The 72,089-nt window shown below is 38.0% G+C and overlaps 1 protein-coding gene and 1 pseudogene across 1 annotated transcript; one reads left to right on the top strand and one right to left on the bottom strand.

The window, feature by feature from the left end:
- Positions 1 to 42,556: 42,556 nt before the first annotated feature.
- On the top strand, positions 42,557 to 43,459 carry LOC140245600 (D(1A) dopamine receptor-like). The gene has a single exon (XM_072325164.1). The coding sequence runs from the start codon at positions 42,557 to 42,559 to the stop codon at positions 43,457 to 43,459; it is 903 nt and encodes a 300-aa protein (XP_072181265.1).
- A 9,855-nt stretch (positions 43,460 to 53,314) lies between these two features.
- Positions 53,315 to 62,852, bottom strand: LOC140245599 (uncharacterized; annotated as a pseudogene).
- Positions 62,853 to 72,089: the final 9,237 nt, after the last annotated feature.

Raw genomic sequence — 72,089 nt, 5'->3', positions numbered from 1 at the left:
TAAGCCCTCATTATTATTGCCACAATACCCACGCAGTCTTGGAGGAGGTAATCTGCACAGGTATCGAGTATATTTTCACAAACATTATAGTATTCTCGAAGGCGGAAGGAGAAGGCGAAAATGCAAACATTTTATCCTTTTCATCACGTCTCGACTCCGAAGGAGATCTCAAGATACATCTGGCGGTAGAGATGGAATATTTAGAAATAGAAAGAGATCGAGTGAGAAAGAGCATGAAGAAAGTTGGACAGGGAAAAAACAGAAGAGACAAAATGCCCCAGAATGAGAGGGCGAGCGAGGGAAAATAATATTTCAAGGTAGCACGGCTCATTACGCGAAATATTTTAGGGGTCAAAGACAAAAAACAATAACAAACAAACAAAAGAACAGGAAGGAAAGAACAAATAGTCGAAACAAAATGACTTCTTGAATGCTCCCTTTTCCTTCTCGCTTCTTCTTTTCCCTTTTGTGCCTCTATCTCTCTTTCTGCGGAGATATATACTTCTCAGTGTATCATACATTTTATTGTATTATATTATAATTATGTTATATTATATTGTATTATATTATATTATATTATTTTATATTATATCATATTATATCATATTATATCATATTATATTATATTATATTATATTATATTATATTATATTATATTATATTATATTATATTGTATTATATTATATTATATTGTATTACATTATATCATATTATATTATATTATATTATATCATATCATATCATATCATATTCTGCTACAGTTCGCACGTATACGAGTGGATAGTACATCGTCAGTACAATATTAGTATTGTTTACTGCGAGTTAGCTAAGGGAAAACAAATGACCTTCACTGAATAGGTCATAACAACTGTTTCTCAATTTATATTGATTCTCTTGCCCCATCATAAAATTTAGTGCTGTCTTTTAAAACTCAGTACAGCCATGGTCTCCTCCTGCACTTCGCAGTCAATGGCTACAGAATTGTTCATTCTGTACTGTTTGACCCGATGTCAGTTTGACCTACATTTTTAGACATGCAATCTAACGCTAAATCCCCTTCGACTGAAATCTCAAAATTAAATCGAAGTTTTCTAGGACTTGCAAAGGCGGGGTACAACACGGCGTATCTGTCCTTACAGAAATTGAAACGCTATCTGCATTATGACAACGTTTTAATCAACTGTTCACGAATTGCGGTCCGCACTTGAAATGTGGTGTATTCTTTTTTTTAATGCTAATAATTTATTACGGTTGCTATGTGTTCTTTATTCCATAACTTATGCAAGCTGTAATATATAGTCCTGTGAATACTGTCCCCTAGTTGAAAGTTATGAGACCATTTTCGTTTCTTCATTATTTTGTCTCGTTTGTCATGTTTGTGTCGTGCCTGTCGATTACAAAAAGAAGTATTATCATTACTTTTTTTAAACCAAATAGGGACACATGTCCATATGTATACCCACAATAAGACGTACGCATTTATTTTGTGGGTCATCTCAAACTATGAAAAGGACACTCGCATGCATCCTAACACCAGATCGAAATAAAGCTGCAAGCTTCATCAAACACACACCCAAACAGATGCATCCATAACGTAAATGAGAAATTTGAAATATCTTTCTGTTTTGTGTTTATGTCTCTTGATTTTGCATGCAATACTAACTAATAAAGGAATGCAGAGATAAAACTGAACTAAACTGAACAAAAACATGTTACTTTTTACTTCACATTCTTTTGATTACCTTATGCTCTGTTTTGAAAGAAAGCGATATGCTTTTCTCTTTTTTGTATAAAAATGGAAAAAAAATGAATTGATTGATTATTGTATGATAACTCGAAACTCCTCGCTTTGCATTTTGTGAAGCATTGTTGTTATGCGACTTGCTGTTGCCAAATGATCGTCCCTCTCGAATCCATTTCATTTGTTTTCATTTCTTTCATTTCATTTATTGTTTCTGCATGGTACAAGTATTCAACTATGATCACTTTCGGAAAGATAGCTCATCAATATTCATGGCTGATTTTGCACATGAAAGGTAAGCAAATTAACAAGAAAATACTCTGCGAACAACTTATAATTATTTATGTATGTACATGAATGTGTTATGTACAATAAATCAAATCAAATCAAATCAAATCAAATCAAATCAAATCAAATCAAATCAAATCAAATCATTGTGACAGAGAACGGAGATGAAATAGAAGAAGAAAATATCAAGGTACCATGCAGGAGGATCCCAGTAATCCGAGCTTAATTGGTGCCTCATTGAATGCACAAACAAATAAATAAACAGTCTTAACCAACTATCGTCTTACTTAACTGCAACAAAAACAAACTATTTCACACAACAAAACGTTTAAACGTCAGCTCAACGTCCGAGTTATTTTTCTCTCAGAACTGTGTTTATCAAACATACAGGGACAAATTACGCATCTTTGCAACTCTCGGGAAGATATAAAAAAACAACAACAACACCTCATCAAAAAGTTGATATTCGGTGATTTGATTCCAGTCTTCTACTGGTAATGGGGAACATTTCTTTAAATGTTATCTCACGTCGGTGCGGGTGGGGGAGGGGGGACAGCAAATCAAAGTGGAAATGTCCGATATCATCCATTTCTTTACTCCTGTTATCACACACGAACACGAACAAATCCGCTCCCACTTAAGTCAGTCCTCTGTTTACGTAGACACAAGCAATCAATGTAGTGCGTGTGTTTGCCGACGTCCGATAACGAAATCAGGTAACTTTAGACAAGGTGGCCGTTCGGGGGGCGAGGTGTAAAGCCGGGATAGCCGAATCATGATTGATTCCATTTGCCTTATAAATTAGATGGCACTGGCTTCCTCCTTGTGTGAGGTCACCACCCATTCAAAGTCATCCCATCGACTGGAAAAGAAGAAAACAAGGCAGCAACACCAACAACAACATCAAGAAGAAGACAGCATCACGGAGGAGCGGTAGGGCGGAAGACTCTGAGCGGGTTCAAGATCGTGAGCGTCACCCCCCATACCACTCGATTTCAGCCCCCGTTCGTCCTCCGTCCTTCATCTAGAGTCCTCTCGGTTAAGCACCGGTTGATTTCTAAGCTGACGTTTTAGACATGGGTTGGCATAATAATTCCTCTTCTTTATATTGTTCATGATGGATTATGGTATCTTAGCAATCTGCTAACCCCCTTTTTTCCCCGATTCAGTCTGCATGCAGGTCGTTAAAGTATGACAGTGCGATCGATAAACGCAAACTGTGCTCAGGTGGTGTTGGAATGACACGAACAGCATCGCTATGTCGTCTTTTAAGTCACTCTTTACCATTTGCAGATAAAAAAGGAAGGTAAAACAGCTTTAGTGCTTCAAAACAGTACTATAATATGAGGTAGGGACAGGCACAATCATTGTGAAAGTTTCATTTGGTATATTCAGTGTAAATAAATTATACAAATTGTGAACATTAGTTTTATTAAAATCGTTTCAAGAATAAACCGTCTACAGTTGGTTTATTGAAAAAATAAATGATATATCTTTATGTTTGTAGCTTTAACGCGAAATTTATACACTATGGTAACATGTCTTGTTATACAACTGAACTATGCATATACATCAAATGTTATAACCCGACCATTTTTTTTTTAAATCACTCTTTCCAGTGGTAAACAGTGGCTTGAAGCTGACATATTATGCCTGCAGCATGATATCAAAATACATAAATAGGTGACGTTAACTTCCAGTTCATGCCAATGAAAATGGTAACGTATAATCACGAACACTATGAAATCTGTACATTTATTCTATTTTCTGTAAAGAAAGAAACAAACAAAACACCTAGATTTAATTGAAATAAACACTCCGTTCCCGTCTTTTACAATTCATTGCAGAGTCAATGTTATACGTCATGTTTGGATTTTGTGTCATTGAATTTTTGCTGAGATACAGTATAGGCCCTACATCTCCCTTTAGTTTATGATGGAAGGAAAATCAAAACAAGTCTCTTGATTTAAAGGTTGGCATCTGTCTGCGCAATACTGCAAAAGGCTGTGCTAGAAGTAACCTTTGCAGGAGACATTAACACATATGTATACATACATCCACAGATACAGACATACATACAAACACACAGAAACACACAGACACACACACACACATAAATATACAAACACATACATGCATAAAGGCAGGCAGACATGCATGCGTACTTTTCGGGTGTAAAAACAACATCAACTTAACTTGGATGCCCATGATAAACGATGACGGAAACAGACGGACAAGTTTAGAAAATACTGACAATAACGCATGTGACGATGCCTTGGCAACCACCCTTATTACCTTTTTTTCTGCTGTATATCTGTAATCACATGCTATCATATCGCTCAGGTTACCCAATGGATAGGCTAAGAAGTCGAGAGCAGGAATGCAGCCACTATTAAAAGTGTACTCCTATATGGATAGTAAGTATCCCACCTTGTTCCAATGCTCCAATGACAACCGTATACGTCGATTAATCGTAGTTAACGTAGTAACCGTAGTTGATTTAGTATTTATATCTCAAGTGTATCCCCTGTATTTCAATGACGACCGTAGTATGTCGATTAACCGTAGTTACCGTAGTAACCGTAGTTGACCTAGTATTCATGTATCATGTGTATCCTCACCCAATAATGCTTGAGAAAATTTTAATTCCTTAGATAACCAAACGAAAAGCAGAAAACAAAAAAAAAAATCTTTCACTGCATGGCTGCAATGGGCTTATTCGGAAGCAGAGAGCAGATAGAAAAATTATATCAATTTAATGATTAAACAACAAAGAAATGATGAAAGAGGATGCTTATATTCACTTTTTACCCCGGTAGTATGGCATACATGGCCTGCAGCCACCAGAAACACAGATTGCGAACTCAATTTTGGCGAAATATGTTACAGGTACTTCCAGAAGCCAGGAGTCCCACCACCATCGCCACCAACAACAACAAACAAACCAAAAAAAAAAGAAAACAAAAACCTCACAAGAACAACAAGAAGACATGCTGCTCGAGATCGTATATCATTCGCCTCTTTCTCCGCCATTAATATGCATGTCGCTGCGCGAGGAAGGAGTCCGAGCGCAGCCAATCGCCTCCCTCGGATTCTTATAAATTCTCGGCAAAGCGCGTCGATTCGCTCACTTACGTCCGCCAACGGAAGACGCTCGTAGCACTTTTTTTTATCTTCCAGAGCGCCGCTTCAACAGAGCCTCCCATTGCCATCGCCGAGTACGCACGATCCTTTACCCCTGTACGCCGCGCACCTCTCGATCAGAGCTGCCGATTGTTGATATCTTTGTCACCCGCCAAAAGCAAACTTCTCCCACACAGGTAGGTGGTCGACAATATTTGTATCTTTGGGAATTCCTCTCCCGGTGCATGTTTGTCATGAAGTCCCATTATTGTTCCCATCCCCAAGTAATTGATCGAGAATGTGTAAATCAAGTATTCTAAGCTTAGAAGATATTTCTTATTGATGTTTTGTCATTGTTTCTGTAATTTTTCTTGATATCTTTGGTTTTATTTGTTCCTTCGGATTTGGTTGAGAAAATGCACTGTCAAATTGAACATCCTATTATTGTCTGCGAGTGTGTGGCTGCTATGTATCAAAAACACCCTTCCTATGGAGGAACGTTAGCTATTTCGTAGAGAAAAAAAAAATGTTCTTGAGGAGTGAACACATACAGAGATTTCTTGGTTGTCACTTGCCAAAGGCAATATATGAAATACAAGCCCTGGATTTGACGTATCTATAAATCATATTTTCCTATACTTGAAACGGTCGCTTTTAAGATACACGTGTTTATCGTAGGTTCGAAGAAAAAACAAACAAACAAAACAAATATCTACTTCACTGTATTTTTAGTGTCACCAGTCTATGCTATCGTGAAAATAAATGGTCGCACTTGCACACCACTCAAGCTATTATTCTAACGGAAAGAAATACATCATTTGATGAACACTTGAAGGGTTTGTTTGCAAAAACCGATAAGTCCATTTTTGAAGATTTTGAAGTACGATCTCTGTCATAAAGTACAAAATAATACCTTTTAAATGATATATTGGTCACTACATAAAAAGGTATATTTTTTAAGTTATGGTCAAAAGAAGCAAAATTTTTCTTATTATTCTCTTTATTTTTCTTGACCTTTAATCGCAAATATCTCCATTTGGTAAATATGGACTTATCGGTTTTTGCAAACAAACTCTTCACTTGTTGACAATTCAATCTTTTGTATGTTCTATGTAGCTTTTAACTTAATGTTCCGGGGATAAAATATTCAACATGGGCATTAAAGGCTTCAGTGGCTCGAGATAATTCCGTTTTGTAAAATCGAATTGAGTGGTGACCTCTGTTGACAATAATGTGTCTTCAAATCACAAATTTTTCAGTTTAAAAAGAAAAAAAAAAAAAAACCATGATCGATAATATAAGCAGGTACACCAGGATATAATACAAAAACAGGCTTAACATAATACAATACCCTACCCTTTCCTGTCGTACTAAGACAGTTATAATCGATTTTGTGAATTCCTTAACCCGCTCCATACTGAAACCTGGTGGCCGTTGTGTTAAGTCTATGGGGATTTCAGAATTCAGTATGAAACGGGTTAAATAGGTATTATTGTGTGTGTGTGACATTCTTCGGAGTCTATGCATTAGTCATTGTGTTGTGATGCTTGTTTCAGCTGTGTGAGCATGTGGTGACAACATGAAAGCGAGACACTTTTTGAGGATCTGGTCTTTAATTTTAGGGGCATGTTGGAGTAGGTTCACTAGAATGACATAAAAAAAAGAATGATAGTCAGAAATCCGTGATACATGTTTATATCAAAAAGTTCCTGAATTTGTGATTTTTACTCCCACAAGCAGCAGAAGACAACATAGAACTGGGTGAGAGGGGATTAAGACATTTTCACGAATGCACTGACAATTATCATTATTTCTTTTTATTTCTTCAATTGTTGGAAGAAACGGTAACTAACTTTGAAAGAGATACCACAAAAAATGTTCATGAAGTAGGCCTTAGAGTTGCACCTTGTCCGCTAGTCTTGGCTTTAACCTTTTGCTTCCTTTGGGAATAGCACCATATTCTGTAATTCATGTCGCAGTGGCTCGCGTTCACATCATCAGACTTTTTTTTTTAAGTGATATCAGTTCAAAAGGCCTTGGACATTTCCTACAGTAATTCTTTATATGGCTTCTTTGCTGTTGTTAATTCTTTTCAGTGGTTATGTTTTCATCATATTCTCTTGGCATTGCAGATGAAATGATAATCAACTTAGGTGATTTGATCTTTTATATAAAAGTGTAACAAAAGACCTTGAGACGCGTGCTTTGTTTCTTACAGCTTTAATTGTCCAATTAATTTGCAGAATGAAGGCTATCTATGCGTCCCACTCTGTGACGCAGCGTCCCTCACCGTGGGCTTTTATATGGCCTGCAATGAATAACTATCGACGTGCCACATTAACGTCCTTGTCCATAGGTATGCGTGTGAAATTTTTGCACGTTTGACTCAGTGGCACCGAAAGGTTTAATAAAAATCAAGGACATTGATGTTGACCGGTGACGATATTTTACCCACTACATTTGTATGGCTTCGGCTGACGCGTTAGACTACATGTTGCTTTAGTAATCTATATTACCTTTGGCACGTGATTAGCCTCGGGCAACTGAGGGGAAAAACAGAGGGGAAAGGATGTAGTCTTCGATGGCTACTTATTTTAGCTTCTTGTTTTTTCTCTATCTCTTTCCCTTTCCTCTTCTTTTCTCTCTCTCTCGCTTCTTTGTCTCTTTTAGATTTCAACAAATTGAATTGTCACAAACTTCACTACACTATTATGATACATACTCGCGTCTATGTATATCTTGCAACTTTTATTTTTTTTACAGCTGTGTTTTAAAGTGTATTTATTTTTTTTTTTTTTACTGTTTACATGATATGGCCTTATGAAACCGTGAAATGGAAAGATGTGCATAATAAAAGTTAGATCAACAAATAAGCAAACGAGGGCATGTTAACACAGACAAATAAACGCAAGTTGATAATCTTATTTCTCCGGAGCAAGACATTATTGAAAGGATAAATCATTGTATCTATCTATTACACGTGATCCGACCGAGTTCTGTTCCCTAAGATGTCTTTTAAACATGAACGCAAACTTCATTCTAGAATTCAATGTCACGAGTTGGATAGCTTTGTCAAGCAAAACTTGCAAATTGATGATTTCTGTCCATTGAGCTGTCACGGAGCCAACATTCCACCTTAAGAGATTAAATTACGTCGCACGGGGTAAACCTCTTGAAATCGAAAGAACGTTAACAAAAAAACCCAAAGAAAATGAATGTGTTTGCACTCTGTATTTTGAAAAAAAAAAACACGAAATTGAGTTCGCAGATAAGTGCCAGCGAGATCTACAAGAAACATTCATCTTTCACTGTATCGCTCACATTTTTTCTCGTTTTTGTGACATCCATCGAGTTCACTGTCTTCCTTTGTTTGCTATTACATATGGCTCTCTCCTATTTAACATGTCAGACAAATTTTCAATCTAAAGCAAAATTTAACGACTGTTAAACTGTTAGTATAAACTACATCAAAGAAAACGCAGGAGTGAATTAATCACTAATGTCAAGTACTGTTTTTTTTTTCTTTTTTTTTTTTTGGGGGGGGACATTCAGCATGTTATTTTTATGTTTACATTTTTGATTTATATATAATACATATATTACATAATTTCTTTTTGCGGGGAACATTCAGTATGTTATAATTGTCACAGGTACATACAATAGTGACATTCACTTATTTCAGTAATGCAATTCCCCTTGAAATCTTAGTTTTGTTGTATTATGTCTCCTATTCCATTTACTGATCTCGTGCAGAACGACAAGAATTTCATGCCTTCTTTACATAATCCAAATTATACATTCCTAAACAAGGTCATTGTCATATGTCGTGTATGAAGAAGCTCTCAGACTTCTAACATGCTGCATAGACTTGAATAATGCTCATGAATGGAATACATTTTTTTTTTGTATTTCTTTTTAATTGGCAAATGTCAATGTGAGAGACGCAAATTTATATGTTTGCACACTAGTGAAGGCTCATTACGAACAAAGAAGGCAGATTTACTTCAATTCAATTCATTTCAATTAAAGTTATTTACTATCATTTCATCAGTACAATAAAAACACAAATTATACATTATGCAAGGTTATCTACAAAGTAATTGGAAAAAGGGAAAAAGAGTGTAATTTGATGGTGGAAACCCCACGAAAGTAGCGCCCCAATAACATTTAGATATTCATGTATCATGAAAATAATAAAAGTAACAGAGAAAAAAAATAATCAGTATATACGTAAAGGTCGGTCATCAAGTATGTTCGTTCACAGGCTTCATCTATGAGCTCGTTACTTCTTCACAACAACAACCAGCGTAAAAATGTTTTTTTTTTTCTATCTTCAAGTCGTCATTAGAAACGTGTAAGCCTTGCATTGCGGCCCCTACTTTTAATAGGCGTGCTGATGATCGATTGAGAACGTGTCGGCATAATACCACACGACATATTTAGCCGACACCCACAGATAAATTCCTTGAGAAGACGTATATTAAAGTTTTCAGATGCAGTTTTAATTCCCGTGGCTACGCAACAATTTGTCGTCTGTGGTTTGCTAGAACAGAAACCTGTAAACTACTTCACTTCTCATCCAACCTGCCCCTTGCACTTTAGATATACTAAGAACAGCTGATATCAAGAACACGTTTCACCATATGCGGTCCATTGATCCAGGGTAGAGGCAACAACATTTTCTCAGCGCAAACGAACACACACACACACACACACACACGCACACACACACACACACGCACACACACTCACACTCACACACAATCACAAAAAGCGCAAAAACTGTTGCTAATATCAGTGAACTTTTCGTCTCATCACGTCGATGTGCGTTGGTGTACTTGCCAGTAGAAAGCCAAAAGCAGAAGGAGAGAGAAAAAAAAAAATCCTAATCAAATTAACACAAACAAGCAAGAATGCAAGGAACAATCTTCTTCTTTCCATCAACGTGTAGGTCTACCATGTAATTGAGCGACATTCCACTAATAGTATCGAATGTACGATGTCTAATTGTTTATCTTTAGACAGTATCCTCTAAAAGGTAAAAGTCATCTGTCTTTTCTACCGGCAAATGTGGCCTGTATTTGCTCGCGAATTCACTCTGCCCCTTCGACTGTCATAGGATTACTGCAAAGTCTTTGTTTGTTTGTTTCTTTGTTTATTTATTTTCTTTTTCAGACGGCAAAAACTTGACGTGTTGATCTTTAAAAAGGATCCAGTACTCAAAGAAACACCTGACTTGATTGGCGTTTTTGCGCAGCTAATGCATATATTGATTGCCGCTAATTCTTCACGAGAGCTACGAGCATAATGATCACAATTTTGCTTGCAAGTTTAAACAAAGGTTAGGTTGCTTCCAGGTCACTCAGATGAGTGAACTTACGCTACGAAATATTTCTCTTAAAAGAACATATAGACGCCATGGTAATAAAGCGTTTGACGAAATAAAGATAATACAATCAAACCAAAGTTAAAACTAGAATAGACGAGGACTGGATTCAAATCTAAGGTCTGTCTATCAGCCATGCCGTAAAGGTTCTTGTGATTTTTGTTTTTATTTTCACGGAGAGGAGAGAATATAATTTATTATTCTTATGACAAACTTTATTTAAAACATTAATATGTATATATATATATATATATATATATATATATATATATATTCCTCCTATTCTCTCTACCTCTCTGTAAAAATAAGCCACATATTGTTTTCAACACTTACCAATTCAGTTCGGGATATCAATATATACCTCAGCGGCAGACTCTCTCAACAGAAGCAGAGCTGAACACGATGAATCATGGTGGTTGCCGAGACTGTTGATTACTGAATATCTGATACACAAAACATGCCGTATGTGTAGGGTAAATTAGGGGCTACATGGGAGTATTAATCATGATTTCGATGACAGAAGTCATATTCACCATGTTGATATAAAAAAGTAACAAGAAAATAACGAGTCTTGAACCTCAAATATTTGTAAGCAAAACGTTTCGCCCTCCTGAAGATATAAGCAAATACTGTAATGCGCGTTATAAATGACACAATAACAAAGACAGGTAAGTGCAAAGCCTACATTATCTAACATGTCTAAGGTACATAATCTGCATCTTAACTATTTTTTCTTGCAGTACATATTTTCTTAGTTTTATCATTTCATGTTCACCATTTTGTAAAACGTGTATAAACCTTGTAGAGAGGTTTGTCAAAATCTGGATCAATTTATTTGCCGCAATTCAGTCTGTCTGATGCTAGGTGAGACGACTTGGCCGGATCTGAGTTTAGGCATATCAAGTCATCCCGACTATTTCAGGGTTGTTGTTGTTGTTGTTGTTTTTTTGTTTTTTTTTTGGTTTTGTGTTTTGTTTTGTTTTGTTGTGTTTTGTGTTTTAAGTTCCTGCCAGAAAAAAAAAACAAAAAAAAAAACTACTGAGTACCTTGTGTTCTTGTCTCATACCTCCATGGCTTGATTCTCCGACGGGTCTAAACAAACTTCTCGTGAGTCAATGTCGTGTCATGTTAGGATAACTTCTGATTGTAGATTACATTTCTGGGGCAAAGAAACGCGAAGGAACACACACACACACAAAAAAAAAAAAAAAAAAATCAGCAGGGTGGAATGGAACCCATCTCTCTCAAAGTGAAATGTAAATGACAGTGTCACAATGATTATGCAACATATTTGCCCATTAGTCTTCGGGCAGTGTGGCGTTGTATGTCACAAGACACCCCTGATGGTATCGGCGTTTACATAATTGATCGACCCACACCCGGCTTAGAAAGAATCTCACATGTTATTCTCATGAGAGGGGAGGGGGGGGGGGAGAAAGAGAAAATGAAATGGGAAAAAAGAACAAAAAAAAAGGAGGTTGAGGTATTGCCCCCAGCGCTCTGTTCTTTGGTTGGCTTCGGCATTGATTTCGTGCGGCTGGAGTTGCGCTAAAAGAATTGCGCTGAATAATATTGACTGCTATTAGGCCGAAAATAGGCTGACTGACTTCATCACGGGAGAATGGGGAGGGAGATGGGGGGGGGGGGGGGAATTGCACTTGTTGCGGCTAGATTTAGGGTTGAAACAACGGTGCCTGATTTTTTTTTTCTCGCAATCTCTAAGTTGTCAGCCCAGGTCAAGAGGAAAATATCTTGGGGGGGGGGGAGAAAAGATGGCGAAGAGCGTGTGTGTGTGTGTGCGTGTGATTTTGTTTATACATGTTATATGTGTGTATAGTTATGGCATGTATATAATGTTTGTGTAAGAGACAGATGGACATAAACATGGACACACGGACAGGAAGAGGGAGCGAGTTAGATACAGACAGATAGAAATGTAGAGGGTGAGACGAAGGTTGACTGAGAAATAGAAGAGAAGATGGGGGGGGGGGGGCTGCACCTCGTGGCTCGGTTTGGTAAACCAAAGGCAAGCACAGATCCCGCTTTCTCGGTTTCTGCCAATATACTAATAATCATCAAGAGTCTGGCAAAGAAGACATGTAAGTTGCGACACGGATTGTCGCCCCTACACGGATTGTCGCCTCCTGCTCGGGGCGACAATCCGTGACGGGCGTTGGCGGCACGGATTGTCGCCCCCTACACGGATTGTCGCCCGCCCTCGAAGCACATGTTGCTGGGTAATATCGTTCTGGACAAAATCATTGAAATACTAACACATAACTTACATGGCTACATCCATGCAAACATGCCATGTAAAAAGTCATGGTGAGGTTTCAAGGAAGTGTGTATGTGCGCGTGCACATGATAATGTAGTGTCCGTTTGTGTGTGTGTGTGTGATGGAAGAATGTGTTTATTATGTCAGTTTTTTGCGTATGTGTTTTTTAGCTGCGCGTGGGGAGGGATACCTAGTAAGCTGTTGCTGGCATAAACGTTGATATTGATTTTATCAGCAGCTTTGAATTTGATGAGTTTGTTTGGCAGATTTGTATAACTATGAATTCGGAGTGGAGCTTGCGTGCGGGCAGATGCTGCTTTTCTGCATACGGTCCATTATGTCTTATTTATCAACATTGGGAAATCGTTTCATCAGGAAGGAATGTGGTATCGGTTCGGGTGTGCGTCGGTATGTGGGAAGGGGGTTACATTTCGTTATTGCAAAAGTTTGTTACTCTGAAGGCTCATTCGTCCGAAGGCTCATTCGTCCGAAGGCTCATTATTCCGGAGGTTCTTTATTCCGAATTTCATTTTTGGATCAACGAACCTCTACGTATAGGGAATTGTGTGTTTCGGATAAATGAAGCCTCGGAAAAAACGAAACTTCGGAATAACGGAACCTTCGTGTGTGTGTGAGTGTGTGTGTGTGTATGTATTTGGGTTGGTGAATGTGGGTGTGTGTGTGTGTGTGGGATGATTTAGGTTTTGTTTAATCAGGGGTTGGTGGGTTAGGGATTGGATTTGAAGAAGGATAGTTATAAAAGGTATGACAGATGTTGGTAGGATTTAATATTTAGGATAGATGTAGGCCCTAGATTTGTTTCGGATGGGGAGGGGAGGGGGTGGTCGGGTTTTTTATGACTGATTTCATTCTAGATTCGTGTAATGTATTTGTGTGTATTTTATGTATATGCCCTTGTAAGTAAGAAGGTGTTAAATGATCCAAACCAATGTATTCAAAGAATATAGGTTTGGTAGGGCCCTACATGTCAAAACTTTCTCGTGAAGAAATTGTTAGTAGGGTTGGTCTATAATCGAGTTATCTATGTTGAAGTGAGATTATTTGTGGTATAAATTGACAAATGGATTTGTTTCTATTTCGAATTGCCATTTGTAACTTTTTTTTTCATGTTACACCCAGAATGAGTCGATTTATGAATGATTTGAATGAAATCAATGAATATCAAAGAAAAAAGTGTTGAGTTGGTTTATTTGCATTATGAGGATTTGTTTGAGTGTTTGTTGGTGTTTGTTTGCATTACGTAGTTAGCGGTGTGCAATGGCAGTTCGTTTGTGCTAAAATCAACTAACGATTGACAAATTTTTTACGGCGTGTGGAAATTATTCGCTCATGCATAAAGCATGCCAAACCTATTCTGGGACAAAGAATAGTGGCATGGACGTTCTAGTTTATAAGACTGGTGGAAGAAAATGACTGCAGTGAAAAATGAACAAAGACAAATAACATTTGGGGAGGGTACCTCCCTCGTATGTATTTTCTCTCGGTCTCTCTCTCGCCTAGCCCGCCTCACCGCTGATATTGGTTCACACACCCATACTATTTTTAGATCAACGCTGGTGTGAATTTTTTAAACACGTGCTCATACACTCTGAAGGCGTTTGTATTGCCACAGTAGCGCCACTATATTCCACATACACAAGTAAGCATACAGGCACACGTATACACACAGACAAACAAACCACTACCACTATGACCACCACACATGCACAGTTTCTACATATTGTATTATTATGCTCCAAACACACACACATACACACATTTACACACACACACACACATACACACAACAAATAACAAATCATACACATCACATACCATGCAGCTCACACACACACACACACACGCGCGCGCACACACACCCACCCACACACACACACACATACATACGCATAACTTACCAGTCATACTCATCCCACCAAAGCTTAACACCGGAGGAACCACCCCGAGCCCGGGGCGACAATCTGTGACGGGGCGACAATCCGTGTCGCAACAATTTTTTTGCCAACACGGATTGTCGCCTTCGAGGTCAAAAACTGGGAACTGCACAAGCGTCACGGATTGTCGCCAGGCGACAATCCGTGACGGGGGCGACAATCCGTGCCGCCAGCGCCCGTCACGGATTGTCGCCCCGAGCAGGAGGCGACAATCCGTGTAGGGGCGACAATCCGTGTCGCAACACATGTATTTGTCCGTAATCTAGAAATAGTGACTTACGTGTCGAATATATTGCACTATAAATATGGGGGTGATGTAGTGGATATTGTTCTATAATTATTGTTAAACATCAGGTCCTAGGTTCATGTCCCGCATTCGTGCTTAGATTTAATAGATGAATACTTCTCAGCCTTCTCTTAACAGAGGCCCACTTTGGCTCCTGCATTTTTTTTTTCTCGAGGCCCAGTTAGATCGAATACGAATCTTTAAATTCAGTATTTTTTTGTCTGACATCGCGGTCCAGCTGAGAATGCTTAGCGGCCCACCGGTTAAGAAGCACTGGACTAGCACGCAATATTCACCCTGGCATAGCTGTATATTGACGGATGTATTTGACAAAAACAGGGTTATGGTGGAGATACAGGACCCTGAAGTAAGTCAAAGTAACGACCGGAAAGAATAAACTGACCAAATAAGACCATCATATCATCATCATCATCATCATCATCATCATCAACATCATCATCATCATCATCATCATTATCATTGTCATCACCATCATCATCATCATCATCATCCAAGAAGACGAAGGCGACATAATCTTCATCATTATTATCATCATCATCATCATCATGTAATGCCACTCAACATGTTAATCTTACAGTACATTTCCAGATGCGCTCCCTTGGCGCTGTTGACCAAACAAATGGAGTAAAAGGATATTCGAAAAAGCATTTTTCGAACCAATAGCGGTCTCTTTAGAGGGAGTGTAGATCATTCCTTATCTGGTGCTCTCGCCTGCGTTGTCTGGATATGTCACGAGAATCAAAATACTTTACCTCCCCCCCCCCCCCTTCCCACAACCACAAACATCTGTAAAACGTCAAGTGCGGTCATACAAAGTGCTATGGCATTTCAAAAAGTCCCTGCGTTGTATCTTCCTCTTCCAGAAGTTCGGAACAGTTGCACCCTTAAAGAAAGAGTGGCGTTCATTCTTCATGAAAACAGCAAAAAGAATGTTGGATTTTGCAAATGACTTATCAGGTTCAAAATGCACTAGTGAGTTGAGAACAGATATTAAGCCTTGTTAACGGACATGAAAATGGCCCCACCAAATGCGAGGTGATATTGGGAGAAAAACTGACTTTACGACCACGAGAAAATGAGTCGTCGATCTCATGCACGTCACATCACATCGCGTCTCTATCTAACCTACTTCTCTGCCTACGTTAAGTCACACTTCCATCTGCCTGTGAGAAAGAAAAGAAATTCCCAAGACTAAATCGTGCTTCTCTTTTCTGCCTGTGGACACCTCATGTCTACCTCTGATGAGGTACCTGTCTTCTGCTTCGTCATGTTGCGTTTAAGATATGGTGTTTTTTAATACTTCCAGGAAATTAAATGATTCTGCTTTTCAAACTCCTTTCATATGGGCACATTATCATTTTCATTTCCTCTATATTGGCATATTAGAATTGGTTTTTATATAGACTTACTCATATATTCTTGCAGTATGTCTGTCTGTGTGTGTGTGTGTGTGTGTGTGTGTGTTTTTTTTCCTTTGGGGTTTTCTCTCCCATCGTCTATGTCTGTTTCTAATAATTCACAAGGCCAGCGGACCAGATTTTCTCACTTCCTCTGCCCTTTTTTTTTATGTCTCTTTGTCACTCTCCACTCCCTTTCCCCTTTCTACTTTCCCATGAGACACACACACACATACGCACACATACAAATACACCCACACACACACACACACACACACACACACACACATACACCAACGCCGACACGCATTCTCACACATACATTCACCGTGTTTTATTCACCTTTTCAAACAGTGCTGAACTATTTGTCAAGCGGCTCCAATCTGTCGGTAAATAATTGCGTTTGCCCCATGTTGCAATCAATCCGAACAGTGCTGAAACGAATTTCCTGCAATTTTGACAAAGCCGCAAAATCGTTCTAATACACCTTTACTTTTTCTCTAATTCTTAGTTTATTTATACATTTTCTCCTTTTTTTTAATTCTCCCTTTGGGCAACCTGAGATGCACAGCGTAATCTCATAGGACACGACAACCTAATTTTTGTCTGAGATTTTATTTTTTTTTTTGTCAAACAAAATTGGCCTCCTATGCTAACGCAATTGTTACACTAATATTTACTGGTGTGAAAATCTGGTTCAATCCAGCAATGCAATTTTCCTCTCATGTTTGCTTTCTACAAAGAAGTCTTGGATTTCTTTCACTTCATGATCTCTTTACTGTGCTATTCTTTTTCAAGCCCCGACTTCTAGCGTGGTGAATTAGGTATTAACGTAGGTAACCCGCCGACCGCGACATCGGTTGTACTTTGGCGTTTGCCGCGGTGTCATGTTCCTTTTTGGTTTCCAAAATGGTGAATTAGGCATAACGTTTGGGGAACAGCATCAAACGAGCAAAAGTAATTCGCTTTACGCGCTTTAAACAAAGAAGACCTCAAAAAAATGATTACCACTGGCCTACCTTGCATTATATTGCATGGATAAATGGACGCATAACTTCAAACTCGCTAAATGCACGTACCACTTTTGCCGCGTTCTTCGCAATCTCCCGGTTAAGTCTGTCACGACCATTCCAAATTGTTCTGTACACAATGGCTGGGGCACCTTGACGCGATCGTTCTCTGAGGCTTAATGAAAGGGAAACAGACAAAGTGCAATATCTCCTGTCCCGCACCCATCCCCCCCCCCCTTCTCATCCCGACAGAACTACAGAATGGTGTTTCGGTGAGCGGCATAGGCGGCTAGTGATTATGAACAAAAAAAGTGCAAATCTCGCTGAGGGAACACGAGGAGGAAAAATATACGATCTGCCTCTATTACCAAGAGACGTAATAATAACTCCTTTTGTGACTCTCTGAAGAAGGCATTAGAAATGGAGGCGAATTTCACTGCTGAGCTTGCCATGCTGTTCTGACGCCTATGATTGGCTCGTCATAATTCGACAGGAGAACAATCAGTTAGCAGCCAGTTACTTAAATAACAGACCTTGTTATCTAGTCACTTGGAGGTTTTTGTTAAAGAAAATCGAGAAAGATATCTGTATAAGAATAGTAACTTGTAATGGGTATAGGATAACATCGAAATGTAATGTAGTACTGCCAAGCAGTAGTACCAGAAGTAAAGCAATCGTGGCAATGCGTATGCGACATATCGATGTTTGCATCGTAGTCGAGATACAATTTAATTGATAATAATACTATTATAGCACTAATATTAGTAAAGATAATAACGATGGCAATATTATCATTCCCTACCACTACTACTACTACTACATAATAATAATGATAATAATAACAATAATAATAGTAATCATAATCATAATAATAATAATAATAATAATAATAATAATAATAATAATAATAGGTGTAGTAATAACATGGTTAAATATTCAACATGATCAGCGTTTTATACTTAGTTAAAAAGCCACATTATTACACTGGTAAGGGCAGTTTGACATAATCTTGTTTATTTGATTGATTAATTTTTTATCGACGACAACACAGATAAGTTTTATTATATCTCCGTACATAATCTACTATGTAGAATCTTTTAAAGATGAATGGTGTCGCTTGGAAGAAAAAGGTTGTCATAGATTTCTAAAAGAAGAAGAAGAAAAAAGAAATTGCTCCAGTTGTGTTACTTTTAAATTAAAACAAAAACAAACTTTCCTCGTAATGCGTCTTTAGAAAACTCCACTCCCTGTTTGCCTAATGTCTGCGGAAAATTCGGTAAAAGAACCAATGGAGACATTGATCTGTGCCCAGTCAACGTTGGCGTCCCATCCATTCAAAACGTGAATTTATCGCAGTTCTGATACGCATCTTTAGGGAATTTACGGTACAACGATACAGTCTACCATCCAGACGATCGAAAGAGCATATGCACTATAGTGTTTAATCTCTCGCTCGCTCTTTCCTTCTCTTTCTCTATATCTTTGTCTCCCTCTCGATCTTCGTTTGTTGTCAATGTATCTTTCATTACGGGTGATGACATGTAACGCGAAATCAATGTTGCATGTCGCTGAGAAAACGAGCGTGTCCCCCCGGCGTTTCAGGGTAATTAACAGTGGGTACTTGCTTTGGTTAGGCGAAGAAAGCTTGGCGGAAGGGGTAGGTTTCTTTGCTTTTAGGGGACTTAATAAAAATTTCTCTTTGCAGGTGGGTACACAAATGTATCGATTATGTTGTTTGTTAATCTCGTGTGGACGGCAACTACAGAGCGATTGTGTCATTGCCTTTAGTACCCACATGCTAATCCCGTATGTTGACACGACGGTACTGTCCACTGTCTTTTTTTTTTCTTTAAAACATGACGTAATAGCATCGTGGCGCCATGTGACGTCACTTTAGAATTCGTTATTCCTCTTATAATTTGATCAAAGCCAACTCAGAATAACAATCATACGCCAGAAACAAAATAAAAAGAGAGACCTATAGGGATATCTTTATATAAGATCATATTAAGAAAATAGAAGTTTAAGAGGAAATGGAACAGATTTTTTTCCTTCAAAGATGACGTAAGAGCAGCATGGTGCCCTTTGACGTCACACATGTTCTTATAGTCGAATCAAAACTCTTTTAACAAAGAATAACAATCGTATGTAAAAAGAAAGATAGTGACATGTCATTAGATCATGATAGAAATATAGAGATTGAGATGAAAAATGAACAGATATTTCTAGTTCTTTTTTTCTTTCAAAGATGACGTAATGGCATCACGGGACCTTCTGACATCACCGGAGAATGTGTTATCTTACTTATATTATGTTAGTCAAAACTAATTCAGAATAACGATCGCAACGCCAACCCTACTAAGTTGACTAGCAGTATGTTTCAATCTACTTTAGATCGCTAATATGTAAAAATGCTTTCTTCCCTTCAAAAAATGGTCATAGTCGGAACAAGGGCAACAAAAGTGCTCATCTCTTTCACGCTAATAGATCTCGACGACCTTTAAGACAAAACTTTTATGTCTCTACACTTTAAGGATGGGCGTTCAGTCAACCGGCAGCCTCTCCTTAACATTTTCTGTTTCAATAAAGTTAAATGTGCACAAAGTTCACATACATACCTATGGATAGGAAATAAACCAGGCACACAGAGTGTTAAAAGATTCATTAGACAAGCCCAGATAGACATAGCATTGTATGAACTGGAAAAAGACTGGGCAGCTTAAACCACGTTTGCATTCTCTTTTCTTTTCGAATCATTTCTATGAATCCATGTTTGTCCTGATAGTCTGACGGTGTCTCTTTTTCATTTTCCTTCTTTTTCGTGGAGTTTCTTTTTTGGGTTTCTATTTTCTTCCTCTTTTTGTGCTGATACTTCATCATCCTTTTTTTATCTCAGCTCCCACGTATAGGTTTTGCGGCACGGTTTGTGCCGATCAGTCGATTTTCGCTTGCGCGAATGCGTTCATCCAGAAACAACGGGTACGATGAATCAAAGATGAAGTGCATTTGAGCTCCTGATAAGGACTGAGGCACCTTTTCAATATGCCGCGCCTTTTCTGAGGTTTCGTTTGTGTGTTTGTTTGTTTGTTGTTGGTGTTTTTCTTTTGACTCGTTCTTTTTTGTGGAGGAAGGGGGCGGATATGAATGACACGGGGGAAGTGGGAATCACATTTGCATACTGTGCAGACTAGAGTTTAAATCTCTGGCCAGCATCTTCACGTCAATAAAAAGGGCGCGGAACTGAACGGCCCATCGGTCCGTTGAGAGTTCGGTCAAAACGGAAAGCAAAACATTAACTCAACTAAGATAAATCAAAGTTTAGGACTCTTTAAAGCTGTTGAAGTGGTCTGGACTGTTTTATCCCCCCCCCCCCCCAAAAAAAAAAAAAAAAAACACACAAAACAAAACCGCTGACTAATGGCAAAAGTCAGTTACATCTTTGACTCGTGTTCTCGCAAGCATTAGCGGCCACACATCGATTCTTCACAACAAATTCCCGTCCCAGTCCACACTCTATGTTTATGCGCGGACCGGATGGTGTAAGCCAAACATCAATGCGATATCGACTGATAATACCGAGATCAATGCCAGTGCACATCACGTCCCCATCAAAATAGGAGATCTCGGAAAAGTACGCCAGCGCAAAAAAAAAAAAAAAAAAAAAAAAAGACGTGGCGCCCGGGAATGGGACAGAATCATGAGAATTCAACAGATGTCCTCCAGATGAGGCCATTCCAGCAAAAGACTCTTTGCTCTCGAGATGTGCAACTCCCAAGTACCATGGCAGAAGGAAGTGATGGGTAGGATGCGCTATCCCTTTGAATTAATGCTTGAATATTGAGTTTTCACAAGACTATTCGCTTGCTCACAGCAGAGAGAGACCAAGCAAAACATGGATTGATTTCTTGAAAGATCGGCTTGAAATATGCCGAAAACGACAAAGGAGTCTCTCGAGAGGAGACAAAGCGGGAATCTGTGACGTGTAGGTGTCTTCTTTTCATTTTGCTCTTTTTTCTCGTCCACTTTCATTTCTTCTTTTCTTTTCATTCCATCTCCCTTCATTCTTCCTTTCTTTCTGACTGCAGCAACAAAATTTGTTCTGTATACACAATGTATAATCATTGTTTTGGGAGATATTAATTAAAATAAGTGAATAATGTTTATGTAACATATGGATTAGAGGATTATCCGTGAACCGATTCACAACTTGCTCCTGCTTTCATCCAATGATTTGAATTTTCCACTCTTTCGTAGTAATTCATAAAATCACTATCTACCGTAAAACACCCGTCTATTACATAATATTTTTGTATCAAATTATCTATTTTCTTTTTCATACGTGACTTCTATTTGATATGAATAGGCCATCCATTGAATTGTAAAAGATCACTTTTTTTTCTTCTCTGTGTAATCTTACCTTCCATTCTCAAGATTTTCGTATTGAAAGAGATAGAAAGATAATTAGATAGAAAGATATAGATACATATATAGATAGATAGATACATAGATACATACATACATACATACATACATACATACATACGTTCAAACATATATACGTACATAGAGGGAAATCAATCAGTCTGTATCGTATCAGGGCAATTACCCCAGGAGGGCAATTACCTCCCCCCCCCCCCCTCCCTACTAAATACTGGTTAGTGATAAGGTTAGAGTAAAGATTAGGGTTAGGATTACGTTTAGGGTTAGAGTTTAGGTTAGGGTTAGGACTAGGTTCAGGATTAGGATTAGGGTCAAGGGAAGAGTCCGGGGTAATTGCCCAGGGGGTAATTGCCCTAGACTCGCTTGTATGCAATTACCCTTGAATCACGAGATTAACTTCTCTCCCATAAGAACAATTTTATATACACAAACTGTCGGAAGTGAGCAACTTTCTGTCAGTTCCGTCATCGATCAATTACATTGTTTGCTTACCGAATCTATACTTTCTATAAACTATCTATAGAATCTCCTGAGTTAGGATCACTGTAATTACCGATGCAAACAAACAAACAAACAAACAACAAGAACAAAACAAAGTGACAAGAAATAAAAATTTCCCCGACGGGAATTCATGTAACTATAAATTATAATGGCGTCGTTACGCTTCCGTGAAAATGTATCCTCCATTTCATTTGGAGCGGGAGGGGTGGGGTGGGGCAGGGGTCTGTGACGTCTCCAGAAAATCGATTTCTCTAGATTCGCTGCTAGCACGTATATTCGGGATCAACTAATGGATTTCTTATGTTCTGAGTTTCCGAAAGTGGTAGCAGCACGACTCGAATGCAGAAATTGTCTTCTTTTTCTTCTTATGTTTCTTATTCTTTTCTTTCTTTATTTCTTTCTTTCTATGTTCTTCTCCTCGTCCCCCTCTTCTTCCTCCTATTCCGCTCTCTTCATCCCAAGATGAAGAAAAGAATACGCCAAAGAAGAAAAAAAGAAACTCCATTAACATCACAAGCTTGCGGTTGAGCGTTCCTGGAATATATTCCATGATGAATATTTGGAAAGTACAGACTCACACGATGCTTTGACTGCAAACTTCCAGTGATGCCCCCATTGTTTCTTCTGGTTGTTTTAGTTCTCTCTGCATTGCATTGTGGGAAATTTGGCCAGATGCCCACTTTTGACATAATTATGACTACATGCAAGGGAGGAGCAGCCGAGATTCATAGTTTGACCTCGAATAACCTATCGTGAGCGCTTCTTTTTCTGCTTCCGGGTCAAGACTGGTGTGATCGGCAGTCTAGTTAAGATCGCAGTGATCCTAAAACGACTAAAATTAAATTCTCTTGTTTATGCTTTTGAGCTTCCATGTGTTCATTTTTTCTGGAGCATAGAGTAATGCCCCCGGCAGTACAGTCCATTGCATATCGACATATCGATTTGAATGTGTTTTCGAGTCATTCTTGCACTATGATCTTTTGGGGAATAATGCTTCTTCTTCTTCTTCTTCTTCTTCTTCTTCTTCTTCTTCTTCTTCTTCTTCTTCTTCTTCTTCTCTTCTGCTACCATTATAAGACATCAGATCTCGTGTTGCTTAGTACGTACTTCTTCTCATACATACAACCTAAACTTCACATCATACTATAAACAAAACGCCACTTTAAAAACTATACGCGCCTGAACGGCTCCAGGGGGGGGGGGGGGGCATTTCATTTTTTGGACAAACTGTTATAAGCTACTGAAAACATTGCACCTGATTGGTTGAGATCAAATTTGCCCGACAAGTTCGTTCTGCAAAATGCTTCTTGAAATCCTCCCCCCCCCCCCCCCGTAAGATCTCTCGTTTTATTTGATTTAGACTGGTTTTCGATGGCTAGAGAAAATCAACAATTTTTTTGGTTCATATTGTTTTGTTTTGTTTGTTTTTTGTTTTGTTTGTTTTTTTAACCCGCAAATAACCTCCAAGTATTGGCTCTCCACCATTTCTGACTGAGCATATTTGAGAACTAAACATCAGTAAGTTAAATGACTGTACCTACCCAGGTTCTCAGGAAGATATTTTCAAACGATTTGTGCCACACACACAGAGGCAGACATTCCAAACGTTACATGGCTGAACTTTGTCTACACTGTAAAAACATGATCACCGATCAAACTTCAATAAAGGACCACACCCACAGGTGTTAAAAATGCACTGTGATGGTGTTGAAAAGTGTTCACCTGACACTTCGTGGTGTTAATTTGACACTGTACCAGGTGTTATTTTGACACTGTACTGGTGTTAATTAAAAAATAACACCACGTGGTGTTGATTTGATACTTGTTGGTGTTAATATCAATGGTTTAACACCCGTCCAGCTTCAATAAGGGACCACACCAGCTGGTGTTACTTTGGTGTAAAATTATTTTCACATTTTTTCAAAAATCTAGTATTTTAATGTAAAATTCTTGATCGTCTTGTTTAAATTAAAAATCAACAAGAAGTGCAGTTACTAAGAAACTCTTCAAAAAACAGTTTAAAATTTGGAAATGACACCCGGGGGTGTTAATTTAACACCATAAATGAGCACCGAAAATTTAACACCAGCTCGGTGTTCACTATTTAACACCGGACTTTTTGCAGGGTATAAGCAATTTGATTTTGTTGTTCTCCTGTAAGCCCGCATCTCTTCTTTGTCTCTAATATGAAATGAACAGAAAAGGAGCGCAGGACACGTCTGATCTCGTTTACAGTGCTTCCGCGTAACATTGAAAAGCTCTTATAGCTAAAAGTGAAAAAAGAAGAAATGGAACATGTGTTGTGTTGGTGTCATGAAATAAGTCGCCACTTGTCTTAGTTCTCCATTTAAGGTACACTTTCTGGTGAATTTTAGCACTAATGAAATAATGTAAAAAGTCGATTATCCTCAATATAAAGAGCTTACCGCTGATTTAATTGAATAAGGAGTATGTTTATAATGAAATATCATTGGCATCACGTCGAAATAGATTGTAAATTGGTGATAAGCAACGGATTCCATTATCAATGACAATAATGAACAAGCGAAAAGAACAGAGTGCTTTTTTCACTGCACGCTACGTTCGGGTTAACCACGGAAATGGGATATTGTCCTTTTAATAGCCAACCGCCAAAACGCAAAAGTGACGTTACGTTTCACACTCCGTCTACCGTCATCCCGTTCGAGCGCTTGTCACCACTAACCACTCCGATGGCATTTTCTTTAGTCCGCGTGACGTCACCCACCCCCCCCCCCCCCCCCAGCCATCGAAACACGAAATGGAGTGGTATCCCTGTTACGCGCTTTGATCTATGATGGTGATGACATGGCGGCTGACGTCACATCCGCGCGGTAGTTATAACCACGCCTACCTTAAAATAAGATCTAGATACTTTTTTCTACCAACGTGGCACTCTTCTTTCTACGGTGTTGTAATTTATCATTGGTACTCATGCCCCCGCTGACCGGAATTATTAATCGGGATTAGTGTTGTAATCCACAATCACTAATCTCTACTCTGGGGATAGGTTATCTGAGAGGGGGGTATAGAGCTTCAAAATCCAACTTGATTCAGTTACAAACCGGAACACTAGGTAGTCTGTCTCTTAACCTACAGTTACAAGTGTAACTCGTCAACGTTAACCATACCCTCTCTTAAACCTATAGTTGCAAGTGTAACTCGTCAATATTAACCATGATTGTGCTGCATTTTGTTTCATGTTTGTGTACTATTTTTCTCTTGCTTTTGTCTTTGTTAGGAGCGAGCGATGGTACGAGTTATTGCACAACTAGTCTTTGCGCACATGTTTTTTTTTTCTTTTAATAAACAGACATACGAAACACAATGACTACGAGAATGGTGGTAGTAAAGATAATTATGATGGAAATAACATTGTTGACATCTTCGTGCCAGGAAATTTAAACAGTATATACAACCCTATCAGGCTTTCTGTCCACTGAAAGTATAATAATTATGTCATCAAGATAATATCTAGTAAAGAAAAACAATAAACGAATACTTTATTGTTGATGCCATTATCAGTATATACTGAAACTTATAGTAAGGTTTATGATAATGCTGACAACAGTGATCGAAATGTAGCAAATTTTCTCATCTATGCATTGTGTTATATGTATCCCTACCCTAGTGATGGCTTAGCGTGATAGATAAAATTCGGGGGCGAATCAATGTCCTCATAATGTACGTTTGTTTTTTTCGTGATTAACTATGCTTTGGAGTCAACAAGAAATTGACGCCATCTTGATAACTTTTTTTAAGTGCATTTGCGTTCGCTGGAGGCGTTGACCTACGAAAGTACATTTGATTAGCGTTGTGTGACGCAAATGAGGTGGAAATAACAGCGTATTGAGGAAGGCGTCCATTGCATACGTATAGTTTCCTCTCTATCACCATAACGGGTCAACCATCATTAGCTTTAGTAATGCCAGCAACTTTATCCGGCTTTCAGTGCAATTCAATTAATGCGAGTGGAAACTTGCCATATCTAATTGCTAATCAGCAAAATGATGCGCGTCAGAAAAGCTGATCTACCTCTCGATCCAAAGTTGAAATCGTCGTGGAGCCTTCTCAAGGGGAACGAATAAGACACTCTGTCCTTTACTTTTGTAAGTGTGTAAGGCTGCATGTTCGTGCATGTTTGTTTGTGCTTTTGAGGAGGTGAACAAGAATTATTGCGTTTGATGATTTTGCATATACTGTCTTTGGAGTCCGCTCACATTCAATTTTGTTTTCAATCAAAAATGATTCGTGCTGGGTCATTACCCTTTCCCGAGAGTGAGAAAATGAGAGAGAGAGAGAGAGAGAGAGAGAGAGAGGGAGGGAGAGAGGAATGGAGAAAATGTTGTCTTCTATAGAAAGCTTCTTCGACTGTGTCTGTAAATCTGCCATATAACTTCACCCGAACTGTATGCGAACACAGCAAAAACATGTTACATTCATGCGAGTATAATTACAACACACAATAAGTATAAATATGTACTAGTAGTACCATCCATGTGCGTCTGCAAAAAAAAAAAAAAAAGAGACGATATACATAATGTCTGTATGTGTATGTGTGTGTTGTGTGTGTAATAGAGGGAAGGGAAGAGAGAAGAGAATTTAAGCGAAATTAAATAATTATCATAATTCGCTACTATGTTCCAATAATAGCAGTTTTTTCATAGGATCTATAAAAATATGATCTTGCGGGGTTTTCTTTTTGCAAATTGATCAATCAATTTGATTTATAATTGCATGCTTTTGTATTTTGTTTCAATTTTTGTTGGATGGAACATAGAAATTAAATTAGATTAAATCGGATTGAAAAAATGTAAAAAAAAAAAGTCTCTATATCTTTTTTTTTTTTTTAATAATGTATAGATGTATGATTATCGGTTAAAGCATGGATTTTCCCTGAAAGAAAAACTATCCAAATGGTTTGAATCATTCATTTTTCCTAGTGCTCTGTTAGCTCTCTTCTCTTTTTCTTTGTCCATCTCTATTATATATTATGTGCATTTCATAACACCATATTCCCCATTTTCCATTTGGTGATTCTCCATCCACGCAAGCTCCCCCCCCCCCCCCCCAGTAGGTGGGGTGGGGGAGAGAAAAGTAAATAAATGCCTTTCACTTTGAGTAAACAGGACGGTGGAATGAAGCGAAGCTTTGAGGTGTCACCTCATAAAGTGATGAGATAAAGCATTTACAGATCTCACTCATTCTCTCTCTCTCTCTCTCTTCCCATCTTTCTCTCTCCCTTTCTTTCTCCCTGTCTGAAGAAGTGCTTGTTCTAGATGATTGTGTCGCATTCGGCAAAATCCAAACAACGGAAGAATGCCATATTCTCAAAATTCCAGAATTTTAGCGCTCGGACCATACGTATAGAAGAGGTGAACTATTTATCAACTCCACGCCAAGGTAATATCCGGACTCGGAAACTGACGAAAAGCGCCGCGTCGAACTACCCATCTCCCGATCTCTGTAAAAATATACGGTAATTTGCCGTTGTCTCGTCTTCCCAACGAACCGACCTTATTAGGAGGAGGGTTTTGATTTCTTTCTCTTCTACTTGTCTCTCCCATCCCGCCCACCCCCTCCCCTCTCTCTCTCTTTCTTTTTCTCTGTTAGTGGCCGAAGTAGAGGTAATTAAGGCCACAGTGACAGACACAGCCGCCATGCGGATCTGTCCGTATCTCTCTTATTCTCGCCGCCTTTCTTCCATATCCAATTTAGACAGTGTTAACATGTGTTTGTGACTGTGTGTGTGCGTCTGTGTGAATTGCGTGTGTGCGTTCACGCGCGCGCGAGTGATTGTGTGTTTATTGTATTTTGTGCAATTAAGCAGATATTGATGAGTTTGATCAAGTTAATCAGGATGGATTTTTGCGTAGTAAGACCTGGGGTTAAAGTTTGTGTCATTTTTATGCAAATGGTATGAATTTTCATAGAATATTCTTTGCAAGTTGTGAATAAGAAATCTGACTGATTAGCACAAGTGGGAAGAAAATAGCTCCCTGGTTTTGTGTATATTCGTTTCATTGTTCTAGAAGAACAGTTCGTATACTGTTCATTGCATTTCATTTTTCATTTCATTTTATTTTATTCTTCTCCTCTTTCCAACAGAACATAACACAGTATAAATTAGGAATCATATCACAATCGTATACATACATCTTGCAAATGATATCAAATGATACAATAATAAAGTTACATGCATGTATACGCAAAAAAAAAAAATACAAGGTTATGTTTCAAAAAAAAAATACAAGGTTATGTTTCAAAGAGACTGCCCTAGTAAAATAATTTCATTATCATTAAAAAAAAAATTCATCATCAACTTTAGCATCATTATTGTCATCATCATCATCATCATTGACGATGCTATTATTATTAGCATAATTATTCTCATTACAAAAATTATTATTATAATCATGATGATGATGATGATAATGATGATGATGATGATGATGAATATTATTATTATCATTATTATTGTTATTATTATTATCATTATTATTATTATTACTATTATTATTATTATCATTATTATTATTACTATTACTACTACTACTATTACTATCATCATCATCATCATGCCTTCGCATATAGGGCGACATATAGGTTTTTGACTCAGAAGACAGTCATTAACTAATCAAAAGATATATCTGTCCAGATGGAGTGTACATCTCATTGCAACGCTCTGTGAATCAATCAGTTCCAATAAGGTGTGCATGGTTCTCGTATGATATTATCAAATTCATATCTTTTAATGTCTTGCGTGTCTGGTGTTTGTTTCAAATCAACGCATTTGGTTTCATGGCAATACGTTTTCACATTTTCTTCTCCTTTCCTTTCAGAAGCGGCGTATCTCCCATTGTTTATTTTCTCTTCAAACAGTCAAACAAATCGCTTTCCTCTTCTGGTAACCAGATAAGTAGCAATACATCAATAGCATATTATGAAATTTAAGGCAGGATTGATAGATTGGCTTTCATCATTAAAGCGCTGAAATATCAAAGCTAAATGGTTTTAAATCATATTTATCATACGGAGATGTGATTAAACACTGACGAGAACGCCATACGCGCAGGTGGTAGGTCAATATGCACACTTTCGATCATCTTCTCGACAGAGTGGAGTTTAAAAAGTGACAGTGGGTAATGTTTATCCTCAGTAAACATCGATTGCAAGATATTATAATGTTCTCTATTTTTCACATTGTATTAACGCTGCGCTATCGTATCTTTTCACGCACTTTTCCCCTTTTAAATAGACCAATAGACATTCTATCTGGTAAATGATCCATTCACATGTTGTAGAAGGACATTATGACAGCATTAGTTAAAATCGTCTAACTTGACAAAGCGTCCTGAAAGAACAGATGAAAAAAAAAATATCCTGTCTTCTTTTTCTATACACTCCCTGAAGAAGTTCGCAAAAATGATCATTTCTCTCGGTAACATAATCATAATCACTTGCTTTATAGTATTTGCATCGTGTTAAAACGCCGACATTTTAAAGTTGATGAGGGATGATGAATGAATTTAACAGCGAGAAAAAAAAATCTTGTTTTCTTTCTCCTCTCACTCTCTCTCTCTCTCTCTCTCTCTCTCTCTCTCTCTCTCTCTCTCTGTATCTGTCGCCGTGTTAACAAGCCCCTCTTGATTTATTCCGTCTAGCATTTCCTGCAAAGCAAAGTAGACATCTGTTAGCCTGATCACCTTCCGCTCCGGAGAGCCAGGCATCTTTTTTACTAACCCCTCGCCGGTTGGCCATTATGGATTACAAGGAGTATGATCCTCAACGAGAATCAATCTCAGTAAGGTCCTCTTTGAGGGAGAGAGAGAGGGATACTCTGAGAAACAGATTCAAGAATGAGGGGGATAGAGGGATAGAGATATCAGGGATAAAGAATAGGAAGGAAGAGAGAGAATACAGGGGGGGGGGGGGAAGGGGTACGCGGAGATTGGTAAAACCAGAGATAGAGAGGTGCGTGAACGAGAACGTCAATTAAGGAGTGGTAACTGTGATATGCAGAAAGAAGAGCAATAGGAAGAGAAAAAAGGGACAAACTAAAATTCACGGAAACTGAAATAGGTGTTGGGATCCTTTTCGAGCGAAATAAAGGACGACTGTGCGACAAAATACCTCTTTTAATGGACAGTTTGTGGTCTAAGTTTCCTGTTGGGGGACTTGTCTATAACTTACAAACGAGTGGAGCACATGTCTTTCTTTTTCTCGACGCGTTAAGAAATTGTCACTGAGCTCGCTATACTGACACTATAGCCCCGGGTTTACATTTCCTTGATTGAGATGAGAGAAAACTGATCACGCAGAAATTTGAGATTGTTTCGAGCTTGTTCGATCATGTTATGCAGGCTATTTTTGACGTTACGGATACATGTCCGCGCTCACTCGAATCGCTGGCACCTTGACGGACCAATATCACGCGAAATAAGAATAATGAGAGAGAAAATCATATCACCTCATGTATTGTGCATGACTTCAGGTCGCCTGCGATTTCTCGTGTCTTTGAGCAGAAAGTGAAAGAATACACCTGCACTCTGATACTATCTGGGGGTGCCATAGTGTCTTACATATCAATGCTATTCGGTTTCTAAAACGAGACCAAATTGAATATGCGATTTAATGCTATCAAAATAAGTTCTACGAAATTTACGTATAATCCGAGCAAACTGTCAGATATGAAAGTTTCAATCATACAAAGTCAATTAGGTGAGTATTTATCATAATGATTGTGTAAAAAATAGCAGTTATTTTGATTATGATTTTGTACCATGCCATGCTTTGTCACATCAGCTGTGTACATAGTATACACTCGGGGATATTTGTGTACTGAGTAATTAAACCGAGATTCAATTTACGCAGGGTCAATGATTCAGGCGCCATTTCTAAATGTTAGTCGAAGACTAAGGAGCAACCCTCTCCTTCTACCCCTCCCCGTGTGTTTGTGTGTGTGTGTGTGTGTGTGTGTGTCGATCTGTCTGTCTGTTATTCCTCATTACCATACGCATAGTAGAGTGCATGGACCGAGTGAGGTACCTCTATCTTCACTGAAACTGCCACTTCTCAATCTCTGTTGACCTAACTTTTAATGAATTTTCCTTGTCCTCCCCCAATAAAAACCGATAATAACGTCTGTCATAAATCGTATTTAATTGCGATCCTTGCAGAGCTCTAATGAGAAATCCCCCGCTTTGGTTTTATTGACTGAAATCCCGTGAATGTGAAGGGAGTCGTTCATCCACAGGCTTCATCGATCATGTTCTCATAATCATGAGAAGCCAAATACACGCTTTACCTACCCTTTCAAAAAGAGAGTGTTGTTTATCTAACCAGAAGGACCATGCAAATGTCGTCTGCTCCGTTGCTGCTTTGTTAATCATCCCCGAATGTATCGAATATTGCCCCTTTTATAGTAATCTTCTTCATATATTCCTCTCTCATTTCTCACTGTAATGCTCATAGAAGTACACCACCCACTTACAATTACATACAGACACACACACGCGCACTCGCACAGAGATAAAACAAATTATCACCCTCTGACTACTTATCTTAAATCCTTTCAATTGTTGTAATTATTTTCTTTCTGAATCTTTACTAAATCCTTCTTGCTGATATTAACTGTCATCTGAAGTAAGAATAGTTACATTTTGTAATCATATCTGAAATGGGGATCTAAAAATAACCATTTAGTTTGTTTGTTTTGGTTTTTGTTTGTTTGTTTGTTTGTTTGTTTGTTTGTTTGTTTGTTTGGTTTTTATTGATTGATTGATTGATTGATTGATTGATTGATTGAGTGAGTGAGTGAGTGAGTGAGTGAGTGAGTGAGTGAGTGATTGTTTGTTTGTTTGTTTGTTGTTTGTTTGTTTGTTTGTTTGTTTGTTTCACCTGTTCTTGCGTCTCAACGGTTGAGAAAGTGAACATGAATTAAACTTCCTCGATTTTGTCACTTCCAAAGCCTCCCTTCTTGGTTCACTTGGTCCTCGTCATTAACAAGGTTAGATTTAAAAGATTTCATTGCATGAAGCCCGGTACAGTCATCCCATCTCAATAACCAACAGAGTGCAGAACTTATAGGGGACGTGCATGCATGCGTTGTTTTTAGGCCTCTATTCAACGTTGTTTTCGGTCTTTATCTAAGTGCTGCTAGCGTTGTTTACGCTGCCTGTATCGTGGAAGTGTATAAGTTGTGAATAATTCGATATAGGATATGAAAAGGCTTAAACTTGTTGGGGGCCGAAAATAATAAGGGTCATCATAAAGTAACAGTGACGTTATAGGAATAAACCATGAAGGTAACGTTTCTCTGCTGTCATGCTGGCAATGTTTTGCTCAATGATAGGCTAAATGAATCCCCAAAACTTGTGTTTTATTAAGTGTTTTGTCGTTGATTCAAACCAAATCACTCTGCTCAGTTAGCACTGTGTGGTTTTTAATGTTGTTGGGTTGTTGTTGTTGTTTGTTTGTTTTTTTTTTTCATTTAGCCATCATATTATGTGACCGTGCATCAAAACCAATAAAAATTCGCATACGCTGATTTTGTGTGAAGACTGAAAATATGTGAAACGGGTCAACCTAGACAATCTTGAGTTTTCGTAGTATTTTCTGAAAGAGCAATAGTCTTCTTCTACATCAAGTTAAAGTTTGGGATCATAAAACGAACAAGAAATTGTGTTTAGCAGTTTTTTTTTATACTTTTTTTTTTAAAGAATAGTGTGATTATGTGTGTCTCATAGAGTCCCCTTTTCATTTCTTTAAGTTCTCATTCTTCACTTCAAATTCTAATAACTTTAGAAAAGATGATGCTACTACTTTGAAAGTTGGCATCAATAATGGATATGCTAAAAGATCATGCCCATTTTCAGCTCAATCTGATAATCCCTTCATTGTTGTTGCTACGGTGCTTGCATCATGTTTTTGGTGTTTGTTGTTTTGTTTTGTTTGTTTGTTTTTGTTGTTTCTTTTTTTTTTTTGGGGGGGGGTCCCTTTTATCTCCCAGCTAGCACTGTTTGGTAAATATTAAGCGCTTGAATAGAACCTGTACTTCACAGCCGATTTCTCAGTTCACACTTTCCAGAGTGCGTCCTTTCTTTCCAATAATTTAGATAGGTTAGGAGAGTCCACTTAAATTGAGTGATACATCATTTCAAAGCTTAGAATCTGCTCTTTCAGAATCTGCTCTTACCTAAAAATCCATGTCTGGCGACCTTTTTGTTGGTTTTGTGATGCAGGGTCACAATTGTCAAAATGTCAAAGTTAGGATGAGCTATCAGGAGACATTTAACTTTTCTCGTAGCTGAAGGGGATGTATGTCTATTTTCTTGGATTAACAAATTAGTTGGCTCAAGGGGATGTATGCACCTATTCTTAAATTGTCACTTTATGACATGTGAAGATGATATACAATCTTGTAACTCAAAAAAAAAAAAAGAACCACGACTCCCAAGAAACAGGTGGGACTTGATAACAAAACCTTATTAACGAGGTAATATTCAAAATAATATGTCTGGGGAAAGAATATTAGATGAGACATCAGAAAATGATGAAGCTAGAGGGCCCAATCCCCTAAAATTTGAAATCACTAACTTTTTTGTGGGCATTTTTGACATGTCCATTATTATTATTATCCTTTCCATGATCAGTTAACGGGAATGCCTCTATCCAACTTCTCTCGCTTAGGCATAAACGCTTATTGTCGAGTGCATATCCTATTGTCATGGAATATTAAACCAGTGAACATCGAACCCTTTAAACAGAAGAATACGATTACTAGATAACTACGAGACGTCGTTAAAATAAACATATCTAAGGCAGCTGTCGCATTGGGGGAAATTTAGATGACAACAGAAAAATGATGCAGTTGATATTTGCAGTTTTCATAAAAGCAAGAAAACAATCTTTCTGTATTCAAAGTAAAGACTACCAACGACAATATATCCGTATTATATGGAAACCGTAATTATTAAGATAGCATGTTGCTAACAGGCTTTCAGGAAACTGGAAAAAAGAGAGAGAGAAAGGATTTAAAGGAGGCGAATGAGAAAAAATACTATTGAAAAAAGGTGCACTTTAGAATTACTTAGTTTTGAAAAAAAAAAAGTGTCGTGATATCAGCGTCGATGAATTTGGAGAGAATCGAATAGAATGTATTCTAATACTTGGTATATATTTCCCAACAAAGCCAAGCACAATACATGAAGACAAAAAGAACAGATATCTTGCATGTATGTGAAGAGTTTGTTTGCAAAAACCGATAAGTCCATATTTGCCAAATGGAGATATTTGCCATTAAAGGTCGAGAAAATAAAGAGAATAATAAGAAAATTTTTGCTTCTTTTGACCATAACTTCAAAAATATACCTTCATATGTAGTGACCAATATATCATTTAAAAGGTATTATTTTGTACTTTATGACAGAGATCGTACTTCAAAATCTTCAAAAATGGACTTATCGGTTTTTGCAAACAAACCCTTCATGTGTTGATGTACAGTATCTCCTTTTCTCTCTCTCTCTCTCTCTCTTTCCTTCTCTTTATTATGTATATACCTGTCTAAAACTATATCTGTATTAATGCGTGTGTGTGTGTGTGTATGTGTGTGTGTGTCTTTCTGTACTTCAGCTTGTAAGCATTTTATTTTTTTTTTGAAAATACGTGAAAATATGTGTGTGTATCAGCCTTGCTCCTAAATCGAAATAAAAAGCATTGCATCCAAGTCACTAGCAGAAGAAAACATAATGTTTTCCGCCCTCCCGTATCGAGTTGTACAGCTGCAGAGAGCCATAACCATGAAAACAGATACGTGAGGTTCTTGAAACTCTAGACAGGGAATTTCTACCGAACACTTGAGAGTTCCTGATCCATATTAAAGTGTGCTCGACTTGCTGAGTGATATTCAAATCTGTTCAATTGGTCGCTGTAAGCACCATCGAAGGCAAAGGCAAGGGAAAATATTTTGTGTCTCCAACACTTGGTCATTCAACCCTGTGTGTTTGCAATTTCCTCCCATTCTATTCTCAATGTAACCATATAAAACTGTAATATTACGATACATTTTAAGTTAAGAGGATGGGAAGAAGTAGTGTTCTGTGAGCGCTGGGATTCTTAGATTTCATATGACTTTTATAAGAATTCCAAAGTGTATCAAAATCATGGCCGGCAACTCACCGGCCGGGAAAATACACACACCAAATACATACACACACATGCACACACGCACACAAGTCGATATTCTTTCGTGGTGTTGAAGACAAGCAGTAGCGTCTGGGGTCGCGCCCTGGGCCGCCCTCTTGAGGCAAGAGAAGTTGCTTCTCGCAGAACCGACCGGTTAAAGAGCCCTCCTCTGTCAAGCACCCTACACTGCACAAGTCCCCGATCCCAGCGGGCGTGCGCATTGAACTTAACCATTTGAATACCAATGGACGGAATCGGTAGATGGGATGAATTCCTTCTGCTGTGGGAATCGCTCATCCACATCAGTGGCGGAAATGATTTCGGCAATACGATGTTACATCGGAGTCTATATCATTTCCTGAAACTGCAGCTAAGAAATTGAAACTACATGTACAAGATTCCAAAGGGAGCTTTGCTTACAACTATTGTGCATAATAGACTGCAATAATGTTAGAATAATGTGCCCAGTGTCATTATCAGCTCTGCATGTACACAAAAATAATTATTATTGATTTTCGATACGAGTTATATTCATTCCTTGTAGATGACTCATCAGATTACCTCGTCACTGCAATCACAAAATATACATAGACATGCACTGGAGTTAGGAAAAACAATGTCGGCTGATCCCTGAGAATAAGCGTGTTAATAAAGTTTTGTATTGTCTTTGCCCTTGAGTTTTATTTCCAATTGCATTTCGATTTCATTTTTCTTTTTTTCTTTTTTGTCGTGATAATTATACATAATCTACGATACATATTAAGTGTATTTTGAACGAAACTGTTCATACTAAAATCCTTAAATTAGTTGAACCAATACAGAAAAATCAAAGAAGTCATCCATACATTTATTTCCTATTTTGAGAGAAAAGAGGACAAAAATTTGGGAGTCTGCCATTTCCAACAACCCATTTCCTTTCTCACTTATGTCTCACAGAACCAACAATGGCCAACAGACAACTCATCGCCATCGCTATCATCGTCTCCATCGCCGTCTCGCTGGTCGAAGCCAGGAATTTCCATGCCGCCGTAGGAGCCCCCCGCCCGGGCCCAGTGAGGATGCAGGCCGGAATGCCCCCCATTGGCAACCCATTCCTCAAGAGGCTTAAACAGATCATGTACCAGCCGGATTTCTACGACCCCGGCATGGACAAGTTCGCCTTCGCCGATGGGTACCAGGCTGATGAGTAAGTGGTCAACCGGCCGTCGGCAAATACTATCACACAAAAACGCACTCAAAGAAAAGAAAGAAAAAAATGCTGCAGATTTGCATTCGCGATCAATCATAAAATCCTGTAATAAGTACATCCCTTGAATATAAAGCACGCCCTCCGTCTGTTCCTCCGTGCAGTTCAGACTATTTTGTATCAGACTTTTCCACGAATTTAACCCTTTTTTGCGTCGGACTGTTTGGACAGCGTGGACAACATTATGGGTTTTTCTTTTCCAATCACCGCTCAAAGCACACAGAAGGTTAATAAGAATCATCGCCCTTGAACATGATTATTGCCCTTTGAATTATGTGAGTAATAAAAAGTCCTTCCGTATAGGCAGAGACAAGCATCGACATTGGTTATTTAGAATTTTTCCCTCCATGGGTGACAACCAGAGCAATTTTGTACGAAGAGATATAGCTACGCCATGACGCCTTGCTTTGTATACGCAAATTCTAAGTGAGAGATCGCTAAGAATAAAGTTGTGATTCCTCAGGTAAAGCAAGATGCATTGACTGGGCCAGATGTGGGTCAAATATAATTCGCTTTTGGTGTGGGAATCTGTCATATGTCAACAGCGAGATCAAGAAAATTAGCATCATAAATAACGTATTCATAATAGGAGAGGTTCCCAGCTGCATCTTATTTTATATCAGTATGATTTCGTTGAAATGGGTTTATTCCTCCTTGTTATTTATAGTGAGCTGTCTCATCCTTCTTGTCGAGCCTTTTTTTTACAACATTTTGCTATTCTCTCTCTCTCTCTATTTCTCTGAGAAGAAAATTCGACCACGTACTGCACCAGTGTACATAGCTCCCTCATTACACTTAATGCAATTTGAGAAGAGAGATATGTAATTTACATATTAAAAGTTTGACTGCAAAATTGGGATCTTTTCGTTTCTATGCTTATCAACTTGAGATATTGATATCAACCTGCTGCAAAACAAAGAAAATAACCAAATCATGTATGATAAATATGATAATATATTTCAGACAGTCATTCAAAAATCTTCTGAAATATATGTAAGATAATCTTGTTATGTAAAAAAAAAGTTATGTCTTTTTGACGATGTTTCATCATTTCCTATTTGATGATGGCACTGAAATATATATATATGTATATATATTTTTTAAAGATAAAATGACGCTTATCTACTTATCTTTTTCTGCCTTGAAATTCTTCATAATCTTGCGACAGCTATCAAGCATAGAAGGAAAATGAGTTTTCAGTCTCTCATCATCTATCTCTGTTTACTCTCTTTCTGATTTCACTTAGATAGAGTCGCCGACGACACAGAGGACGCATGAATAACTTTATTAAGGTAAGAAAAAGAGTGACAACTCTTTTGCGCCTTTGAAATGATGTTTACTAGATTAATTAAGGGTTTTTTGTTTGTTTGTTTTTTGTTAATTGTTAACTGAAGTTGACGGATGCTCAGGTCAAATTGTCGTAAATTATTTACTAGATTTAAAAATGACAACTATGTCATTGTTCAATGTTCCAAACATAATTTTGAGCTATACGGTAAAAGGGTCTGCATTTTTGACGGGTAACAAAATGGGTGATCGCAGAAAAACTGAATTATTGATATTACCATGGGGCATGAATGTCAGTTGCATAATGATGTAAATCATTTTACATAAACCATAAATCCTTTGCCAGTACTTCTCACCAATATTATTTCAAATCTAACAGTTGGAAAGGCGAAGCAGTCAGATGCCATAAATGCCCTACAGGAGTAAAACCAAAAGAAAATCAAATACAGGCGAAGGTGAGATGGGCGAGAATTTGAACAAATACACAGCACGTAACTGCTGGTCAGTAAATGGGAAGCACGCTTGCAACCTTTAATAGTATGCTCCCCATATAATATTACATTATGTATTTTTACCTGTTTATTTCACTTCAGAACAGAGACCAGGCTGCCTCAAGGACCACCAATCAACCAAACACTGTATCTCCAAGGCGGATCGAACCAGTAGAAGTCACCCATAAGTCGCCAAGAATAATGCAATATACCTCGGACAGTCGGACATATTCTTTTGTTTTTCTTTTAGTCAATCGCTTTTCTTAGTTCTGTTCTGTCAACCCACACGGTCACAACAGGAAAAGCAAGAGCAACCCTTCTTTTGGTTGCTATAACCCGCATGGATTTTGAATAAACTCCCTGCTTTAGTCAGACATAGCAAAAGCGACAGTAAAATTCGAGCAACAGAGCCACCTACGTTTTCATGTCCAAAGTTCCCGGATGCATCACCAACACCCCCCCCCCCCCCCCAAGACTCGCGAGGAAACCTTGGAAACTGTGTGAGAAAACATTTGATGAAGGGCGCCAACATGTGTTCTCTTCGAACAACATAGTGGGAGTTCTGTGCAATATACCCAATCGTACCTACTTCTTTTATTTCTGTCCGACACGATGTATGTCACATATAAATTATTTTGTAAAGAAAATTATATTTCCATACAATATTTTTTGCGCAACTTGTGAATTCTGCTAATTGTTCCTAGCACTGCTTCGCGCTTGACGTTAGATTTAGATTCCACTAGCATTTTGTAACAAAGGTGAGTGTTTGCGCTTCTAATTTTAATCTTGTAGTCACACTGCAGTCAGTATGTATTGTATCTACTCAACTGAACGTTACTCTGACATAAACATCTGACAATCGAGATGGAGAAATGAAGAGATTGCACTATCCTAATTAAAGAAGAAAGTTCGGAAAGTTTGAACACATTATTCCTCGAACAAAATGGCAAAGCAGACGTGATTCACTCGTGTTTGTGTGTAGCTGCTTTCGTGTTTAGACTCCTGATATGTCAACGAATATCCCTGTGAATAGTTCCTCGCATCATCAGTCCCTTTGTCTCGAATGTGAACTGACCTGTTCGCATGGTCACTAAAACTGGTAACTTAATGGCTGGTGTGCGTAACACAGGTTTGATAGAGTACAAACATAGTATGGCATCAGGTGTATTGTGTATGTCTTCGTTTCTCTATCCCGTCCTCCCTCCTCACATGCTGTGCTACATTGTTACTGGGAATTAGCAGGGAGAAAAAAAAAAAACCGAACCTTACCGAATTATCAAGCACTTTCAACTAGTTCCATTAATAACATAAAAAACCACTACTTATCGAGGTCAAAATTCATATACGCCTGACATATTTGCATCTTGAAGTAGAAAATAAAAGTTCATACGGTTATATACAGGACAGGTCTATAAGACGCAATATCCTGCAAAGTGATCTATGCATAGTTGTTCTCTTGCGCAAATACTCCGTAAAAACGTAAAAACCACTTTGCCCTCTGGCTGTACATGTTACTATAGTTACTCCGTATGCTGTATTTGTCATGATGTGTTGAAAATAAATTGTTTTATCATCAGCGGTTTGCTTTGTCCCCAAATAAGACGTCTCATCGATTGTTTTATTTTCTAGGTGGCAAGGAGGGGTGAAGTTTATTATTCCTAAGATTCTTTAGTCCAAAAAATGAAACAAGGTTCGTTATTCGTTATTCCGAAGGTTCGTTATTCCGAAACACACAGACTCCCTATACCTAGCTGTTGATTAATCCGAATATGAAAAAAAAAATCCATTAATCCGATCATTTGTGCCGTTATTCAGAAGGTTTGTTATTTAGAAGGTTTGCTATTAGACCAAAATAAAATCAGGTTTGTTACACCGAAGGTTTGTTAGTCAGAAAAAAAAAAAGGTGCCTATTCGAACCTTCGGAATTACGAACCTATTTTCATCTTTGGATTAACGAATCCTTTGAATAAGAAACCTTATTTCCATTGTATACATGTATGTATACTGGAGTCTACACACACACACACACACACACACACACACACACAAATATATATATATATATATATATATATATATATATGTATATTATATACAATTATGAAGAATTTTATTGCAAAGTGGACTTTATACGCACAATTCTTAAACATTTCAAAGTAAGTCCATCATCTGATAGAGCAAAATAAAACCTGACCAATACTGTAATACCTCACTTGTAACATAACAAGGAATATTCTAGAAGTTATTGAAAATAGCCTATGTTCCTTTTTATTTTCTTTGTTTTCAGCAGCTTTAATCACAAATATCTCAACTTTGTTTACGAGTTTGGAGGTAGCTCGTTTTGCGATAAAACTCTTCATAAAATACACACAAATTTATCAATCCGGATATTGGATAAGGTGTCTGTATGTGTGGTTTGTTTGTTTGTTTGTTTGTTTTTGGAGGTGGTGTTTGTTTTTGGATTTTTGATTGATTTGTGAAGCAGTCACACCCGAAAAAGTATTTGACTTTTCATCTTCACTATAATGTTTAATTCACTAAGCTGTTAGAATTCGCATCAGCAAGTCAAACCTGGATGATTTATCTTCAAATTGTTATTTGCAAAGAGATCTCTGACATCTACAATTTAACGATATCAACTTTAAGAAACCCTCTTATCAACGACAGATTACAGCGATAAAAGCAACAATCCATGAAAATAAAAACCCGTCCTTACATTTGCATTACCTGATTTATCTCTTCCGATCAGTCCATTAGCAATTTTCATCATAATGTACTCAGGAATAAATCAAAGCCAGTCTTAACGCGTCAATATCCCGTATATACGATGATGCATTTGACAATGTGACGCGTAGTTGAGTTTTCTGGGCCATTTAATTGTGAATAAAAAGCAATCTCACGCAAGTCCGTCTGCAGAGCTCATTAGGTCAGCCGCAGTCAGACGCCATTTTACATTGACTTCTGGGGTTTAGATGATGTATGTGGCGTCAGATGCTCGGTTATATTATCACTGATTATTGCCACACTAACGGAGGATAGTGTTCTCGTGACGACGACGGTAAGGTTAGTGCACCTATGATCACTGATACATGAATTGTGTGTTTGTCAGAGAACAAAAGAAGCAAATGCAAATGACTTTATATGAGACAATATTGACAATATAGACAATATAGACAATATTGAAGTTGATATATTTTGACCTGACACCTTCTAATTAAGCAAAGTGAAGGAGAGAAGCTTCTTGGAGTGAACGTAATTTCTGCGATAATGGACGATCCACTGCGGGTCTAACTTCCCCCAACGTATCTGGTGTGCATGCCTGGACTGCTTCGATGAGAATAAACTGATATCCTCACAGTGCTATCAAATCAGCAAGAGTGAAGTGACTGAGAAAACTGGATGGACCTATTTCCGTCGGGTATTACCGCCTGGCATGTAAAGACTTTGTCAAACATCTTTTTTTGAACAGCAGTGACTACGAAATCGTGAGTACTCTTTCGAGGAGCGGGGTAATTGTTGACTCTTTCCCCCATTAGGTTTGCCACTTCTTCAGATAATACTTAAACCGTTTTGACATCTCATTAGAAACGTATCAGGTGTTTTCATTGATGGGACTTTAATGAAATCCATTTGAAAAAAAAATCAGAACATTGGGGACTACTGCTATCCCATTATGACGGCAGCAATGGCATCGGAACAATTGTCGACAGGTTCTTATGTAGTGGCACAAACCTCTGCATCAAGAAATAACATCACAAACACTTGTAATACTACAAGACAAATTACCGTTGGAGGTTTTGTCTACACCAATGCACAAGTAATTGCGATCTTTTTTAGCAGTGGAAATATTTTGGCATACGCGTTCATTGTGCTGTGCATTGCAAGACGTCCCTCACTCCAGGTCATGACTAACTACTTCTTGATTTCCATGGGTTTGGCGCACATTCTTTTCCAACTCGTCTGTGTTGCCGTCTGCGCGGTAGCCAGGAAAGCATGCAGCTTCACACGGGAAGATATCACTGGATTCTCCGTAGTGATATTGATGGCTTTCTCCAGCGTCTTCTACCATACTACGCTGGTTACCCTGGAGACATGCTGGAAGATATGCTTTCCCTTTTGGTACTCCCGCGTTATCACGGAGAGAAAATGCATTGTGCTCATTGGACTTGTTTGGACTGGTAGTATTGTGTTCGGCATCACAGCCGGACGGTATGTTACCTTCAAGCGTGATCCGTGCTTTACGGATGATAATTGCGCGCTTGATAAAATCGTTGACCAAAACAGCGCCTTCATCACTAAGATCCTAGATTCATGTTTTGCACCATCTATCATCCTCACCACTGTCTTGAAGCTTAGAGTCATTATCACTGCTAGGCAGCAGGCGAAGCGCGTGGCTGCTATGGGTGGAAAGGAGGCCGTCGCTCTTAATGACCAACAACGCACTTTCAAGAACGTACGAAAAAGCACAATTAATCTGGTACTCTTTGTAGTCACCTATCTCTGCGCCTGGATTCCCATATTTATTACGGCCAATGTAGGTCTCGTCTGCTCTTCGTGCAATGTTAGCCGAGATGTTTTCATCATGTTCTTTGTCACCGTGGTAAACATCACGTCCTATGGACCAGTTATATTCACGATGAGACAACCAGAATTCGCCCGTCTGAAAAGGTTGTACGTGCAACGTCTTAAGGCTGTTCTCCCCTGGACAGTCGCGAAAGGCCGTCGGATAGAGGTGAAAGGAATATCTCAAACAGAAAGTGGAACAACTGACAGAACTGTCACCGTGACTCTCCGTGACTCTCAATGAACCAAGTGTTTTCGATTGCTTGCATCTCAGCATATGAGCATTCTTATAATTATGTTCATTTGCGCCCCAAAACCGCAACAGACTTTGAACGGACAAAATTCGAAGGAATAGGGCATTACAGCTCTATATCAATAACAGTTCAAAGAAAAGGTTGGTTTGACCACCGCGACGTGTCAGTGTGAGGTTTATCAATGCAATTAGTTGTAGTGCTGTAGTATGGTGGTTAAGTCATTGAACCCTCACACTGCAGATCGCGGATTCGAATTCTAAACGAATCAAACCCAATTGGGGAAGGGTGTTTTAACCGATGTATCCCTTTTTACCGTTGAGTGGGTTAATCAGATGGATATCTGGCACAGACCCAGGGCAATCACAATGGCACAGGCCTGAGACAGATCATTGCAGCACTGGAAAGACTACCCAGCTTGAATAGTAAATAGTTATTTTATACTCTTATTATCATCGACACCATTAAGGTTGATTGTGATATTTTTCATCGCTGTTACCATTGCAAGAGGAAAACAGCTTGTGTGTATAGAACCTCTGCTCATAAGCTGTTCCTGATGCAATAGCTTTTTATCCAACTCTGCCCCCCCCCCCTGATGCAATAGCTTTTTATCCAATTCTGCCCCCCCCCCCCCCCCGGAAGAAAGCAGTAACTGCATAGCTGCTGAGCTGAGATAAATGCATGCGATTTTGTGTCTTTTGCAGATTCTTTAAAAACACAGAAACATTAAAAAAAAAATTGTGGTATGATTATGCACCATACCTAGATGTCTAACAATACCTAGGAAAAAATTATGTTTCCGTTATTTTTTAAATGTTATTTAGGAAAATGCAGTTACTGCGGTGGCTCATCCTTGATTCTGGGTAGTTTCCCCACGGAAAAAAGCAGTAACTGCAGACGGCCAGGAGTCTGCTGTTTTCCCCATGGAAAAAAGCAGTAACTGCACATGTCACATGACCATAGGAGGAGAAAGTTACCACCACCAGGTTATAGAGTTCTTCTACTTTCTGGTTAGTCTAGATGTATAAGATCTAGGACCTAACGCTAGACCTAGACTAGGTCTTGTCGATTGAATGGCATTCTGTGTAAAAATAAGGTACATGTATGGTAGGTGTTCAACCCACCGACCGGGTCCATAACGACCGACCGCGCATTATAATGGCATTGCGCGTACAGAAAGAAAATGTACGCATGGGACTACGCGCAACGGTGTTCGATTCTTCACTGGGCTACGCTACCGAGTAAAATGTGGCGAAAACAACTAAGTATTCCCTCTAAATTACCGAAATTTAGCAAAATCGAATAAGGTTTATCGTGTAACTACATATAACTATGCCGGCCTACCTTTGCTGACTCGTTGTTAGATGTAGAGTATCCTTCCGTAATAAATTTGACGATTTTGACCGCAAAATTGTCACCGCCGCTTGTACGATCGTGCACACACGTTACACATACACATACTGAGTATATAAACATTTTGTCGCCCGCTACGACCGTACGAGTTGATGCAGAAACGAGAAATGAATGTGAAAAAACAAACAGACTCATCTAATTTATTTCAATTACGATGAAAAGTTTCCTAATGAAAATCAAGTCAAATTCATCAAACAGTCCTTCAAAAGTAATATCGAAGGATTCAAAATATATTCAAATATTATTAGGGAAAAAATGACGGCTAGAAAAAAAAAACAGCGGCCTGTCGAAAAAAAAACGCATTTAAGTGCCCTTTATACGTATTGTCAGGGTGGTCGGTTGAAATGAGCAGGGCAACTGAGTGCGGAAAAAATGACACCCCACGCTTTCGAAGCAGCCACCTAAGAGCGCGTACCTTAGATCGCATTTTCAGTGCGCGCTTGTGAATCCGGAGTATTTTCTCCACACGTGTGTAAAATTTCAGGCAAATTGTGAGATTTTTCACGTTTCTATTGATAGCAAAACGTTAGGTGCCCGGTATTATGAACACCCAACCATACCCTAAATGGCCTAATTGAACTTTGGAGTGCCCGGCCTGGCCCCTGACACATGACCCTGGACTAGACAATAAAGTCAAGTCTCTTCGTCTTAGATCCTAGTCGAACTCTGACGTTACACTTAAGCTAGACTACAGATTTATGCCCAATGTTAGTGCTTGTACTGCTAGACCTAGATCTATTACGTTAGATTAGGCCTACTGACATTTTGTCTAACACTAAACAGTTAACAATAGATTAGACTCTAGAGCTACTCTGTAACGTTAGATCTGGTAGACCTAACTTTAGGGCCTACATCTAACGTTAGACTAACGACCAACGTTAGTGTATTAATACTAGTGCTCATCTCCCTTCAATATATTTTCAGCTCACCTAGATTTTCTGGTTCTGGCCAAAGCCATGGCTACCATGACTTTTCCTCTGCAATTCATGATAGATTTACAGGCATGCATGGACCGCAGAAACTGTGTGACAGCATGGTTAGCACTGGCATGATCACTCAGACTGTACCAGACCTGCAATACTGTGCAAGTGATGACTGTGATGTGATGTTTTATACAAATGATGCACAGGATAGAGCAGGCGCGGAGGAGCACCCCAATTTGCATCTCATTATCGCCCCGTTCTATTTGAATTTCCAACGGGCATCCACGGCTGCCCGAAACTGTGTGCATGAAAAAGTCAAATCTTTACCTTCTCCTTGTGCCGCTATGCGTGCCGCTAGTAAACTCAAACTCCCCACACTATCTAAGTTTTTAAAAACCTTCCTTTTGATGAAAAAAGTATGGAATTTGCTGCACTGGAACTTGAGATATTAAAGCGTTTTGAAAATCACCTCTCGCAAAACATGCTCTCTGTTTTTTTCCGACTGGACTATGGCCGGGCTCCAATGTGTCCGAAATTGGCAACATATGATTATCAGGCCTCAATCCATATATGGTGAAAGTTTTCGCTTGGTTTCACCTGTACTTTTTGAGAAATCAACATGTTTCTACAGGGTTTGGAATAGAAAATTGTAGTAAGCGAAACAATTGAAAATGACGTCATTTCTTTTCCCGTAATATTGGGCATGCGTGGTACGTGAGATTCAGGATTTCGTGCTCATTGTTGGTTTGCATGTGACGCAGTCAATTTTGCTGAGTGTCGCACGGCGGTGACTGCTGAGCTGCTGCCGCGCACGCTGCATGCAGCAAAGCGTTGTGTGTGCTGTGACATGCAACGCTACAGTCACGCGATTATATATACATGGGACCGACCTGTACGCTTTGCGTTCGTGTCATTTTTGACATCACCTTCTGTTTTTTTTCCGACACAACCATGGCCGGGAATATTACGGTATGACATTTGAAATGCAAGCAGATAAATAAATTTCGGTGTACTTTGTTCGAATGGCGCTTTAGTTCCGCAATCACACTTCGTGAATTTTAGGATGATTTTCGAGGCATATTTTTGGTAATTTTGCTCGCCAGGTTTTCGCTAAAATTTCACATTTTGTCATTGTCAAATCCTTTAATATGTTATATGTGCATATTCGGACATGTTTTCAAATTCAAACTAACTCAATTTTAATCCGAAAATAGGTTTCCTTAAATTGTTATTAGCTTGAGAAGTTGTTTACTTTTTCTCAACTACGCGAGTACATGTTGTTTACTTTATGCAAATGAGGCTCGGCTGCCGATGGATTTCTGCGAGATAATTGGGGTGCTCCACCGCGCCTGAGAGTGCGTTAGTGGAGGCGTAGCGCACTCGAGGGGTAAATTATCGGTTGGGCTACTGCCACTTGGTCTAATCACCAGGTGGGCTAACACCATTCGGGCTAAACCCAATTGGGCTACAACCACTTCGTCTATTTACCATTTCGTCTAATTTCTACTTGGTCTAATATCCAATTCGTCTAACGACCAATTCGGCTAATACCACTTAGTCTAATTCTCAGTTGGTCTATCATCACTTGGTCTAACTCCACTTCGGCTAATTGCCACTACGTCTAATTTCCATTCCGTCTAATTTCCACATGGTCTAATATTCACTTCGTCTACATGCCACTTGGTCTAATGTTCATTTGGGCTACACCCATTTCGGCTATTACCACTTGGTCTACATACCACTTAGTCCAATTTCCATTTCGTCTAATTGTCATTTGGTCTAATTACCACTTAGTCTAATTACCACTTGGGCTAATCGTCACTTGGTCTAATTTCCATTTCGCCTAATTCTCACTTAGTCTAATGCCACTTGGTCTAAATAAGAAACATAACCATGACTGTATTTAAAGAAGGAAGTGTTCATAACCGTTGACGTATATGATACACACACATGCGTGTGTTTTCATCTACAGTCATCTTACAGCAACCTAATACACAACTCATCATTAATTGCAGAGTTGAGCAGGGGAGGGTGCCGGATGGGGGTATCCCCTTTCGACGGTATAGGGAGTTTTCTCATTTGTCAACTTGAAAAATGTTCAATCTGGGGCATACCTAAGAATCTTTTACTTTAAAATTTACAAAATAGGGCATATCTGAGAAGGAAATTTCGACTCGACAACATACATGCCACAACTTTTATGTGAGTATAAAGCGTGTCATGATTCTACCAACCGGGAAAAGGGTTTATTTTTCATGAACTCGGAAATATAATTATGACAAAAATGCACAGTAAAATAAGTTCTACATGATACATCATTCCTTATAATATATCAATAGGAATGAGTTACCAAGACCTAAAACCGTGGGAACGAAACGAACGAGGATAGAAGAGATATGATGAAATGGGGTGCTTTTGGAATTATGAGAGTTTGCAACTCTTGATGTGTAGGTGAACACCAGGTGGACCAAGAAACTGATTTTTTTTTTCTAAGGTAATGGAGTACTATCATAATTATCTGTGATGTGGCTTTTCATCCACCAAACTGAAAAATGTTATCACAGCTATAAACAATCAGTTTAATGGCTTGAAATTATCTTCTTTACACGGAGTTAATATGCAATCAGTATATATTTTTTTTTAAATCAGTGTAACATACAATAAATCATTATGCAAACCAGCAGATCCTTCCATCTGTTGTCAACAATTATTGTATACTGTAGCTGGGTCTGATTGATGAAATTCATAATTTTTTATTATTGCACAAAAAAAATGAAATTTTAGCCCATTAATAGTAACCAAATGCCAAAACTCATGTACCAAAATGAAGAATCAGAGTAAATCAGAGTTTTCAGAATGTTTCTTGGATATTTCGTAATTCTACATCTTCGAGAATTACGTCCCGTCGCGCTGTGAGGACGCTTTCCACATTTAAGTGGTCAATTCTCGAGAAACTGGCCACCCTGGTAACAAGTCATATGTATTTTATGAAAGTGCAGATCTGCAGCTTTCTCATCATATACAACAGTCAAAATAAATTTTAATTTCAAATTTTAGGAATTATGATGACCATTTTTGGATCAGACCCAGCTCCAGGGAAGGAATCATCTACTCGTGTTGTGTTATTGGTCAGTGGTCACTAATAATTATGCCCACCCCAGTGACCCCACTAGTGACTATAAAACATATTCTCTGCCTAGCTATTTTGGAATTTGTTAGTTAGTAACAGACTGGGAGAAGCACACATTTTATTGAAAGTCATGTGATACCACGCATATTTATAAATCACTTGCATGGGATCGAAAATAAACCATGTTTGATGCCTTTTTGAAGATGCGGACTGATGAAGACTGTCCATTCCAGTATTAAATCGCAGTGACAGTAAATTTATGTCAAATGTAAATGTCCTTGGTGGAGAGGAACATTACATGACCTCAATCATGAGAAAAAGTCTTTAAGACTTTTCAAATAAAGGTTTAGGGCAGGTGCGCCAGAAGCAATTTTATGGGGGGGGGGGCGGACCTATGGGGGCTCACAATTTTGTGTGTATGGGCTCATGCCAAACTACACTCATCCCAGACCATATTACAAGTCACACAATTTTCGTTATATACATACATATATATATATATATATATATATATATATATATATATAATTTGTTGTTGTTATTGTTCTTAGATGAAGAAGATAGGACTGCAGGCTCATCAATAAGAATGTCTCAAGGGGATTCTTTTTCCTTTTTTTGTTGTTGAAAAGTTGAGAAGGCTATTGTGGAGCAGTGAAGCAAGGGGAGGATGTGTCCCCCTCCCACAGTTGGGAACTTTTGCACTTTGTAGCTTAAATTGGTGCAGTTTGGTGTATTCTGTAATGAATGTTATAACATTCATATTTTTAACATTTACACCTGTCAGAGAACTTTATATAATTCCCCTTCTTCACATATAACCCATTTCATACTATTAAATTAATGTTCTATTCCTCACACATTAACTAAAAGTAGTTACTATTATTATTATCATTATTATTACTTTAGGTGGAACATTAAGGGGAATCTTTTGTTTTCTCTCATTGTTCTCTCATTGTTCGAGAGAGCAAATGTTTCCCCTTATAGTACCGGTAGTCTCGATCCCCCTTAACGTCAACTCGATATTGTGACGGAATAAACCTCATTGTTCGAGTTCCCCCTAAGTCACATATAGTGTTATTATCATCATATCATATATTATCATTATTGTGACCGTCAGTGACCGTAACTCTACTTTGTTAATATTAACAACACTGTCTTAACAATGACGTATTTCATTTTATGCTATGCACTGTTAATATCCCGAGCGCCTGAAATGATAAACATGGACAGAATGCCCCTGATACACACTCATCATCATCACCAGACATACTTCATTCAGCATTTGCTGCTGAATTGAAAGGCAGATCTCACACATTTTACAAGGCCTGGAATAAAATTATTACATTTAACCACGAGATGTATAAAACCATGGTAAAAGACTTTAATCAATAAACATTCGTATACATGTAGGTCATGTAACAAAAAGGTCTCTTTTAGCTTTGTTATAGCACACACAACTACATTGCAACAATATTTCTTATGACATACCTAAACTATGTTATTTCTTTGGCATAAAGTATCTTTTTTCTCCTCTTAACATATCCCATTATATGTGGAGAACACTTTTGATATAAAAAAGGCAAGAAATTTGAAAGACCTTTGAGTCATACTTGCCCAATGCTGTTTGAATAGAAGGCATGGTACTATAGGAATACATGAAAAAATTATAGGTGTCGCTATGTGAGCACCAGTACATAATAAAGGCAAGAATACGTTGATAGAAATAATGTCTGCTTAATAAAATACAAAATGCTTTACAAATTTCAGTGGCATATGAGCTATATATATATATATATATATATATATATATATATATATACATGAGTGAGTGTGTGTGTGTGTGTGCACATGTATATACACAGGTAAAAAGATATACAAGTACACATATTATATTCACACATATTTCTATTGTAAACCTAGACATGAAAATTAAGGTCTGGAATAGGAATTGAGCATTATAGTTCAATCACATCAGTATAGCGTCCACCTGCTGACCCAAGAGCTTTACCGTCTGAGCTTATCCACCAAAGCAATAACTAAAGTAAGCCTTTCAGTATATGTAGTATTCGGGGTTGGCGGGTAAATACCGGAGCGGGAAATACCAGGCGGTTAATATCAATATTTACCGGTAAATATCGCCTTGCTGATTTTGCGAAGTACCCCCCCCCCATTTTTTTTCAAATCATAAAATTAAGTTATATTGATATCATTTATTGAAAAAAAAAAAAACCTACATCATAAAAACTAGTTTCACTCTATGGTAGGCGCTCACGCAAGTAGTTAATTGTTTTGAATATTGAGTATTGGAACACAAGATTTTTCCACTTTTTTTGCAAAGCAATTGGAAAGGGATTTTTTTGTTGTTGTTGGATAAAGAGGTTTTGTCAGGTCCATTTAATTGCAAATCGTATCAGAAACTTACCTTAAGTAAGAAATGTGTAAATGGGTTCATTAATGGCCATTAAACTTGTTCTTCATCACAATTGTGTGTATATCTTTAGGTATTTTCCAGTATTTTCTGGTATTTCCCAGGAAATCGCCAACCATGGAAGTATTCAAACACATTATTTTTTAGATTACTGGAAAAGCTCATTACAAGGTGGCCAGGGAAGAATCATCCATAGATTTAAACATATTAGAGAACAGTTTTAACCAAGGGTACTAATGATAATACAAACTCATTAGGTCTGGGTTATTAAAGCTTATGTTACATTCTTCCCTAAACACAATTTGAGCACATAAGCCTGTACAGAGTTTTAACAATGACCTTGTGCACCATGGATTTGTAAAAACATGGATTGATCTTAAGTAGAGCAGTTGAAATTAGCCAAGTAGAAAATGGAAGCAGGGCTTCATTAAGATCTTGTTACTTTCCCAATAATAAATCATTCACCTTCACATTCCAATTCAAACCCAGTTATTTAGTCATAAATATTTATGAAAGACTTAGTTTTCCTGAAACCTATCCAGGTTTCAAATTCCTCAGTTTCACACTGATCAACATAAGCACATTAGAGTAAAAATTAATCAACATAAGAGTGAACTTTGCCACTCTTGCTTTTCTGCTGTTGTGTCTGCCAAGCTCAATTAACATTATCTGTAAAGTCTAAAATTTCAATAAAGTATGTTAACAGCCTGAAACTTTATAGCCTGATTATAAAATCACTTGAGGGTAGCCATGATATCTGTAAAATACGATCAACTTATCCCCTGCTATATGAATATGAAAAAAAAAAAGAAATGAGAGAATCAAAAACACAACTATGAGGTTTGAATATAATTATGAATTTGTAAGTCCTTTAAAAGACAATTTACATCATAAGCCTCCTTTAGGTACTTAAAATCAAGTTATCTGCGTATATACATTGCCAACTACTATGCAACTTAGCACCCAATGTAAAGTAAATTTCCAATATGTAAGACATAAAGAACAGCTATGACATATGTTAACCAAGATCAATACTGACATACTGATATAAAAATATATGAAGACAGTTTTTTAATAAGGCAGAAAGATAATTTCCATTTATAACTGATTGTATTTTCACTTATCAGTTATCAATCATGTTTGTTCATGTCACTACTATAAAGTTGTACGTTGTCCCTATCAAGAGCAACTAAAGACACTTTAAAAAAGTGATTAAGTGAACAGCCTGAATTTTTACAGCTTGGTAATGAATCACATAATCAAGAAAAGCTGCCAAGCTTAACTACCATGAGCTTTGAAATCTAAAATCTTACAAGTGTAACACCAACATGAAAAAACATGAACAAAAACATATGAAGGTCTTTAATGAGCAACTAAATACACTTAAAAAAAGTGATTAAGTGAACAGCCTGAATTTTTACAGCTTGGTAATGAATCACATACTCAAGTAAAGCTGCTAAGCTCAACTACCATGAGCTTTGAAAGTGTAACAACAACATGAAAAAAAAAATGAACAGCCTTAATTTTTTATAGCCTGTGAGCTAAAAACACAATCTACAATTACACTAAATCATCATTAGATACAATAAATCAAGTTCCTGGCTACTATGCATTGCCAGCTACTATGCAATCTTACACCAGGTGCTTACAAAGTGTTGCAAAATCTATGAGATGTGAAAGAAATTACAAAAACAGTCATGAAGTTTTGGGGTGATAACTTTTTACACCCCAAAGTTCAAATTATTGGTTTCTTAACACTTTGCCAAATTCTCAGTTCTTCTGATTCCTGAGATTGAAATAAAGACAAAACAAATCAGAGGTGCTTAAAGAGTTGCTTTCCTGAGGAAAAAGCATGATCATAGTCAACCATCAGGTAGTGTGTACGAGCAACAGACAATCTGCTGCTAATCTGAGCTGTAGACTTTGCTCATTAGGTATACCTAATGGACTGTTCTCACACAGTAGCTGCAAGTGTATGGGAGATGGTCTGGAGGAAATGCATCTGTGGGATTTCTCCATTCAGATACCGAGCAGTGAGAAGTTGGAGCCTGTCATTAAGCCTGACATACTTGGGTTGCCTTACTCCTACAACCTGGCCAGCTTCGATCTGAAGGCGGATTGCTGTCACTGATGCATGCTGTTTTTTCAGAGCATTGATGAACTCCCAAATGTTGGGGTGATACTTGGCGACCATCCTCGTGAAGGCATTGTGCCAGCCTTCTACGTCATTGTTTGTCCTGCGTTCCTCCCTATGAACATTCCACATGTCAATAGGGAAGTTGCCAGCCATCCATGTTCCTTATAAAAGAGAACAAAGTATGTCATAAGTCATATCAAAGTCATAAGTCATTTACATAACACCATTTTCTCATCGTTACAAAGCGCATTACAACAATTACAAAGAGAGAGACAGAGAAACAAAAACAATTATTTTGGACTTACAATACATATACAATACATTAGAATTAAAGTAAGCAATAGAAACATCTTCTTTGACAAAAACAAAAGTGACCGACTAGAATAAATGAGATTTTTAACGATTTCTTAAAAGTATCTATGGATTGACATTGATCGAGTCGGCGTGGTAGTTTATTCCCTAGTTTGGGGGCATAATTATGAAGAGAATGCACGATCACCAACAGATTTGCATGTTCTAGGGACGTGAAGTAGTAGATGCTGTGAAGATCTTGTGTCAATACTAGACTGATGGGGGTAAGGAGGTCAGATAGGTACATGGGGGCTTGATTGTTGAGACATTAATGTATGTTAATGTAAGTGATTTGAACTGGATCCGTTTTCTGATGGGTAACCACTGCAATTCTTTGATCAACAAGGAAAAGTAGAAATTACGCGGTGCGTAATATATGTCCCCGCCGGAAGTAGCATTCAGTAGCAAAATGTACAATATAGGTAAAAAGATGAAGGTCAAAGGTCAAAGAGGTCAAAGATCAAAATTCTATGTAGAAGTTTTGAAGCCCTCACCTAGTGCCATCACATAAAGCAAACGGAATCGAAATCGGGTTAGAAATGGCAAAGGAGTAGCATTTTGTAGCCAATGTACAATATAGGTAAAAAAATCAAGGTCAAAGGTCAAAGAAGTCAAAGGTCAAAATTCTGTGTAGAAGTTTTGAAGCCCTCACCTAGTGCCATCACATAAAGCAAACGGAATCGAAATCGGGTTAGAAATGGCGAGGGAGTAGCATTTGGTAGGAAAATGTACAATACAGGTCAAAAATCAAGGTCAAAGGTCAAAGAAGTCAAAGGTCAAAATTCTGTGTAGAAGTTTTGAAGCCCTCACCTAGTGCCATCACATAAAGCAAACGGAATCAAAATCGGGTTACAAATGGCGAAGGAGTAGCATTTTGAACATTTTGATCACACACGGACGCACACACGGACGGACGGACACACGGACGGACGGACACACGGACGGACGGACGGACGGACACACGGACACACACACGTACGGAGCCCGTTTCATAGTCCCCTGCTCGAACTCGTTCGGCGGGGACAAAAAAGAAGTATGAGTGTGTTTAGGTTTACAATAAAGGGTACATGCTACTTTGTTTTGAATTTTTTTTTTTTTTTTGCAAACGATCAACATTTTTACCTTACATTACACATGGAATTACAGTAGTATAACTTAGAAGTAATCAATGTTCTAACAATGGTGTGACATGTTTCCTTATCCACACATTTCCTAATCCTACCTACCGCGGTATGTTCCTAAGATGATAGTTTACAGATTTTAATTGATACAGATGTAATTTAATCATTCATATTCATTTGCTTATCAAAAACATAACCTAGTATTTTGACAGAGTTCGAAGGGGACATAGTATGATCATCAAGGCATAGTGTGATGTCTTGCATCATATATATATATATATATATATATATATAATATACAATATGTAAATACTGATATTATGAGAGAATTAACCCTTAATGTGACACGTTCATGTACACAAGCATCCGATGGGCGGCCATGTGCATGTATACATGTACTTGCATACAGCAGACTGCCACATTCATGTATACTCACAATCATCAAACATTCATTGTTATGCCCATTGTGTAGTATGGATTGCTTTGTACGCATGAGTGATTCCATTGTTCAATGCATGCACCTTCACTGCTCAAAGCAAGTTTGTGTTTTGAGAAATTTTGGTGTAACTCACCAGATTATAATAGCATCAGAATAAATCTAGCACTGGTAGATTAACTCTGTGGCACTGGATTTTAAACTCAATGGGCACATTATGGGTTAATGTTCTCAGAATGGAAAATTAGAAATACATGTAAATGAAAACACAATGTAAAGCAAGCCTAAAAAATATATATATATATATATATTTTCATGATACAAAACAGAATTAGTTTCAGTGAAAATGCGCATACAGATTTGTGGAGAACTGTTGTTTCTTTTTTAATACGATGATAGCTGTCCCTCCAAAAAAAAAATATAAAGTTCAAATACATGTATACAAGTAAAATGCGGACAAGAAATGCACATGGGGCACACCGGGCACATCTGACATGATACCAAAAGTTGTTGGTAGGTACAATTTAAATCTAAACAAAGGATGAATTTAATATCTTTATTGAGGTTTGTGCATGTAAACAATTCTTTGCCTATATGTTGCACTAAATGTATAAAAAGGAGTCACTGCTTGCAAAAATTGTTTCAACCAAAAGATAAAGCTCAAGCAAATTTGAAAATATATTTGCCTAACCTTCCTGAAGGGCCAGTGGGGGGAGGGGGAGGAGGGAATCTGCCTTTGCACAATTTTTGATGCAATTATTTTTTTTTTTTAGAAGAAAAAAGTAGTTCCATTTCCAAGCAACATCACAAAGGTGTTCATTAGCTATCACAGTATGAACTCCAACGCTCCAACACATAATACTTGCGCACCCTATGGGAAGCAGAAAAAAAAAGATACAAAATATAAGGTTGCCATAGCAATGCACCACTTACCCTACACAAAATATCTTTATATTCCATATCTCATGTCGATCAATTGTACTAACTTTGATGGGAATCCCTTCAAACATGTGGAAGTTCTTAATCCTTTAAATTTAAAGGATTAAATAATAAAATCTATGGAGTTGCCACCATGGCAATGTAACACTCAAAATTCATAAAAATGTCTTAAACCTTTCTGTACATCTATTTGATTAATTGTATCATTGAATGGGAATTGAATTGCTTCAAAACTGGACGTTATCATATAGCCTCCTATAGACTTAAAGTAAAAAAACTAATATTGGGTTGCCATGGCAACTTACCAATCAACGATTATATTCCACCCCTGCTGTACACTCTGCCTACCTTCTCTATAACATTCATATCAAGTTTCCTAAAATTGGTCTTTCCTACTTGGAGGAAATAGGCAAAAACATTACTTTTAGACAAAGTTTATTGACTTTTAACCTTTGATGAATTCAGTCCAGATTTTGTGAACTTATTTCACATGTTCTCAATATTCTTCCTGCCAAGATTCATTCAGATTGGATATTTGTGACTGGAAATAAATCCAAAAGACAACTTTTCACTCATAGTGTATTGACCTTTGACCTTTGGCAGATCTGGTCCAAAATCTAATCAGGTCATCATGGAGTATCCCTGAGCCAGATTTGATAAAAATCCATCCAGGCGTTCTTTAGATATCATGGTAACAGGAAATAGGACAGACGGAGGGTAAGCCGGATGCACAGACTCAAGGAGGTATACTTGTGTGGCTACCCCTTTGTTCTCTCTTTTGTTAAACTAGACACACAAGCAGCAAAAACAGCCACACAAGCCCGAAAGAATAAAGGGCATCTATTGCGTGTTATTGTCCCAAGTAGCCACACTAGTATAATCTTGTTAGTACGGACGGACAGATGGACAACCCAAAACATAATGCCTCCGGCACCCTTCGGGACAGATCCACATAAAAACGTGAAAATATGCATAAATAAGAGTTGGAATATACTTCAATTAAAGTATCAAAGTTTCTTCAGTATTTTTGTCTGTACTTCATATGTGCTGAATTTCATACTTTGTGGTCACTCCATGGCAAAAAAGGGGGGGGGGAATAAAATGCTAAATGGATGGTTACAAGTGAAACTGATTGTTTGATGGTAAATGGCGCAAATGATTGTATTTTAGAGTCATAAAAAACAATGAAGAAAAAAAATAAATGAAAAGGAAAAAAAATCTTCATTTAAATCAACCAAAAAATAGTTTTTGATATCAGAAAAAGGCCACTATTCAAGCATCTTAAGTAAAAGCTAGGCTAAAGATACAAATTTTTAGTCTTTATACCCCCTTGGTAAAATGATTGATTGAGAATTGACTGAAAGTGAGATCTTACGATTAAAGTAATCAGTGAAATCGTCCATGCGTGCAACGACTGGTGCCTGCATTTGCAATGCGTTGACTGCTCCAACGACCTCCGCAGGAGGTAAGAATGCCGTTGCCATGAGTTTCCTGGCGTAATTCCGGACCTCAGGTTGCCCCACATCATTGTATAGTCCCTGCAGTCCAACTGCCTTGATGTTGCGATGCACTGCCTGACAAAAATGGAAAAAACAGCCCTTGTGTTCTGCCTAAAGGGACACAGGATTTAAAACAAAAAAGAGCAGAATTGTATCAAATGTACTGCACATAATTCTGAGGGTGGCACAGAAACAAGCAGAACCATTCACTTTTCATATCTTGGCACATCAGTAATTCTTTGAAATGGCCTTGCATACAGTTATTTATTTATTTTTTTTTTTTTTTGGGGGGGGGGGATGACACCAAGATCATATACTTCTCTAACACAGGCAAGTCACTAGCAAGCAAATGCATAATATTGGATCACCTATGTGTTTTGAATAAATAGCATGCCTGGATTAATGCTTGTGAGTAATATCAATACCCAACACTCTATGATGATTTAGGTAGATTAAAACTGAACTGTAACACATTTTTAAAATCAACTTGGGTTCATTCTTTCTTACTCTCTGCCATAAAAAAAAAAGTATAGTTATCAGTGCTTTGTGCAATGATAATTATGCCATAAAGAAAAAAAAAACAACTTTGTACCACAGCCAAAAGTACAAAGCGTCTTGCATTTAACTCAAGGCCAAAATCTGTGCTATGTCTTATTATAGAATTGGTCGCAGAATCCTTGCAATCTGATTGGTCACTTACCATGTTAGAATTCTTACTGGCCACACACGATATACACACGATAGCTAGGCAATATCGCGATGGTGAGAATCGATACTGACGATACCTTGTTAGTAGTCTAGCAAGCAGACTGCTTCAATGGAAATTACTGTTTTTTTTATATATGGATATGAGAATCTCTGCAATCTGATTGGTAAATTGAAGATGACATCCTTTCAAAGTATCAAGTTACATGTACTTCTGAGTCTTGAGCCTTGCTTTCTTTTACATTCGAATTATTTTTTTTTTTTATTATTCATGTTCCATATTCCACATTTCATACAAGTTTTATATTCCATTTGATTTGAAGCAGAAATGTTTTTCACACAATGGTCAGTTTGAACCAATAATGCACAAATGTATAAGGACATATAATTGGCGTGTAATATGAGGAACCCACTAAAAAGCAAAGCTTGTAGGATGTGGGCTCCAAAAATATAACATAGGTTTTAGTACAGTATATCAATGTCAGAAGTGACGTAACATGCAAAATTCAATTGCACCAAGCTGAAAAAAAAAATATTGCGTCTGGTAAAAAAATAGCTTTTTTTATGCCTGATTTTTTTTTCTTGAAACAGATCTAAACTGCTGTAAATGGAGATCTTGTTGTTTTAATAGATTTTGGGGCCCATTCTATAAAACCGATAACGCACAAGTTTATTTTGTGGGTCAGTAGAAATAGTGTACATGCATTACCCTGGAATTTTGCCAGCACCCACTCAGCTGCGCCTCATGGGTTCAGCCAATTCAGAGACTGTAATTCGTGTACACAATTCCTCCTGACCCACTCAAACTAGTGCATTATTTGTATATTGATGCATCGATGATAGCCAACGAGACATGCCCCTGCTACCCCCCCCCCCAAAAAAAAAAAAATATATATATATATATATATATATATGTAGTACACATCCAGTGTACATTAGATATCAATTATAAACAATTGCTTGACTGAATTTTGATCTACAGTGACTTGTGTGACCTTTGAATCCCATGTCTGAATGCCTAAGTAGAAGTTGGTATCTCGTTCAAAGTTGGAATTTATGAACATATATGGACACACAGACACAAAAATGAAATACATTTTATATTAATAACAATGTTACCATTAGTTATTCTTATGATATATAGCAGTAATTTTAATGAGACGAAGGGGTTAAAAAAACAATGAATTAATTCCTGCTTCCGCCCTCCCCACCCCCCCCCCCAAAAAAAAATACAAGACAGTGACAATGTAATGATAAATTAAAACAATTACATCAAATATGAATACATGAAAAACAATGAACACAAAAAATAATACAGCATGGAGTAACTGCTGAAAATAAACACAGCTGTACCTGAGGGAATTCTGCCATGACAGCCCTCCTCAGTCCAGATTCAAAATCTGTCATGATCTTCTGAGGATTCAAGCATTCTGAAGTTCAGCTGCCTTGTTCTTTAGGTGTCTGAACAGCTCAGTGTAGATCTGAACTGTTTTACCTGTTTGGTATTTAAAGCAGAAATTGAAGGAAAATGTATGTAACATCACACCATCATGTAACATCACAACATCATACATTTATTTCCTTGCATTAAATTTAGTGTGAATGAAAACATTTTTCTTCTTTTAAAGTGACTTTCAACAAGAATGCACTGATACAAGTTTTAAGTTTTAAAAACTATAGCAGACATACAACTTTATAGTCATAATTTTGGCATAACCTCTTTGGACCTTTAGGAGACACGTCACAATCACATTTATTGTGTCACAATAGAAAACGTACAGTTAGGAGAGACGAAAAGACGTAAAGGAGACACGAAAACAATAGAGAAGAAAGAAGTGTCTCCCAAATGTGGATATATGTATACACAGGGTGGCCCAGAAAGAAATGACCAACAAATCAAAATGTAATTTGCATAATGGCGTCTCTTTTTCCTACAACATGACACCACGATCAATGAATTTGAACAAAGCATCTGGATTCTGGGACAATTTTGCTGAGTCAACATCATTTTCAAAAATTGCTACTTTGACTCATGAAGTCACACGAGGCACACAGAGATTTTCCACCAGGTGGCTTCCCCGTTGAACCTAGCAGTCGAAGGATTAAACTCTTCCCATATCAATCTGTTAAATGCCATTTGAAATCAAATATTTTCAGATTTATAAGTAAATAAAAAATAGCTCCTTCCATGTCATAACTTGGTCCATAAGTCAACATTTGAGCCCCCTTGAGCCTGGTAAGCAAAGGCATGATCAGGATTACAAGCGAGGATCTGGGCAGTTACTTTTCTTCATTTTCAATTTTTAGCTTTCCTTTGCTAGTATTGTGATTCTGGCCATTGTACATACGATACATTTTTTTCTTTGGTGATGTGTGTACCCATACTAAATCACTGCACGTTACAAACATTTAAAACACCTGAATAGTTATATGTGTATCAAACCAACTTCTAAATCATTGCACGTTACAAACATTTAAAACACCTGAATAGTTACATGTGTATCAAACCCAACAAATTGCAAACTCTTTTGGCTGAAGAAGAATGTGTCCAAGAGCAAACCAAAGCCCAATTAAATCATCAAATAAGACTGGGAAGCCTTAGAATAGACAATTCTGAGTTATTGTTTTTATACTTTTCAGGGGAGAATAGGCAATCAATGGCCAAGTGCCATTAATCTGTATCCACATAATTCATTGCTCCAATAAAGCAAGTTGCTTGGAGCTCCTGTTACAATGGCAAGGGGAAACAACCCCTTTTACAACCGGTACCTGTTAGAAGAGCGTAGACCAGGGGCAACTGTTTTCCATGTACAAATCCATGGATTGTGTACAGCTGCATAAATAGGGGAGGAGCCATTCCAAAGTCCCATCCATGTAGAGCGTGTTGGTGGCACAGAGTTGATGCAGGTCCTCCTCTGAGCAAAAGCAGATGATCCTGTTTCTGTTGTCTGGCAGGGTTTGATCAAACAGCACAAACTGGTCACCTGTGGCTGTCTGACTCCAGGGTGCCACAAGCTGTAGATCAGCCAGCTCTCTTGGTAGTGGTGGTAGGTGTTTCTTCCTGCTGCGATATGCACTACTGGCTAACGATCTGAAAAAAAAAAATAAATAATTATCAAGCCAAGTAACCCACCCTTCCCAGTGCTCCCACTTTCCAAATATATATAATATCCTGAAATATTATACTAAAAAAAATTTCCTGAACTGAGAAGTTGAAACAACTGTCAGAAATCTTATAGCCCTTCAGCAGTTTTTGGAGTTTTAAACGTTGCATTTACAAGTAGACTATAATTGAAGTCCTCTGATCACTAAAAAGAAGTACTCAACTGACAAAATACTAGTTCTGAGAAACAGGGCCTAAGTCTTGAAATGTGTGTGCAGATCACATGTTTTTGTTTTGTTTGTTTTTACTCGTATAGTTGAATGCTACTTATGTACCTTAAGAAGATAAAGTTTGCCTAATATGAGGGTCGTAGCATGTATTTGATTGCCAATAATTAATAATCAGTATCTGGCAGTTGAGTTGAGGATAAAAGGTCCTAGATCTATAAGTCCCTAGAAAGTAGCATTGTACTACCGTAACTGTTTTTAATTTTACCACTCTTAGTGGGCTTATTCAGTAAGCTACTGCCTTCTGGTTCATGGATACACTGTATTTGCTTCAAATATTTCTCTGTTAGGGGATTTTTCGCTAATTCAAATTCATTGTGAGATGCCATTATGGCATAGTATCAAACATACAAAAGGCAATAAAAACATGACATCCAAATCTTCATGTAAAATTATCAAAAGAAAGTATATTCCAAGTAGGCCTAACCAATGTACACTGAACTTTTACTCTGAGACCACAGAGGTCTTAGTGTTAGTTACATGTACACAAGTGTACACCAAAAATAATCCCTATGTATTTTGCAGTTTTGTTTGTTAAAAAAGGTCCTGTTACTGTTAGTATTACTATTCAGTACTAGTACAAGTACTACTATAGTCCGCCAGCTACTAGTAACATGTAATTGGATCGACCATTCACTTGTAGTTGTAGAATTCGCGAAGTTACTGTTACAGTACTATAAAAGTGCAACGTACCTGAATGGGGGTAGTGAAGCCGCTGCCGCTTGATTGTTATCCAACAACAAGTTGACGTGCTCATCCCTGTAAATGGATGGCACGGGAGCAAGTTCTGTTGCAGCTCTCTGGTTGATATTCGACTGTGCTCTCTCCACAGTCACGGCGTCCACATCAGGGAGGTGACTGTGCGGTACGCCCTCCCTGGGATTCGGGAAGGCCATGTGGCCTGCCGCTTCCATTGTGATCAGGGTGCCAGAGCATGTTTTCCTATGCCGACATCTCCAATAAATGTATCCGTTCGACCTCCTCCTTTCAGTATACGAATACCCTTGATGTGAAACGCAAAATTTGCCTTTGGAAGTTTTAAAAACGTCCATCTTGAGCTTATATTGAACGTTTCGTCCGTCCAACGTTCTCCGGCTGATCGTACCGACAGCTCAGGCGCGCCCGACCCGGCCAGTAACAAAAAGGGCGCGCTCTCTCGTACTTGATTCTGGCGCGCGGAAAAATTGGCAAAGTCATAGGGCCTACTACTAATTAAATATTCAAAAAGACAAATGAATGAATTAAAGTAAATAATTCAAGCCCAATTAGTATACGCATTTGAATTGTGGCTTTCACCCTTTCAAGAAAAAAGATAATTAACCGTTCCTCCTATTTACGCAACATTGAACTTAAGATATAATAAATCAGCTAGTTTTCGAGCCAACTTTATTACCACACCTAGACTCAGTATCCTAGAGTCTGTGGTAGCCCAACTGGTCATTAGACCAACTGGTCATTAGCCAAAGTGGGAGATAGACCAAATGATGATTAGACGAACTGGCAATTAGACCAAGTGGCTATAGACTAAATGAAAATAGACTAAGTGTAAATTAGACCAAGTGAGAATTAGCCCAAGTGTTTATTAGACCAACTAGTTATTAGACCAAGTGGAGAAGACCAACTAACAATAGACCAACTTGTGTTAGACCAACTGAACATTAGACGAACTGATATTAGACCAAGTGCAATTAGACGTATTGGCAAAAAATACATTAGACCAACTGGCAATTAGACTAAATGGGAATTAGACAAACTGACGATTAGCCCTAGTGGTCATTAGACCAACTGGTTATTAGACCATGTGGCAAGTAGACTAAGTGAGAAGTGGACCAAATGGGTTTAGCCCGAATGGTGTTGGCCCAACTGGTGATTAGACCAAGTGGGAATAGACCAAGCGGCAATAAACCCACTCGAGGGTATTTACAATTGTGATACATGCACGAGGCGAAGCCGAGTGCATGTTGCACTACATTGTAAATCCCCGAGAGTGAGCTGCGTCTCCACTAACGCCACGAAATAATCCTGTGCATCATTTGTTTTATAAAATGGGTCGAAAACTAACAACATTTTTCACGTACCTTTGTGGATCAAGATGTCCGAAGATGTTCGTCCAAACACGTCGCACTCGGAAATCCCGCACATTTAAGTACTGTACGTATAAGAGTATACGTACGCCCGCCACACCATATGCACACAAGAAAGGCGGCCGGCAGCCCGAACTAGAAGTTGTTTACAGGATTGACAGCGCGTATAGTAGCGCGCGACGCACTTGTAACAACTGATTGAGTGCGCACTGCTAGTGCAAACATTGTGACGTCGGCCGTCAGTGAGTCCGGATGTTAGTGAGAATTAATACATGCACACGTGACTCATTTCACCGCTTCCAATTGGCTACATTCTTGAACCCATTTTATAAAGCTAGTTATTGTATGCTGCAGAATTTATGCGCATGCAGCTAGCTGCACGCGTATTCTGCACTCTGAGCGCGCTGAGTCTGCCAGGTTTGCTAGTCTCCAGAAAGAAGCTTTTTCTACAACTTGTCATATGATTCCCTGTGGGCAGAGTCAAGTTACTGGTGAAACAATCTTTTTATATTTACTCCCCTAAATTATGGAATAACCTGCTGTTTACATTGTTAAAAAAAAAAAATTAGTAGAAAAATAAATGGTATTAGGGAAAAAATATACAGGAAGGACTATACAGAGTCTGAATGATTAGACTAAATTGTTAGTTACTGCATTCTTCCGTGGGCTGTGTTAGTTACTGCTTTCTTCCGTGGGGAAACTTGCAAAGTTGAATCAACTGGATGCAGTTACTGCTTTTTGCAAAAGTGAAAAATCGCATTTTTGATCACTTTCAATTCTTTTTTTTTTTTAGTTGCAAAACTGACCTATTAACATTGGAGAGCATTGGGTAACTATTCATTTTGCAAAAAAAGTAACATTCATAAAAATGTCAGTTACTGCTTTTTTCCGTGGGGGGGGGGGGGGGCAGAACTGAACGGTAAGAACCGGATAATCCTTACGAGTTCCTGAACTTTCATCACCGTGTGCAGCCTTTTGACACCATGGTAACACCACCATGAAAAGAATAGTTTCAAAGGGAATAGATTCCAGGTGATCGCCACCTAAAAATGCGTACACTTGTGCCAGCTTTCGCCCGCGAAGGCAAAATGAAACATTTTTGGACACCTTTCATTGGGAAAGAATCCGAAAAAACTGGGAAGTTTTTCGACTATACAGTGTCAGAAAGATACAAGTGATACAGATCAAATTGAGGGAGTGGCCTCAGTTTAGTTAGCTTTGGATAACCCTGCTGGAAAGAACACAGTGTCCCACAGTGTGAGAAGACAGTGTGAACACAATGTGGGCACAATGTGAACACATTGTAGACACAGTGTGAAATCTCTTTACACTGTTAAATTTAACAGTGTGAACACATTGTAATCATCAATTCACAGTGTAACACACAAAGTAATGTTTTACAAGTTTATATCGACGAGTTCGTCCTCACACTATAACAGCTTTTATTCGTGTTATTACTAATAAACTGCCATCCCTGCTGGAAAGAACACACTGTCCCACACTGTGAGAAACACAGTGTGAACACAGTTTGAAATCTCTTCACACTGTTAAATTCGAGCGTTTTCACATAGTCGACCATGTGACCACACTTTGAACACACTGTGGACACTGTTCCTTCCAGTAGGAAAAGGATCATTCCGTTTTGTAATCCATTGGAGGTCATAGATACCAGATATTGGAACGACACATATCGATGCAGCTAATATATTTCTTTATATTTCTTTTTAGACAATTTGTATTTCTAGAATTTCCATACGCGTGAAAACGTGAAATAGCAATAATCGCCATCGTTTAGAAATTGGTCCGAACGCTTGTTTTTAATTTCTCAACAAATTTAGGAATTTTGCTAGAGAGGTGACGCAAGGAATAACTATTATTTTTCATGTGTGGTGATGTTCTTTCCCTATCGTTAAGACTGCTTTGTCCCTCGGATAGGACATGAAATGGAAGTCCCGTGTATGAGAGAGTAAGAATTCGTGCACGTAAAAGATTCTGCTTCATTCATTAATCGCAAAGAGCAGGGTATCTACCCGGTGAAGTTGTCCCACCTCACATCCAACTAGACTCATGGAAGACCAGTTTAACGTAGCTGAATTCTATATATATCAAGCCATCTTCTTAAATGGAAATGAACAAACAAACAAGTCAAGTCGAGTTAGCCATGACCTGCAATATCAATGTTGTCATATGAGTCGTGTGTCCAAACCTGTCAAGTTGACTATGGATAGAGCTGGCTAATTCGTTTTTCTGTTGAAATGAATCTCAGCTAAGTAACAATTTCGTACTATTAAAATGAGAGCAACGGCAAAGCTACTTTACGCTTAATTGAAGGCTTAGAAAATATTAAACGATTCTCGTAGATGAGCAAAGATTATATCTGTAACGCTAAGTGCTAATGGATATTTCGCGCCTAATTTTGAATTGGATAATGGAAATAGCCGTGTCGCACTGGGGAGAACAGCGTGTTTTGCCTTATTATAGGTATGTCGCAGGATAAGCGTCGCAAATGTATTCAAAAGCTCGACAGTCAGGTGATCAGTTGAGAGAGGTTGCTGCCAGGAGCATTCACAATTACATCACTAGTAACGTTATTTCGTAAACATTATTGTATGACACTTTGCTCTTATTGGGGCTCAACGGCTCAACATATGGCAGCATTACTCTTGCTAAAATAATTTTTAACTCTCTGAAAAAATCATCCCTCCCCCATACGCAGTAGAAGTATTCATCAAAGTTGATAGAGATCCTGCTTCGTGTATGTTACAGCAATGAAACAGTATGTGATCATAGATGTAAGAGAAATGATGAGAAGAGTTACAATAAAAGTGGTTTGTGTGTTTTTTTACAAGAGAGTCAATAATGTGAAGTGAGTGTGGCGTATTTGGAACTGACCTTTGCCCCCCCCCCCCAAAAAAAAAGAAAAAAAGAAAAAAAAAAGAAGCCTTCTCCCGATATGAAACTCTGACCGGCAAGGTTTGATGTGTTTGTGGTGTTTTTGTTTTGTCTTCGTCTTTGTGTTGTTTAGTTTAGTTTTGTTTGTTTTTGCTTGTTTTTTATTTTGTTTGTTTTGTGTCTGTGTGTGTGTGTGTGTGGGTGGGTGTTCGGAGGCTTGCTGATGAATTGGAGATCAATCCATTTTCGTCACTTTTCTCATTGTCATATCACTACGTAAAATCACAAAGAATTTGAAGTAGCAAAAAAAAAAAAGGGTAAAAGATGTGCAAACTAGCTAAACAGAACGTTTTATGATGTAAAAAAGACCGAAACTCAAGCTCTCTAGAATACACACAAGCATATCCATGCCTACACGATGAAGAAAATGTCATTAAAAGTAACTTCTCAAGGATTTACAGTGGAAAGGACTGGTGAAAAGTATCGAGGTGAGTCCCCTAGTAATTTTCAAATATGCATGAATTATGGCAATGCTGTTGTTCAATGCCTGCTAAATTCAGAAATTGTAGCTATGCGATATTCTCCTTTTCTTTTTAAAATCAGACTACTATATAAAAAGTAATAAATTTGGAGAACAACAAACTAGACAGCCACGTAGGCCTATATCAGATTATTACTTCCCTCGATAATATGCAAAGAGGGTTGTCAGAAAGATGAAACTACTTATCAATTAATTGATTCCATAAAAGTCCATAAAAACAAACACAAGAATTACACACACACACACACATACACACACACACACATACACACACACACACACACACACACACACGGATATATATATATATATATATATATACATATATATATTTTTTCCAATCATTCACTTTGTTTTTAGCGGCTTTAATTGAAAATACGTACATGTTTATGTATTAATTATAATATATGTATTAATTATAATATATGAAGAGTTTGTTCGCAAATACCGATAAGTCCATTTTTGAAGATTTTGAAGTACCTTCTCTGCCATAAAGTACAAAATAATACCTTTTAAATGATATATTGGTCACTACATAAGGTACATTTTTGAAGTTATTATGGTCAAAAGAAGCAAAAATTTTCTTATCATTCTCTTTATTTTTCTTGACCTTTAATCGCAAATATTTCCATTTAGCAAATATGGACTTATCGGTTTTTGCGAACAAACTCTTCATATAAAGTTGATACAGAAACATGTGCACATTTTCGATTTAAGCTGCAAAAAAAAAAAAGAAAGCAAATCGAATGATAAAAAATATTGCGCGTTTCTAACCATAACTTGAGCTGTCCTTGTTCTCTATAAAACACAATGGGTATAACTACAGAGGTTTCTTATTGTTCCATCTGATGGCAGTCTTGATGCGAGATGTTTATATATGATGCTTAACCCATTCTGCTATGTAACACCCTACATGTAGATTATTCTCATTTTATTTTATTTTGTTTACGATTTTGTGCAAAAACATCGTGATGAGACTCAACGTAATTATCCCATATGGAAGAAAACAACTAAATATACTGTATAATCAGTTTTGACTTATGATATTCATAAGTAAATTAATGGTCTTCGAATAATCCTTACAAAGAATGTTGCACAAAGTCAACTGTAAGCAAAGATTACTGTAGATTCTAATTCAGACTATTTCCAGTGCATGTCGTTACGAAAGCTAAGAATGATGAGATAGACACGACCGACTGCATATAATAAGCATCATTTCTTTGGAACTAAACAATAATAAAGGCACAACACCACCAATCATTTACGAGGAAACGACAAAAGCTGACTTTATTTTCGAGCGCCATGTGTGAGATCGCTCAAAATTATACGCTATTTGCCTCAGCCAATCTCCTAACTCTTTATGTGCCACGTTGGAAACCCCTTGTGTGCCACATTATTCTGAGACACTAACGTATTCATGCTTTGGTAAACATTCTGTTGTTGTTGTTTTTTAGATCTATGAAACTTTTATGGATTTCTGATTAGCTGGACATGTAGTGACCAAAGTTGTAAAGAAAATGCCAAACTTTGCTTTGATGCAAATTGTATGGCAAATCTATGATTGTTTTTCTTTCAAATGACCAGTAGCTACATTATTGTAAAGGCATGACTTTTGCACACAAAACAGTGACAGAAACCTTAGAATTTATACGCAAATCCAGTAGGGAACACCGCTTGCTAGTCAATCACCAAACAAAATCCAAGCAATGTGTGAGAGGAAGGGAATCGCAAGAAACGCTTTCATTGTACCGTGACGTTTGGCGATTTATCGATCGGTTTGGGCGGGTTTGTGCGTTTGAGCATAATGTGCGAAGTTGGCACGCCGTCAACTGAGTCGGGCGAACGTGGCACATAAAGAGCTAACATTGGATTTTTTACACTACTCAAGCGCATGTCGTAGGTAATGAAACTGTGCACATAATGTTCTTGAGATAATTCTCCTTAATCTATAACAATGGAAGAGATACGGGAATGGATCAAATTGTCGCCGGCAAAATGCGTCAAAATCGACAAAAGCTAAAGAACGTGATCAAAAATGATAATGATACTAATAGTGATTATAAGTATGATTATGATTATAATTGTAATTATGAATATAATTATAAACATGTATACAACTATGATCACAATTGCATTACAATCACAATTAAAGTTGCAAATAAAGTAATTATAGTGAGTATAATCATAATAATATATAAATATAATCATGATTATAATTACAATTATTATAATTACAATTATTATAATTACAAAACAATGAGTCTATCACAATCCTTTGGAGTACGCCAAATATGACAACGACCAACTGTGATTACACCCATCTCCAGCACACGTGTTCCAAACAGCAGCTCAACGTTGGTCAAGACACAGTAAGGACATGAACCATTCAAGCAGTCATCCAGTGACCCTGAAGACAGTACACAGCTGGGAAAGGAGTTCGCTCCTCAAGATGCAGAAATAACTTGGACCATTCAAGCAGTTATCCTGTGTGTCTCAAGGCAATTCACAGCTGGGGAAAGAGTTCGTTGCTCAAGACGCAGAATGGACTTGGACCATCCAAGCAGTTATATCCAGTGACTCTGAAGGAAGTACACAGCTGGGAAAGGAATTCGTTGCTCAAGACTCAGAAAGGACTTGAACCATTCAAGCAGTCATGCAGTGACTCTGAAGGAAGTATACAGCTGGGAAAGGAGTTCGTTGCTCAAGACTTAGGAAGGACTTGGACCATTCAAGCAGTTATATCCAGTGACTCTGAAGGAAGTTCCCAGGTGGCAAAGAAGTTCGTTGATCAAGATTCAGAAAGGACTTCGACCATTCAAGCAGTTGCCCAGTGACTCTGAAGGAAGTACACAGCTGGGAAAGAAGTTAGTTCTCAAGACCCAAGGAGGACTTGGACCATTCAAGCAGTCTCCCAGGGACTCTGAAAGCAGTCCACAGATAAGAAAAGAGTTCGTTGCTCAAGACTCAGGGAGGACATGGACCATTCATCCAGTGACTCTGCACGCAGTACACAGTTGGGAAAGGAGTTCGTCGCTCAAGACTCAGGAAGGCCTTGGACCATAGATTCAAGCAGTTATCCAGTGACTCTGAAGGAAATTCCCAGTTGAGAAAGAAGTTCGTTGCTCAAGACTCAGGAAGGACTTGGACCATTCAAGCAGTCTCCCAGTGACTTTGAAGGTAGTTTACAGATAAGAAAAGAGTTTGTTCCTGAAGACTCAGGGAAGACATGGACCATTCATCCAGTGACTCTGAGGGATGCACATAGCTGGGAAAGGAGTTCGTTGCTCAAGACTCAGGGAGGACTTGGACCATTCAAGCAGTTATCCAGTGACTCTGAAGTCAGTTCACAGCTGGGAAAGAAGTACTGATAATTTGGACGAAAAAGTTGCCCTAAAAATAAAAAAGAAATACTTGAAATATTAACCGGAGATGATATTTTCAAATAAGGTGAAGGGTCTTTCACATAAGCTCATGACTGAAAATCTGAGTAAAAACAAGGAATGACAAGAAATATGCCTGGTCTCATAAAAACATATTCAAATACTTTTCATTAAAATTGAAATCTAAAAACTAAAAACTCTAAGACAGCTACGGTGACCCACGGTGTATATTTTGAGCCCTACTGCCATGACATTTATGCCACTTTTATGGGTTTTGAAACGCGGGCTCTCACAATATGGAAAATGTGTCAATAGTAGAGAGATATAACTACTTGTTTCTATCTTTTTCTCGTTGCTTTCTTAAAATCCCATTATTGTTTACCCGATACGATAGTAAAGGGATAATATCTCTTTCGCTACAGATTTGTAACCGAATGTTTTAGGAGTTACCGATGAGCTCGTAATTGTCAGCTCTTGGCCCTGAATAACCTGGCTGACAATAGTCCTGTTAATAGTCATCAAATATCATATGCTTTAGATTATCTCTGCCACCACGTTAAAATACGTGTGGTATATCATTTTGTGCACCAATATTACTATCACATTGGATACGTAATGTATTGATTTGTTGTTGATTTATGTACCAATTGATTTTCACCTTATTTCAACGAGCCAGAAAGTAACGAACTTCGTTCATAAATAAAAAAGTTTATTTTATGGTATACACTTCTTTGCAGTTTATGTATCACCATATTACTATTAACAGGACTTAATCTATCGTCAGCCAGGTTACTCAGGGCCAAGAGCTGACAGTAATAAACTGCCATGTTATTTCGTACGTACAAGCCATCATCAGAAAAAAAAAATGCGAAGTGTGTTATAAATAAATGATGCCAAATAGTTTGATGGGTCTGAATAACACAGACATAAGTTTTCCAAGCAATGATTCTTGTTTTATCCGAACATAATTTCTCAGTATGTCCATGATCTTTATCATGGGTATCACTCATACACTAAAATAATCCATAACATACGTCGATAAGTTTGTAGTAATAGCGTAGATGAATGAGGACCTCATATTGAAACGAAGATATTACAGATTGGCATTATACGGAGAAGTAGATCACAGTTTTTGTCGACCAGAAAAATAGACCAATCATATCAAAATTGTAAGTCAGACGGACGAATTTCCTTTATTCTTAGACCTAAGCTTACTTTTATCATTTACTCTATAATGTACGTTATATTGTGGCT

This window comes from Diadema setosum, chromosome 22 (genome assembly GCF_964275005.1).
Source record: "Diadema setosum chromosome 22, eeDiaSeto1, whole genome shotgun sequence".
Classification (NCBI taxonomy): Eukaryota; Metazoa; Echinodermata; class Echinoidea; order Diadematoida; family Diadematidae; genus Diadema; species Diadema setosum.
The sequence above is the reverse complement of the archived record's forward strand: the minus strand, read 5'-3'. Positions and strand labels throughout refer to the sequence as shown.

Excerpts from the sequence above, each read along its gene's own strand:
- LOC140245600 (XM_072325164.1), top strand. The coding sequence starts at position 42,557 with ATGACTAACTACTTCTTGATTTCCATGGGTTTGGCGCACATTCTTTTC.